The 72,089-nt window shown below is 42.7% G+C and overlaps 1 protein-coding gene and 1 long non-coding RNA gene across 6 annotated transcripts in view; both read left to right on the plus strand.

Annotated features, from left to right (window-relative positions):
• The first annotated feature begins 17,110 nt into the window (after positions 1 to 17,110).
• On the plus strand, positions 17,111 to 44,931 carry LOC122541783. 4 transcript variants are annotated; one of them, XR_006309675.1, is made up of 5 exons: positions 17,111 to 17,373; positions 23,013 to 23,107; positions 28,257 to 28,308; positions 43,104 to 43,605; positions 44,823 to 44,931. It is a non-coding gene; the product is annotated as an uncharacterized LOC122541783 (long non-coding RNA). The 4 variants fall into 4 exon arrangements; XR_006309676.1 differs by lacking the exon at positions 28,257 to 28,308 and having other exon boundaries at positions 17,115 to 17,373; XR_006309677.1 differs by lacking the exon at positions 23,013 to 23,107 and having other exon boundaries at positions 17,116 to 17,373.
• Positions 44,932 to 54,521: 9,590 nt separating this feature from the next.
• LOC122541784 (transmembrane protein 150A-like) overlaps positions 54,522 to 72,089 on the plus strand; it is a 117,777-nt gene continuing 100,209 nt past the window's right edge. For both annotated transcript variants that reach the window (XM_043678755.1, XM_043678756.1), the window contains exons 1-2: positions 54,522 to 54,938; positions 55,226 to 55,349. In XM_043678755.1, coding sequence (XP_043534690.1) covers positions 55,285 to 55,349 — 65 coding nt within the window. In that variant the 5' untranslated portion in view covers positions 54,522 to 54,938; positions 55,226 to 55,284. The remainder of the gene's footprint in view (positions 54,939 to 55,225; positions 55,350 to 72,089) is intronic.

Genomic DNA, 72,089 nt, shown 5'->3' on the forward strand with positions numbered 1-72,089 from the left:
GAAATACGGAGAGAGAAAGAAAGAAGAAAGAAATGGGGAAAAGAGAGGGATTTTTTTTCTTTTAACCTAGTTTGCTTGAAAGGACTTTTGATTTAATTTGATCAGCTTTTGAATGTTGTCTGTTTTGGTCAAATTAGGTCAAAGGATGAATGCACAAAATTACAGCAAATGTTGTACATGTATGTTCACTAGATTTCTTCAGTGTCAGTGCGTCAAAATGAATACGAGTAAAGAACTTTTTCACATTAGTTAGGATCTAGAATGCACTGCCTGAAAATGTGTTTCAGTTGAGGCATTCAAGGAGGCAATGGATGGTTATTTGAATAGAAATAATGCACAGGGTCATGGGGACATGGGAGAAGATTAAAATGGCCTCCTTCTGTACAACAACAATTCTGTGAAAATCTTCAAATTCCCGCCCTCAGAGCTTTTTGGATCTTACACAGCACACAGACTGCAGCAGTTCAGGAAGGCAGCTCACCACCACCTTCTCAAGGGCACCTAGGGATGCACAGTAAACTTTGGCTCAACCGCAACACCTATGTCCCATGAACTAACAAAATAAAATAAAACTAGAAAGTACAAACGTTAAATTGTTACAGTATCTAGTGTATCAGAAATACCTCCAAATTGCCCGCCCCACCTCAATTTTACCCAGTGGGGGTTGCAGGATGGGGGTGGGGTGTGAAAGGTGTGGTTGATTGGTTGACAAGCTTATAGGCTATTTGAGCCCCTTAAGTGGCCAACTGATGTCTATTTAAGGGCTTCATCGCACCAACTCACCCCACTGAGGTAGAACTGAAGACAGTGGAGATCTCTGACAAATGTGCCAAATGGTAGCTTTATCCCTGTGGGCTGCTGGTGGGTAAGCTGGCCTCCTTTGAAGGCCTTTTATGACTATGGGAAGGTCCTAGACAAGTCAGTCTGACCGGTCTATCATGGTCTCCACTCTCTGGTCATACCCATCAGCCTGGTCCCAGTGATACCTCTCCTTTCCCTCACTTATTCCTCGTCCTGTCCAGATCTGACTCCTCAGGGTAACCAGGGAGCTACTAGCCATTTGATTGGCTAACAAATATTAGAGGTGGGACTTAACACACAGATGGGGCTAGACGTTTCCCCTCAAGACAAATAATACCCTTCGAAGCATTAAATATCAACAGGGCAAACTGCTGGGGCAAGGGTGGACCTGGCAACATGATGTAGGAACAAAAGTAGGCCATTTGGCCTATCAAATCCATTGTACCATTCAATGAGATCATGGCTGATGTGATCATTTTAATCTCAATTTTCCTGCCTTTCCCTTATAACCCTTGATTTCTTTACCGATTACAAATCTGCCTATCACAGCTCCCTGACCTTTTCACTATCGAAATGAGTGGGACACATAAATCCAGCTCTACATATTAATTACAATATGCCCTGGAGAAAGTGAAAATAGATTTACTGGGAGGATACCAGATCTGTTTGGTTACAGTTGTCAAGAAAGATTTAAAAAGGTATTGAAATGGTATGAGAGGCCAGACATAAAGATATTACTTCTTGTACTAAAAGTATAGGTCACAAAAATGCTATGGTCACTGATAAATCTAATTCACTGGAAGCTTCTTTACTCAAAGAGCCATTAGAATGTGATACTCGTAACCACTGGGATTAGTCGAGAGCAATAGCATTGATGCACTTAAGGGGAGATTTGGATGAATACATGCCATGAGATAATGCACTTTGCAGGAAGACGAGAGAAACTGGATTTTTACAGGGTCAGAGTGAGAGAATGGGGTTGAGACACTTATCGACCATGATTGAATGGCGGAGCAGATTAGATGGGTTGAATGGCTTAATTTCTGCTCCTGTGTCTTATGTTCTACATTGTCTCAATGGAGAAAGACTGCAAAAAAACGGCAGAACTGAGGTATTTGGGAATCCTTGTCCACTTTCAGCAGTTGATAGGGAAGGCAACTGTTCTGTTGGCCTTTATTTCAAAGGGAAAGGAGTGTAAAAGTAGGGAGGTTTTACTAAAATTGTACAAGGCAATAACTAGACCACAGCTGGAATGTTGTGAACAGTTTTGGTCCCCTTATCTAATGAAAGATTTACTGACATTGGCAGCGTTTGTTGCCCATCCCTAATTTTCCATGAATTGAGTGGATGCGAGCCACTTCAGAGGGCAATTCAGAGTCAACCACACGGTAGTGGATCTGAAGTTACAGATAAGCTAGACCTGGTGAGGATGGCAAATTTCCGTCCCGAAAGGACAATAGTGGATCAGAGGATTTTTTTGGCAGCAATTGATAGTTTCATAATCACCGTTACTGAGACTAGTTTTCAATTCCAGATTTTATATTTTCCAATCAACCTGTTCAGATATGTTATCGTGCACTTCTGAAGCAATTGGGACTGCAACCTGGGTCTCCCAGCCCAGAGGTAGGGACATTACCACTCTGCTTCAAGAATGCAATTCCACATATAATAAATAGAATATAAACTCCACCACTTGTGTGGAGTTTTTGAACTGCTGTCTTCAGAGATGTATGGTAGCCATGACGGGGAGGTGCTGGTGTTGGACCGGGGTGGACAAGTTAAAAATCACACAGCATCAGGTTATAGTCCAATCACTTTATTTGGATGTAGTACTTTCAGAGTGCTGTTCCTCCAGGTAGCAGCTCTTTTTAACTCAGAGATTTAGTTTGGGTTCCTGAATTATTACTGTCGTGGCATTACCACTATGCCGTCGGTCTTGTAATAGCGACATAGAAAGAGACTGAGATAATGACTCTTCCTCAGAGCAATACAAATGGCTGAACCTAATTCTCCCTCTTGGAGTTTGTCACCCAATGTGGCAGCCACTAGTGACCCAGCCACAACAACATCAGAGCTGAACTCTATCTCTGTTTTTTTCTCAGGCAATGAGTTCTGGAGTCATTAGAGATGTTCAGCACGGAAACAGACTCTTCGTGCCAATTTGTCCATGCTGACCAGATCTCCTAAATAAATTTAGTCCCATTTTCCAGCATCCCTCTAAACCCTTCCTATTCAGATACCCATCGAGATGCCTTTTAAATGTTGTAATTGTACCAACCTCTGCCACTTCTTCTGGCAGCTCATTCCATACATGCACCACCCTCTGCATGAAAAGGTTACCCCTTAGGTCCCTTTTAGACCTTTTCCCTCTCACCTTAAACCTATGCCGTCTAATTTTGGACTCCCCCACCCAATGGAAAAACCTTGTCTATTTACCCTATCCATGTGCCTCATGATTTTATAAACATCTATAAGGTCACCCCTCAGCCTCTGATGCTCCAGGGAAAACAGCCCCAGCCTATCCCTTTAGGGTGAGCATTTCAGAGCCCGCAGATGTTAGACATGGGCTGCAGTCAATCTAATCAAATTTGAACACGAAATTTATGTTTTTATTCCCATTGAAATTGATTTTCACCATCTGCCATGGTGGGATTTGAACCCATGTGCCCAGGGCATTAGCCTGGGGGTTGGGATTGTTTAGCCCAGTGATATTGGCACTACACTTCTATGTTTATAATCAGCTGCATCGTCAATACTGACATGTTCATTCCCCTTATGCATATATGGAGCGTTCAGTCCACAAGACCAGATGACTGTCTCCTATATGAGAAGGGAGGAGGTATATCTACTGTCTCTCACTGAGACCCTCCAGCTCCAATTAGCCATGAGCTTTAGAGGTACATGTTGCACTCTGAACGTGAACGTGGATCCTGTCACTGTGGCAATCTGGTAGCAAGCAGCTCCTATCACCATGAGGCTTAAAATAATGTTGTTTATCTTTTTAATTTTATTGCATTGTACGCATCCAACAAATAGCGAGGGAACAAAACTGCACAAGGGAACAATGAAAACCCGGCTGAAAGAAGCAAATGCTGCAGTTTTCAGAAGGTCATGTGCTGAGTTCTTCATCTGAACCCAGACTCGCCTCATTTCACATCCAGTGACCTCATGCTGCTCTAAAATAACACTTCAACCCAGACAGCCCTGAAATTCTGTCAGTGATTTACAGCTCCGGTTCATCCTTGTGCCAATGTCTATGATTGTTATCAAAGTAATCAATATTGTTGAAGATAAAGTCCCAGCTGGGAATTAACACTCAGACCCTGTATCCTGGCTCAGCTGGTTGCACTCTCACCTCAAAGCCAGACGTCCTGTTCCACTTCAGAGTCAGAGCACAGAAATCTAGACTGACCCTCCTGTTCAGTATTGATGGAGTGCTGCACTGTCAGAGGTGCTGTCTTTCAATGAGACATTGAATTGAGGGCCTGTGATGATACTGTACCTTTAAGAGATGTGTTCTGTCCTGCGTCTGTTGCAGAGGGGTATTGTCACCACGGTACCAAAATGTCTCTTACAGATACAGTTGGTAAACAGCGTTAAGTTCTCCCTTGGTATTTTTTTAAAAACATAAGTAGACTATTCACAGGTAAAGGGACATTTAATAAGTGGAGGCTTTCAAAAGTGTGAAAACAAGAGTTCAGAGTAATTATGTTCTTGTTAGAATGAAAGGTAAGAATTAGGGAACAATGGATGAATAAAGATATTGAGGTTCTGGTCAAGAATAAAAAGAATCATATATTAGATATAGACAACTGGGTTCAAATGAATCTCTTGAATAGTATAAAGAGTGTAGGAGCTTTCTTAAGAGGGAGATCAGGAAGGCAAATGGAGGATATGAGATAGCCTTGGCAGATAAGGTTAGGGATAATCCAAAGAGATTCTACGAATATATTAAGAGCAAAAGAGCAACCAGAGAGAAAGTAGGATCCCTTAAAGATCAAAGAGTTCATCTTTATGTTGAATTTGAGGAGATGGGAGCAATAATAAATGAATACTTTATGTCAGTTTTTATTGTGGAAAATGAAATGGAGGCTGGAGAACTCAGGGAAGTAAATATTGTATTGATGTTTTGAAAACAGTTCACATAACAGATGAGGAAGTGCTGGAGTTTTTAGAAAATATAAAGGTGGATCTAGTGTATCCAAGGACATTGTGGGAAATTAGGGAGGGAATTTCATGGCCTCTTGAAGAAATATTAGTATCATCTATAACTACAGGTGATGGATGACTGGAGTGTGGCTAATGTTGTGCCTTTGTTGTGTCTTTGTTTAAGAAGGGATGTAAGGAGAAGCTTGGGAACTATGCACCTGTGAGTCTGACTTCAGTGATGGGTAAGTTAATTGTATCAGACAGAGAATGGTGGGGGAGGGTTATTGTTCAGACTGGAGGCCTGTTACCAGCAATGTTCCACAGGGATCGGTGCTGGGTCCACTTTTGTTTGTTGTTTATGTAAATGATTTGGATGAGAATGTAGAAGATATGGTTAGTAAGTTTATGGATGACACCAAAATTGGTGGTATAATGGATGCTGAAGAAGGTTATTTAAGATTACACAGAGATCCTGATCAATTGGGTCAATGGGCTGAGGAATGGCAGATGGAGTTTAATTTGGATAAATTTGAGGTATTGTATTTTGGTAAAACAAACAAGGGCAGTACTTATACAATTAAAAGTGGGGCCTTGGATAATGTTGTAGAACAGAGAGACCTAGGATTCAGCTTTATAATCCTTTAAAGTTGTCACACATAGAAAGGGTGAATTAAGAAAGCACTTAGCACACTTGCCTTCAATTGCTTACACATTTGAGTACAGGAATTGGGATGACATGTTGAGGTTGTACAGGACATTGATGAGGTGTCTTCTGGAGTAATGTGTATAGTTCTGGTTGCCCTGTTATAGGAAGGACATTATTAAGCTGGAGCGGGTTCAGAAGAGATTAACCAGGATGTTGCCAGGAATAGAATGTTTCATTTATGAGGAGAGGCTGGATTAGCTGGGACTTTTTCCACTGGAGCATAGGAGGTTGAGGAGGATTATAAAATTATAAAGCTTTGGATAAAATGGATGGCAGGTGTCTTTTCCTGTATATGGGGCATTTCAAGTCTATGGGGTATATTTTTAAGATGAGAGGAGAAAGATTTTAAAAAGACATGAGGGGCAACGTTTTTACACAGAGTGGTTGGTGTGTGGAATGAACTTTCAGAGGAAGTGGTGGATGTAGATACATTTACAATGTTTAAAAGACATTTGGATGAGTATGTGAATAAGAAATATTTGGAGGGATATGGCCAGGTTCAGGCAGGTGGGATTCGTTTAATGTGGGATTATGGTTGGCTTGGGCTGGTTGGACTGAAAGGTATCTTTCTGTACTCTATGGCTCCATGTCTCTGAGACAAAAGAATTGTAATGTGGGTGGAGCTGGGATCATACAGACCTTAAGGACTTTAGTTTGCTTTCAGTTAGTTGGTGGTTTTTGTTGGCTGCTGGACCTGAAAGCTTGAGTTCTCTGTTGCTAAAGTAAAGTCTTAGACAGAGACACTTCCTCTTAAAAATCAAAAGGGGCTTTCGATGTTTCTTAATACTGGACTGGAGAGAGACAACACAGATGAATAATAACCATGCTGCCTTTGCCAAGGGTGTGTTTATGGGATTCTGTCTATATTGGAACAGTTAATGATTGGTGGTCAAATAATGCATTATCTTGTTAAGTATTTCAACAGAGTAAAGTTGTGCCAAATTTTCTTTTTGTTGTATTTTAACTGTTTTGTAAGAACAAAGTATATTATGATTAAAGTTTAGTGGTGGACCGTATGGATCATATCTTGAACTCAGAACATTACATTTGCCTTTTTAAAAGTATGGAAGTTAGAGTCTAACCCATCTCCAAAATATACTTTGGGAGTAGGCATAAAACATCAGGTCGGTAGGTAGGTATAAAAGATTCTGTGGCACGATTTTGAAGAAGAGCAGTTTTCAGTCAATATTAATCACTCAACGTATATTTTAAATAAAAACAGATTGTTCATTATCACATTAATGCTTTGTGGGAGCTTGCTGTGTACAAACTAGTCACTGCATTTCTCACAATACTGGATAGGCTTCAAATACATTGCAAGGCATTTTGAGATATCAGGTGATTGTGAAAACTGCTATATCAATGCAAATCTTTTTTAGTCCTCATGGTGCTTCAGAGACTGCATGCCTTGACATTGATAGAGTTAAAAATCACACAACACCAGGTTATAGTCCAACAGGTTTAATTGGAAGCACACTAGCTTTTGGAGCGACGCTCCTTCATCAGGTGATTGTAGGAGCGTCGCTCCGAAAGCTAGTGTTCTTCCAATTAAACCTGTTGGACTATAACCTGGTGTTGTGTGATTTTTAACTTTGTCCACCCCAGTCTAACACCGGCATCTCCGAATCTTGACATTGATAGCGTTGTTATCCAGCTCCATATGGCTTTGCTCACAGTGAAGAGCACCACAGATGATGATACAATTCTCCTCTGTCTTTGGCACTACTAGGAAGAAGTATTGAGTGTGGCAAATGTATAAAATGTACTCTGGTTGGGAATTTTCAATGACCATCACCAAGAGTGACTTAGTATCACCACTACTGACTGAACTGGTTGAGTCCTAAAAGACATAGCTGCTAGATTCCATCTGTGCTGGGTGGTGAGGGAACCAATAAGTGGGAAAAATGAACTTGATTTTTGTCTTCGTCAATCTACCTATCACAGTTGTATCTGTCTTTGCATGTATTGTTCAGAGCAACCATTGTCCTTGTGGAGATGAAGTCCTATCTTCACATAGTGCCACACAATAGAGGATATCCTCTATCACCATGCTAAATGGGAAAGGTTTCAAACGCTGTGGAATTATCAGTGAGACATCTCACTCTGACCTAATGAGCGAATTCTTTAAAGACAGTCACTTTACTGAAGTATCCTATGAACAACATCCTAGAGCTACAGTCAGTGACTTCACATTGGCACAACCCTCTTCCTTTGCTTCAGTGCCTCCTGTGGTGGACAGTGGAATTTCAGCTAGGACTCTCAGTGCTGCTGTCCAGTTAAGACAGACGAGTGGATTTGTTGACATTAGTGCAAAAACAGAATTGCTCTATTGCGATGAATTCCTTGGCCAAATAGCCAAAAATAGTTCCTTGGATGTGGTAACAGCCCCTGTGAAATTGCCCCTAAGTATCTGTAGGTGACAAAAATACCACACGTTTCTCAACAGAAATAGTTCATCTTAAACATTCTCTAAAAGCTGCTTGAGTAGATAAATAAACTCAGTTCTCAAGGACTGACACCTCAAACAGCTGCCAGACCATCTCCTCCAAGCCCAAAATGCAACAGCATATCACAAAACAAGAGAAGTAACAATATCTCTCTACTTTAAAGGTCATGTCATCCATAATCTTTCTAAGAACCAACAACTGATTTCAAACGATCCTTCAATTGTAACTTGCTGCTTGTTATGTACTAAACATATTTTTGGCATTGTTCACAGAGTCAAATAAAACTGAAGCTCCACTGAGGTTATCCTTGGCCATCCAAGGAGTGGAGAGTTAAAAAGTGAAGATGAATCGCAGAATTTTATACCAGTTGAAGGGGCTTTGGAACCCTGCAGTCAATCCTCCAGTCCCATTGCCCTTTCCTCCTACTATTTCACATTTTCCTCATCATTAATATGTTGGTCTCCTATTAACAAAGTTTTTATTGGAGGACCTGCTTCAGTCACTTTTGATATCATAGAAAATCTACAGTGCAGGAGAGGCTGTTCAGCCTATTGAGTCTGCACCAAGCCTCTGAAGAACATCCCACCCAGACTGATGTCCCTTCCCAGTCTATCCCCATAACTCCACAATAATCCTGGCTAATCCACTGAGCCTGCAGGTCCCTGAATGCTACAGGGCAATTTAGCATGGCAAATCCACTTAACCTACACATGTTCGGATTGTGGGAGGAAACTGGAACACCCAGTGAAGACACAGGAAGAACGTACAAATTCCACATGGATAGTCACAGATGGCTGGAATCAAACCTAGGGTCCTGGTCCTGCTAGCCACTATGCCACCATGTCGACCTTCACTTGTAAGTATTTATTCCATCTGTAACAACCCAAGGCATAAAAGTGTGCTACTGACCCACTAACCAGCGAAAGTAGATTTCTGTTCTTTTTTTTTATCATAACTTCTTGGAATTTTGTACACAACTCAATCAGATTTCCTCTAAAATTTCTAAGTTGCTGGAATTATAATTGTGGTCCTCTTCTCTTCCCTCATGAGAAACGTTTTTCATCTTTGTCTATCACATTAGCCAAGTCTACACTCTCTCTGTGACTGTCTCTGAGATGTTCCCTGCAACAGGCTTACTCGACACTGGGCAGAGTGGGAATCCTAACTTAATCACTATCTTAATCAACTCTGCCCAGTTTAGCTGCTCCTTTTGGTGACCGGGTAATGGAGATTGCATATGGAAGTTAAAGCATTGGCTGACAGATGCACTGAGATGTCTCAGAATTGGTGACAAAGGGCTATCTAAACACCCTGTAGACTAACCCAGTGGCTTAAATACTAATAATCAAATTAAGATGATCCAATGATCACATCTGCAGGGACTAGTTCTCTTCAAGCAAACAGAATAGTTCAAGACTTGTGCCTTTATTTGAATTATCCATGAACTTGAACAGCCTATGGTTCCCATTGCTTTCTCCATGATCACACCTCAACCAGAATTGACTTGCTAAACAATCAGAGTAAAACAATGTGGTGCTTATGCCCGAAACGTTGACTGTTCTGCTCCTCGGATGCTGCCTGATTGGCTGTGCTTTTCCAGCACCACACGTTTTGACTCTGAGCTCTAACATCTGCAGTCTTCACTTTCTCCTTGTTAAACAATCAGCACTGCAATTCTGACGTGAGTTCCTACTCCCCATGTTGTAGGATGCTTTCAATTTGCCCTGCTAAATCAAGAAGATAACCATGGATTGAAGATAGAATTCCTTTCACTTTATTTCAGATAAGGCGTTTTATCTGATGCCTCAATCTTTGCAATATTTTTGGTTTAATAAGGTGACAGAATAAACATTAAAGCAGAATGTGATTTAGCTGTTAACTGTCAAACAGCGTTATTGAACACTAAAAGAATAATTAGTGTCAGGGGCACACTTTACTGCAGAATTAGTAAATAGAAAATGACAATGATTGTGACTATTGGGCTTTAGCAACAGTAAAATTGGCATGTGTGTTACCCGTTCCTATGGACTTGGTTAGTTAAATGTAACCACTGGAATATCAATGTCACAAACTCCCTCCATGCCCATAAGGTGACCCTTCAATAGGATTTCCCATTTTGCTGTAAGACTTGCATTTATATTGTGGTTTTTATTTCTGCAGGACATCTCAAAGTGCTTCATAGCCAATGCTTGAAGAGCGGTCACTGTTGTAACACAAGAAACACAACAACTAACTCGCACACAGCAAGCTCCCACAACGGCACTGTGAGATTGACTGACTAAATCCGTTTTTCCTTTTGTGTTGTTTGTTGAGGGATTAAACTTCACCAGGAAACAGGGGGCAACTGTTCTGCTCTTGACTGAATTAGGTCCATGGGATCTTTTATATCCACAATAGAGCCTTAGTTCAATGTCTCATTGAAAGACAGCACCTCTGACAGTGTAGCACTTCATCAATACTGAACAGGAGGGTCAGTCTAGATTTCTGTGCTCTGGACTCTGAAGTGGAACAGGACGTCTGGCTTCGAGGTGAGAGTGCAACCAACTGAGCCATGTCTGATACAGGGTTAATTCCCAACTGGGACTTTATCTTCAACAATATTGATTACTTTGATAACAATCATAGACATTGGCACAAGGATGAACCGGAGCTGTAAATCACTGACAGAATTTCAGGGCTGTCTGGGTTAAAGTGTTATTTTAGAGCAGCATGAGGTCACTGGATGTGAAATGAGGCGAGTCTGGGTTCAGATGAAGAACTCAGCACATGACCTTCTGAAAACTGCAGCATTTGCTTCTTTCAGCTGAAGGTTCAGTATTCTCTTGCAGTTGTGTTTTCTTATTTTTTGGATACATACAGTGCAATAAAATGTAAAGTCATGCGATTTAGCCTCCAGGGTCATTTTAAATGTGAATTGGAAATCTTGCCCTTTAAAGTAGTGCAAACTCTTCTGTAATATCTGAATTACAGCCATCTCCCAAAAACAGGATGATGGTTTTGTCATGCTTAGCTCAAATGTGGAATAGAAACCACTGTGCTTTGAGCCCAATGTATTCCTATGTGGCACATTTCTGTTTGGGGTTTGCTTAGTTTGTTGGCCTGACAACTGGCTTCCTATCTGGAGAGGCACCAACAGCAGGGGTTCAATTCCCGCACCAGCTGAGGTTACAAAGAAGGATTCTCTTTCTCAACCTCTCCTCCTCACCTGAGGCATGATAACCCTCAGGTTAAGCCACTACTAGTCATCTATCTAATGAGAGCACAGCCTGGTCTGGTCAGACAATGATGACTTTGCCTTCATATTTCTGTTACTGCTGTGCACCAATCTGCTTGCATATTACAGGAAAGGTTCAGAAGCACTCTGGAAAGTGGAAAAAGAAGATTTACATGGAACTATCAGAAGACAGGACCAACTTAAATTGCAGGCAGCACTCAAAGCAAATAGTCAACCAGTCACAAGGTGTTTTCTAGCTTTGCTGAAGGAAGTGAGTGAAGAGATTGCAGAGGTTCTGGTCGCAATCTCCTAAGTGTAAGAACTAGAGGGGTGGGGAAGGAGGTCAGTCGGCCTTTCAAGCCTGTTCCACTATTCAATACAATCATGGTTGATTTCATCTTGCCCACTCTCCATTCATGTTTCTTGCTTACCAAGGGGCTAGTCAGATTTCCGATTTTTACTGAAATCAATGACCAGTGACATTACCACTACCTCTCCCACAAACCCTCACGCTATGAAAGTGAAGTCAGAGTCCTATGCAAAGAGGGGAAAGAAATCAAACGGGTGATTCGAGGACAGACAACCTAACATCAGTGGTGGGGAAATGCTTTGTGACAATATTCGGGGACAAAATTAATTTGGACAATGATCAGTTTGTAAACGACATCCGGCGCAGGTTTATTGAAGGTAAGTCATGTTTGACCAAGTGGATTAAATTCTTTGATTGAAGTAACAGAGGGAATTACTAAGGGTAATGTGTGATTAATGTTGTGGTCTCTATACTTTCAAAAAACATTTCATCAAGTACCATGTTGTAGATACATGTGCAAAATTGAAGCCCATGGGTTAAAGAGACAGACACCACAGATACAAAATTGGCAGTGGTGAACCATTACTATTCAATTAAAGAGAAAATATATGCTCGTATGACCCAGTGGTCAATATCCATTCCATAGCTCTTTTTCACAAACATTAATGACCTGAACAGGAGCATACTTTCAATTTGGCAGGCAGGACATATCTCAAAGCATTGAGGATGATGGGTACAGGCTTCAGGAGGAAAGTAACAGGCTGGGGAAATGCAATAGCAAACGGAAATAGCAGATGCAATTTAAAACCAAGTGGTTTTATTTTAGAATTTCTGCCTCTGCAGTATTTTGCTTTTGTAATTCCTTGAGTGGCACCAGGGATGAGGGACTTTGATTCAGTGCAGAAGCTGAGGTCATTCTGGTGAGATCAAATACAGGTTGGGTGATCAAGTTACAATTAACCTTGCTTCAGCAAGAACAAGCTGAATTTCATTCTTCCTTTCATTCTCCATTCCATTCCATTCCCAGTCCCTGAGCTGTTGCACTTTTGCAGCTTTGGAGATAAACAAAGGTTTGAGAACTACTATCTCATCTTTCTGTGAGTCTTTTGGAGAAGTCAAGATTTAAGTTTAACAATTTCCTATCTTAACCAATTCCCTGATTTTTTTCCAGGCAGTAACTGCTGGTTATGATTCCGTTGTTGCCATTTTCTCCTCCTAGCATTGCATCTTTTATTTCTTTACTTGCCCCATTACCCCACTAAATCTCTCCTGCCTTCCACCCTAAAGTAGCTGCTGCCTGGCCTGTGTCTTCTACTTTAATTCCATTTAGAAAGGAGGTGATGGTGTAGTGGTCATATTACTGAACTAGTTATCCAGAAACCCCAGGTTAATGGTTTCAAATCCCACCATGGCCGGGAAGTCATGTCCGCATCCCCTGAACAAATTCCAAACAATTCCATAGTGATCTCTATGACTCTATGATAGGATAGTGAAGAAGGCATTTGGTTTGCTTTCCTTTATTGGTCAGAGTATTGATTACAGGAGTTGGGAGGTCATGTTGCGGCTGTACAGGACATTGGTTAGGCCACTGTTAGAATATTGCACACAATTCTGGTCTCTTTCCTATTGGAAAGATGTTGTGAAACTTAAAAGGGTTCAGAAAAGCTTTATGAGGATGTTGCCAGAGTTGGAGGATTTGAGCTATAGGGAGAGGCCGAACAGGCTAGGGGCTGTTTTCCCTGGAGCGTTGGAGGCTGAGGGATGACCTTATAGAGGTTTATAAAATCATGAGGGGCATGGATAGGATAAATAGACAAAGTCTCATACCTGGGGTGGGGGAGTCCAGAACTGGAGGGCATAGGTTTAGGGTGAGAGGGGAAAGATATAAAAGAGACCTAAGGGTGATACATGTATGTAATGAGCTGCCAGAGAAAGTGGTGGAGTCTGGTACAATTACACCATTTAAAAGGCATCTGGATTGGTATATGTATAGGAAGGGTTTGGAGGGATATGGGCTGGGTGCTGGCAGGTGGGACTAGATTGGGTTGGGATATCAGGTCGGCATGGACAAGTTGGACCGAAGGATCTGTTTCCGTGCTGTGCATCTCTATGACCTATTTGTGCTCAACATATATCCACGTCACAAATAAGTTCAAGGGAGGTGAGGAGTGTGTGAGCTCCAGCCCCAGGAATTGTTGCTTGTGGATGGCATTGTCCTAATGCAGCCATGACAGGCTGAAATTTGAGCTGATGTGCTGAAGGCAAGTGATAAGAGTCACCTGGTCAGACATCGCTTGATATCTAGTGGTGTCCCTCAACATACAGGCTCTGTGACATTCTAGTAACTTTTTGTTATTCACTTGTGGGATGTAGGCATTGTTGGTGGGCCAGCATTTACTGCCTGTCCCTTGTTGCCCTTCAGAAGCTGGTGGTGAGCTATCTTCTTGAACCACTGCAGTCCACCTCCACTGCAAGTTGACCCACTGTGTCATTAGGATGGGAGTTTCAGATTTTGAAAACAAGATTGAAGATTAGATTAGATTCCCTAAAGAGTGGAAACAGATCTTTTGGCCCAACAAGTCCACACTGACTCACCCGAATAGTAACCCACCCAGATCCATTCCCCTACATTTACTCCTGACTAATGTACTTAACATTATGGGCAATTTAGCATGTCCAATTCACTTGGCCTGCACATCTTTGGATTGTGGGAGGAAACCAGAGCACCCTGAGGAAACCCACACAGACACTGGGAGAATGTGCAAATTCCACACAGCCGCCTGAATTTGAGACGCTGTGAGGCAGCAGTGCTAACCACTGAGCCACTGTGCCTCCCAAGATGTTGCCTGACAGGGAGTGAATAAGCAAGCACAGTAGATGATGGTGTATGGGACCTGTTGCAAGTTAAGACCTCAAGTTTACAGAAGGTAAAATGTGGGTGACTGACAAGGAGCACTCTGGAATAGAAACATGGACAGGAGTAACTGAGGATTCCAGTGTCAGAAGACTAATCACTAATTCCAAAGCCCCAACCAAGAGTCAAAATGATACTGTTCTTCCTATGTGTCAGAATGGGAGAGTCAACAAAACTGATGCTGAGAATTTTGAGGTAGGTTGAGAAGCAATCTAAAGTCGAGGATCATTTAAAGTCAATAACTATGGATTAGTAAAAGGTCAAGTTGCCATCATCTTACTAGACCAGTGGGTTGTTCTTTCATTACAGAGCGAGATGACTGGTGGTAGTTTAATCTGAGGGTCACCACACTTCAGATGAGGGGAGAGGTTGAGAAGAAGAATCCTCAGCCAGAGCAGGAACTGAACCCCATGCTGTTGGCATCACACTGCATTACAAACCAGCCAGCTGAGTTAATTGACCCTCCCCCTGAGGAGTAGATAGGTTGAGAGACAGAAACTAAGAGATGGATTAAACAGCAGTATCTCAAAGGTAGTAATAATGACCTTCTCAAACCTTTCCCAGGATAAACCAGCTGTGGAAACTGTGCTTTATCTGCCTCATCTAAACACAAAAGGCCTTTAAAATTGAGTAATAAATATCTTTTCTCAGAGACAGAACTTGTTCTCATATTGAGTGATTGAGGTGCATTATATTTAAGAGGAAATTAGATAATTACATGAGAGAGAAAGAAATATATTGATAGGTGTGGATGAAGTAAATAGCTTGGGAGGAGGCCTGGGCCCAAACACCCATTTCTGGGCCTGTAAATTCTACGTAATTCCATATAATTCTATGTGATTTTTGTGAATAGCAGACATGATTTCTGATTCAGTAATTTAATGGTGGTCTGCAGTCTTCAGTTTAATTGAGTTAAATTAATAATGTTTAGGACATGTGGAGCTGACATCATTTCATTTTTTAGTGCTGGACCCAAAGCTGAAAGAGGGAGAGGTTTAACTGATTATACCATCACTTGGGAAAACAGGCATTCCTCTCTGATCAGTTGAAACTCTGGCAGAACATGATACAAGAGCTGTCTGGAGAGTAGCATTGCATCAATGTAAACTTTGTGACACATTCATATGAAACGTCAACAGGAAGGACAATTGTTAGCTTATATTTCATTAGTGACAAGGTGCCACGAGGCTCTAGTTTGCAAACTGTTCACTCCCTATCGGCTTTGCATGATTGCCCTATTTCCATTTTACTGCTATATCCTAAATCAGAGGTCACAGTGTGCAGGCACATCAATTCAACACAAGGCCCTCTGTGTCTTTATCTTGTGTGGGAGGCCATTGTTAGGAACTGAAACACAAGGAAAGCAAAGTGGAAGGAAAGTTAATCATATCACTGAGCAGTGAGGGCATGCAGAGATTTCTGTATGTAAGTTGGGTGACCACAGAATAGAAATTGAAATCTCTCTGGAAGTTGGAACCTTTCCCTAGAAGACAAAGTGACTTAGAGAAAGAAAGACAGGACTTTGGAACAGAGGGACAAAATGAGGCCATTCAGCCTATTCTGCTCTTCAGTGAGATCAGGCTGGTCTTTATCCTAACTCCTCTTAGGTTTGCAGATCCAAAGTAGTCATATCAGTCTCAGACCAAAAAAACATAGATAATAGGATCAGGAGTAGGCTATTCAGCCCTTTGAATGTCTATTGTGTTGTTCATAGCAAGGGGAGGCAATAGCCTAATGGTATTATTGCTGGACTGTTGATGCAGGTAATGTTCTGGGGAGTCAGGTTCTAATCCTGGCATGGCAGATGGTGGAATTTGAATTCAATAAATATTTGAAATTAAAGAGTCTAATGATGGCTATGAATCTATTGTTTGCGGGGGGGAGGGAGGAGCGGGTGGAATGCATCTGGTTCACTAATGTCCTTAAGGGAAGGAAACTGCCATCCTTACCTGGTCTGGCCTACATATGACTCCAGGTGCACAGCAATTTGGTTGACTTTAAACTGCCTTCTGGGCAATTCGGGATTGGCAGTAAATGCTGGCAAAGCCAGTGATGCCCACATCTTGTGAATGAATTTTTAAAAAGCTGGTTATCCAATTCAGTATCCAGTTCCCATTTTCTCCCCACGCCTTTTGATTACTTTAGCCCGAAGAACTGTATCTATCTCTTTCTTGAAAATAAAATGAATGAATTTGTGATAAATTTATTTACAATTAATTTCAAATAATTCATTAAACTAACTCTAACTGCTCCACAAAAAGTCTTCCCTAACTTTTACATTGAATGTAGCAGCTCTGATTTAAATGTATTTCCCTTAGTCCTGAACTTTCCCAATAGCAGTACAAATTACTCTCCCATTTGCTTTCTTGATTCCATTCAAAATTCTAAAATTCTCAATCAATCACCCCTTAACTTTGTATATTCTAAGGAACGAACTTGCATTTAAATTTCCTGACCTCAGGAATATACAGCTAACTGAATATTTTTGAGGTGTGCTCACTATTAGAATGTAGGAAACACAGCATTCACTTTATGCACAGCAAGCTCCCCCCACAAACAACAGCCTGGAAAGAATCAGATGATCATCCTTTTGAGTGTTGGCGAGAGGCATAAATTGATCAATTAACTGGGAATTTTCTGGCTTATTTTCAGAATCATGGGATGGGATCTTTTCCATCCGCCTGAGAGAACAGACAAGACTTTGTTGTAATAGATAACAGTGCAGCACTCCCTTGGTACCAGCTCCTGGAGTGTTCGAGCCCCTGGAGTGGACCTCAAGTGGAAGTGCTACCCCTGAGCTCCAGCTGATGAACAGAAAAAACTTGCATTTAGGTAACTTGCCACTTTCCCAGGATACTCCTCAGTCCATGAGAGGCTTTTGAAATGTTGTTTCTGAAAAATAGTTATACACATATCAGCAATTTTGTATGTGGTCCTACATTAAATAACCAGGTAATAACTTAAAGTCTGACTGCGTGTGCGTGTGTGTGTGTGTGAGAGAGATGTGTGTGTGTGTGTGAGAGAGAGAGATGGTGTGTGTGTGTCTAGTGTAAAGAGAATTGTATATTTCCTCTGGCCATAGTGACTGAACATCTGCAAAAGATGCCATATAATTGTGTAGTCTGATCAATTCGAAATGGAGCCAAGGCGATAGGCTCCAATGAGATGTCCTCTCTTACCATCCTCTGTTAGTAGTTATATCCAATAAAACCTGGATTCTGGATTACCAATCCAACAACACTACCACAGTGCCATCACCTCCCTTTCTATCTGATACAAATAGCTAAATATTAACCAGAATAGATGCACAGATGTAATGGATTGTAGATATTTTTAAAATCAGCCTGGTCACATATGTTAGCTGGAGGAGGTGGGCCTTGAACTGAGACCTTCAGGCCCAGAAGCAGAGACACCACCACAGCACTGTGAAGAAAGCTTTTTGCAGTTCACTCATAAAATGTCATATTTCTAAAGTGTGACTTACTCATGAAATCATATGCATCATCACAGGAAGTGGATGCAATGTCACATGGTTTTGCCCACTCTTGCAGCATTGTGGTAAGTAAAGCTACAGTAATTTGTTTCTTAGATAAAGCTTTCTTAGCTCAGCAGACTCAGAAGATGTTCTTCATCAGCATTAAAGCGAAGAAGATTATATTTTAGGGGTGAGGTGTTCATCCTTTCTCTTTGGATGATTCTGTGGAATTTTGGAATCTTGCTGGTGGTGGGAGTGGAGGGGGGAGGGATCTTTTTAACATCTCACCTGAAAACTGCATCTCCTGCAGTGCAGCACTCCCTTAATACAGCAGTGGTGAATCAGCCTGGATTACCTCAACTCCTCCAATGGAGCTTCATCCTGACCTTTTGACTTCAAAGTGAGTGCTATTATTCATGGCATCCTGCAGAGCGAAAACATTCATAGAGTCATAGAGCTGTATGGCATGGAAACAGACCCTTCGGTCCCACTTGTCCATGTTGACCAGATGTCCTAAAATAATCTAGTCCCATTTTCCAGTATTTGGTCCATATCCCTCTAAACCCTTCCTATTCATATATCTATCCAGATGCCTTTTAGATTTGTAATTGGACCAGCCTTCACCACTTCTCATTCCATACACGTACCACCCTCTGTGTGAAAAAGTTACCCCTCAAGTCCCTTTTAAATCTTCTCCCTCTCACCTTAAAACCTATTTCCTGTAGTTTTGGATTCTGTTACCTTGGGGAAAAGATCTTAGCTATTTACCGTACCAATACCCCTCATGATTTTATAAACTTCTATAAGGTCACACCTCAGTCTCTGACCATGGTAACACAAGTGAAAAAGATCATCAAATATCTCTGTTGCTGGCATATTCTTTGGTGGCAGCTTCAATTAAATGTTCAGTTTAAAGAATTGCAAGTGCTGTTTGCAAAAGAAGGCCATTTGGCCCATTGTGTATCTGCCCGCTCTCCAAATGAGCAATTCACTTAGTGCCATTGTCCTGCCTTCTCCCTGTAACCCTGCATGTTTTTTCAATTTTGTTTTGAATGTTTCACTTGAACTTGCCTCCACCACACCATCAGACCTTTTGGAGCTAAGCTACCCATTTTGTTATGTCTAAATCAGCCATTTAAAACTAACCATTGAAAAATCTAATGATTTCTGCTGACATGAGCAGTTCACCAATCCTCCTTTCTCTAGATATTATTAATCAACTTGTTCACACCTCTGGAGCTGATAGGACTTGAACCCAAGTATCCAGGCTTAAAGGTAGGGGCATTACCACTAAACACAAGAGCCCCTTCACTACAACTGGTATCCTCAGCTGGGTTTCCAGTCAAGTACTAACCAGAGGCCTGTTTAATTGTGTGCAGAAGGTGCAGATCGCTAGTGAATCCAAACAGAAGAAGCATTTGTGTCACACCAGATAGTTTAATGTATGATAACGTGAGCTACAGTTACATTAATTTCTCAGGATTTATTAGGACTAACCAGAGCTGTACAGGATACCTCTGCTCCTCTCAAAATCTTGTGCATATCTCAACTGACTACACTCAAAAGTAGTGACATTATCTGATTGGGCAGACCAACGTGACCGTGAACCTCTTCAGAATCAATACCGCATACCACAATGTCTTTCCAGCTGCTACTAGATTTCGCCATGGGGATTTAATGGGCAGTGTTTAATACTTAGATTAGATTACTTAGTGTGGAAACAGGCCCTTCGGCCCAATAAGTCCACACCGACCCACCGAAGCGCAACCCACCCAGACCCATTCCTCTACATTTACCCCTTCACTTAACGCTATGGGCAATTTAGCATGGCCAATTCACCTAACCTGCACAAACAGGCCCTTCGGCCCAATAAGTCCACACCGACCCACCGAAGCGCAACCCACCCAGACCCATTCCTCTACATTTACCCCTTCACTTAATGCTATGGGCAATTTAGCATGGCCAATTCACCTAACCTGTACATTTTTGGACTGTGGGATGAAACCGGAGCGCCCGGAGGAAACCCACGCAGACACGGGGAGAATGTGCAAACTCCACACAGTCAGTTGCCTGAGGTGGGAATTGAATCCGGGTCTCTGGTGCTGTGAGGCAGCAGTGCTAACGCCCATGTTTTTAGGGTAGGAGGTTCCAATTTTCCCTCATGAGTCTGCTCCTTGTAAAGAGCAATCAAAAACCGTTGGAAGAAACTGAAATCAAATATCAGAAAGTATAGCAAAATGATCTGGAAGATCTTTATCTTGTGATTTTTTTTTTACTTCACGCCCAACAAGGTGGGACGTTGAAAGTAAGGAATTGGATCCATTGTTAGCCTCTCCGGCCTAGTGAAGCACAGTGCAGACTGAAGTTCCTCTATCCACAGCCAGAGTTTGTCATGTACAGGCCTTAGCTCCTTTGCACTGTGGGCCAGGAGCGTCTTTCTGACCCTGTTCCAAATTGGGTTGCATGTGACCTCAGGGTGGGCTGAGAATGCTCAGAATTCCCTTAGGCATGCAGCAACCAGATTAGCCAGCTTTTAATGAACCACTGGAGGCTACATTTTTGTTTAAAAGAACCTTTCATGGGATGTGGGCATAGCTGCCAAGGTCAGCACTTGCTGCCCATCCCTAATAACCCCTTGAACATAATAGTTTGCTAGGCTGTTCCAGAGGTAGGTTAAGAGTCAACCACATTGCTGTGAGTCGAAAATCACTTGAAAGCCAAACTGGGAAAGGATGGCAGATTTCCTTCCCCAGATGATGTTAGTGATGGATATTTACTTCAATTGATGCCAGTTACGTGGTCACGATTACCCAGCTCGCTTTATAATCTAGAAGTTTTTTTTAATTGAATGTTGACAATCTATGAAGGAAACCTTTTTGTTTGTTTTTAGCACACTGTGATGGCAGAGAGTGGGAATGCCCTTATTGGCACTACATGCATACCATGGGTTGCTGCTGTCCACCCTCACACCCTCTTCCCTTTCTCTTTCCCAGTCCTATGACACCTCTTTTATTGCCCTCAAGTTTCATGAGTTGCCTCTGGGTCTGATCACTTGTCAGGAATAAACAAATTGGGTGAGTTGGATCAATTTACAATCACCTTTGAACTGGGCCTCATTAGATTTGGGCCCAAGGCAATTTCTCAGCCTCTGGAGGTTAAGGAAGTCTCTCCAAATTGTCTGCTCAAACAGTCCCGAAGCATTGACTCTGAAGCAAGAGGACATGTTAATGCACATCCTGTATCATTTTGTCACTCAGTTTCTCATTATTGAGAATGTTTCTATTGTTAGCAGAATTTGATTGATGTGTCTACATAACGTAACATTGGACACGGTGTAAAACAGTAAAGCTTATTGACTTGCCTTTCTTTCTTTGAAATTTTGTTGATGGCTGTATTTTTGAGCAATGTCTTGATTTCTTTATCTGTGCTACCTTAATTGTGTATGCTGTGTCTGTTTTGTCCTGCCCTAGTGGGGATTTTGAAGAACTAGCAATATCAATGTTCAGGTAACAGTGATTTATGCACGCGAAAAGTGTAGTGATGACAATGAGGTCAACCAGGTTGATGTCATACAATATGAGTTCCCTGATTAGGGTTGTTAATCTGGTCCAATCAGGGAGCTCTGGCTGACAGATAAAAACAGGTGCGTCATGGAGAAAAATGTGCACTACCGCTGATAGGCGGTAGTGTGGGGAAAAGAAAAGAACAGGAGTGTCAGACGTCATGTTCTCTCTGAGAGCTGCCTCTGAGGGAGCTGGATCAGTGTGTGAAGGACTCTCCATTTTGTGTTAAGGAGGAGGGATTGACCTCTGAACTGCCTGAAAAAAAAAGATAAAAATAAGAGAAAAAAAACAGGAGTGTCATGAGTGCTGGGGGAAAATAAGCACTACCGTTGTTAGGTGGTAGTGTAAGATAAAAAAGAGAGAGAAAAAAAACAGAAGTGTCAGACATCCTGCCACTCTGACAGCTGACTCTGAGAAAGAGTGTCAAGGACTGTCCATGTGTAACTAAGGGATGACCTGGTGACGGGATACCAGACTCTGTGGAGTTATTTCAGAAAGCATTAGTACAGAGTCCTAAAAGGCTCATACAAAATATGAAGTTTTTCAGGCATGTGCTGTAAACCTATAGTGCACGAATCATCCAAAACCCAGCCATATATGTAGTCCATCATAGACCCTTTCTGCTTTGTGATGAAGGAATCACTAACATTTTCAAGGCATGAGAATTTGCAGAAGTGGGAGAAACCTCAGACCATGTATTATTGATGTGGGATGGGTAGCTAACATTAGTCACAAGCCTTCATCTCACTGGAGCTTTGTTTGCAAAGGACCCAAACCCAATCAAATCCAGGAACTCTCTCGGGCAAATAGGCTGGAGCTGCTCTGTGAGTGACAATTGAATTTTAAGAATCCTCACTTCCCACATCTTATTTCCTAGTATCAACCTTGCTAGCTATAAGAAGGACTGAAAAGGATGCTAAAAAAGATTTGCAAGGATTTACTGAGACTGAAGAGTTTGAGTTATAAGGAGAGACTGGATAGGTGGGGACGTCTTTTCCTGGAGCATAGGAGGTTGAGGGATGACCTTGTAGATATTTATAAAATCATAAGGGGCATAGAAAAAGTGAATAGCCAAGGCCTTTTCTCCAGGGTAGGCAAGTCCAAAATCAGAGGGCATTGCTTTAAGGTGAGAGGGGTTAAAGGTTTAAAAGGGACCTGAGGGGCAACTTTTTCACACAGAGGGTGGTGCATGTATGGAACAGGCTGCCAGAAGAAGTGGTAGAGGCTGGTACAATTACAGCATTTAAATTTGTTCAGGTACAATGATAGGAATGGTTTAGAGGGATATGTGCCAAATACAGACATATAAGACTAGTTTAATGAAACCTGGTTGACATGGGCAAGTTGAGCCAAAGGTCTTGTTTCCATGCTGCATGACTCTATTACTCTCTGTTCAAATACCAAAACACATCTATTTTCTGCTTCGTAACCAGGGCAGTGGATGTACATTCCAAGCTGGCAGCTTTAGCTACTCCTGGCAATCCAATGGAGTCTCTACAAGGAAGGTTATACCTCTTGCAATCAGAAGGTGACACCAATATATTTGCTGTTGATGCGATGAGGGTGAACATTTTTTTTCTTTTTATTAAGTGATCACGTGGAATCCCGTGTGCCCGAAATATCCAATAGGTTGATTGAAACCATATTGTTGGAATGTACACCTCAGGGTAAAATTACAAGTTATTATCAGAAAGAAATTAGCTTGGAAGCAAAGTGAATAAAATTCCATACTAAATTTGTAGCCCAACTTGAAAAACAAAGAAATTGTACTAAAGGTAAGGGATAGAACTTCCTTTTGGATTGTCGCGGTGTTAAAAGAAATTTTACCTTAGCTGCCCTACCTTTAGAATGAAATATTAGATGACCACCAGAATGTATGGCTCAAGCTGTTATGAATGATAATAGTACTACTTTATTGGCACGGTGGCTCAGTGGTTATCACTGCTGCCTCACACCACTAGGGACCCAGGTTCAATTCCACCCTTGGGCGATTATCTATGTGGACTTTGTACAGTCTCCCTGTGTCTGCGTGGGTTTCCTTCAGGTGCCCTGGTTTCCTCCCACAATCCAAAGATGTGCAGGTTAGGTGAATTGGCCATGCTAAATTGCCCATAGTGTTCAGGGATGTGTAGGTTAGGGGAATGGGTCTGGCTGGGATACTCTTTGGAGGATCGGTGTGGACTTGTTGGGTCAAAGGGCCTGTTTCCACACTGTAGGGATTCTATCCTATTCATGACAAAACTGTTTTCATTATAATTTCATAAATCAAAGTATGATGGCCATAAAATCTTTACCTTGTGAGGGTCTGTTTACGTGCATTTAATGAAGCAAATGTAAGCACCCACCCACTTTCTGAGGTTACATGGAGCTGCACACTGTGTTGTGCATTGGTCTTACAGAGGTCTCGAACCAAACGCAAAGAAATGAATTAGTTCTGAAACCAGCCGTAAAGTTGACCTCACAAAACAGCCATCTGAAAACGTAGCAATATTTGAAGGCAGGATGAACTCAAACTGTTGGAATGAGAATGGAATAGGAGAGAATAAATGTTTGACAAAAAGAAATTTGCTACTCCATATTGTGAGGGCTGCAAAGGATGGGGAAAAGTAAGAGATATTAATAGTTTCAAAAGAAGGCAGAAAGTGGGAAACGTGAATATTAGCAGTGTGACTTTTAGCTAGGTAAGGAGTAAACACATAGACGTAGGCACAGCCAACTTCACGAAAGCGAGAACAGTAGTGCAGGTCCCTCGGCTACATTGAAATCCATCCACTGGAAAAGCTGCTGCGTAAACACAGACCTGCATTTATATAGCACCTTTCACAAGCACAGAGTTTCCCAAAACACTTCACTGCCATGAAGTACTTTATAAAATGCAGTCACTGTTGTTGCGCAAAAAAACACAGCAACCTTTCCTGTTGCACAGCAGGATCCCGCAAACACTGTTTTCTGATAAAGGAAGATCAACTTGAAATGCTCTTCAACCAGAAGGCAAAGACAATGAGCTCAAATCATTTCAAGAGAACCAGAGCTGACGTAAGGTTTCATGATCAGGAACACTGTCTCATGATGGGTCACATCTGGTTTATAAATGTTAGCAGAATACAGCTGTTCATCTGAGGTGTTGGCATTGTGGCAATGTCACTGGATGAGTAATGCAAGGGTCTAGTCTATGCTCTGAGAACACAAGTTCAAATCCTCCCATGGGAGCTGATGGAATTTGATATCAATTAATCGAGTAAAGGTACTATTCAATTATAATAGATTTGTAGAGCCATATAGCATGAAAACAGATCCTTTCATTCAACTAGTCCACGCTGACCATGTTTCCAAAATAAACTAGTCCCACCTATCAACCATGATTGTAAAAATCCTCCTGGTTCACAAATATCATTTAAGGAAGGGGAAATCTGCAGTCCTCAGCTGCTCTGGTCTACATGTGATTCCAGAGAAATGTGGTTTGCTCTTATCTCCCCTCTGAAATGGTTGAGCAAGTCATTAGTTCAAAGGCAATTTTTTAAGGGCCTTTCTGGTGATGCCCACATCCCATGAGTGAATTTTTTAAAAAATTGAGAAATGATGTATGTACCAGATGTGGTATTGTCTGTTTATTCTTCAGATTTCCTTCATTTTGGATATTTAAGCCCCCTGTGTAAGCAGAGTGGTATGATTAGTTCTCTTTCTTTCCCTTGTGACTTTCAAGAATGCTGCATAAATTTTTGTTTTGAATCCAACAATCCAGGTCTTGGTCACAAGGCTGATAAACACTCATCAGACTTTTAACCCAGTCAGACTGAATGCTGCTATGATGCAGCATGAATCCAGTCACTGAAGGTCCTTTCAGAAACTTGTGTGAGAACATTGACCCAATTAGTTCTTACTTTGTGTCTCCAACAAGCCGTCCTTGCTTAAGCATGTTATTTAGATCCACAAAAATAAGCTCTTGTTTAGGCTGCGCCTGATCACCCAGCAGTGAGAGGAACATAATAACAGAAATTGATGAGGAGAGAAGGACTGAAAATAGCAGAAGCAGCTTTCTGTGCTAAAGTGCAGAATGCTGTGTCTCAAATAGGAATGACGTACCCAAAATTATTCCTGTTATAAGCTTAGGTTAAAGTAAATCCTATCTGCTTTAATGCAAGTGTCTCCCTTGAGATTAATGTGGTTTAGATCAAATGTTGCACTGCTAATATTGACCTTGTGACTATCAAATTCCTGTGCATTACTTTAATAAAGAGGTCAGACTATTCATCACTAATATTACATCACACAGAATAATAGAATCCCTACAGTGTAGAAACAGACCATTTTGCCCTACAAGCCCACACCGACCCTCCAAAGAATAACCCACCCAGATCCATTCCCATGCCTTATTACTCTACATTTCCCTTGTTTAATGCACCTAACCTACACATCCCTGACCACTATGGGCAATTTAGTGTGGCCAATTCACCTGACCTGCACATCTTTGGACTGTGGGAGGAAACCGGAGCACTCAGAGGAAACCCACGCAGACACGGGAAGAATGTGCAGACTCCCCACAGACAGTTGTCCCAGGTTGGAGTCGAACCTGTGTCCTTGGCGCTGTGAGGCAGCAGTGCTAACCACTGAGCCACTGTGCTGCCAATTTAAAATTTAGTTACAAACTACCCTGTCGAGACAGATGACTGGCATGCTAGCTGATAACCACATCACAGATTCTTAGAGACTATACAGTGCAGAAAGAGGCCATTCAACCCATTGAGTATGCACTGAACCCAACTCCCCCGCACCCCGACATGGGTTTTTCCTGTGGCTAACCCACTTAGCCTGCACATCCTGTACACTTACAATTGCCCAATTCACCTAACCTGTACATCTTTGGAGGAAACTGGAACACCCAAATTAAATCCACGCAGACACAGGGAGAATGTGCAAACTCCACACAGACAGTCACCCAAAGCTGGAACCGAACCAGGGTCCCTGATGCTGTGAGGCAGCAGTGCTAACCACTGAGCCACTGTGCTGCCCACATGATGCTTGGGGAAAACAAAATTTCCCCATGTCACGGGGGATTATTTTGCCAATTATGTTAGTTCTGTGGCCCACCTTCTCTCGGATACTCTGCCCCAAGCCAAGGAAGGGTTAAGCTGCCAAAGGGCTGGTCTCTCATTAGAGAGTGATGACTGGCAGTGAGTTTAACCTGAGGGTTACCATGCCTCAGGTACAGGACGATGTTGAGAAGGCACAACCTTCACAGTGACATCAGCTGCTGCAGTTGTTATCAATCTGTTTAACAAGCCAGCCAACTGAGCTAACTGACCTTCAATGCCATTTCCAGAGGCACAAACACAAGCATGGGTAGGGCAAGAGAGGTGGAACCAGGATCAGCAGGAACAGGAATGAGCTCCGTGTTGGTGACACCAATCTAGTCCACACCAACTATCCAAGCCAATTGGCCCGCACCCTGACAACATGCACTTTGACATTCAGCCCAGAAGTGGAGGGAGTCGGTAGAGCATCCAATTTTCTTTCCATTACTTGGCTGATCAGGGATCTCTCCCCACTCCCTCCACTGGCCTATGTTGGAGGGACTTACATAGTAATATGATAATAATGCCAGCACCTTCCTTGTCATTAAGTCCTGGAGTGAGATTTGAATCCAGAGTTCTTAGCTCCAAGGTAAGGGCTTTTACTCACTGTGCCACGAGACCTCTTTGCCTACCCAGCTGCCATTGAAGGCATTTTCTCATTATTTACTCAATGAAAATCATTTTGTGATTTTGAACATCTCTATCATAACCTCACTGAGCCTCCAAGAAGAGTTACTCCAGCTTTCCTCTCATTAACAGAGGCCTTTATTCCCAGGTACCAATTTTGTGACTCTCCTTTACACCTTCTGTATGATCCTGACATACTTCATAAAGTGCGATGCCCAGAATTGAATACAACACACCAGCTGGAGCCTTACCAATTTTTTTATGTAAAAAGGTCGCACATAACTTCTATTGTATTTTTATTATTTCACAGGATATGGTTCTCACTGGCATGGCTGACATTTACAGTCTGTCATTAATTCCTTTGAACTGAGCAGTTTGCCAGGCCATGACAAGAGGGCATTTAAGAGTTGACCACATTATAGTAGTCATGGAGTCACATGTAGGCCAGGTCAGGGGAGAATGGCAGATTTCCTTCCCTAAATGACACTATTATATCAGATGGGTTTTTAAGATAATTGATGATATTTTCACAGTAACTGTTCCAGATTCTAGCTTTTATAGTCCAGAGTTATTAATTGAATTTAAGTTCTATCAGTTGCCTAGGCCTCTGAATTACCAACATACTGACATTAACACTACACCACCAAATCTCCTTCATCATGTACTGATACAGATTCTGCATAATAACACTGTGTCATCCAATTACATTAGAAAAAAAGCTCAAATTGTACTAACTAGAATCCAGACTTTAACAAAAGTCTGCTTTCCTTAAACTGAAAATGAAATAAGAAGCGACCACATACACCTTGCAATATTCACAATTATTGCAAAACACCTGTTGTTCTTCCACATATTGTGTAAGCTGGAACTTACATCAATAGGTTTTTGCAATAGAACAGAAATATTTGGAGTCAATTGATCTTTAGACTAGTCTGTGACATGCCTGCAATCTGTAATCTGTTTTTAATACCTCAACAGCTCGGCTTGGTTCCAAGAGACTTGTTCACTTGCTCAAGACTTAGCTGCTCAGGTTTGTGTTATGGATCTCTCTGAGCTATTGAGGAATTATGCCAGAACATGTGACTGTCAAAGCTTGTTCCCTTGCCCAACTCCTGCATCTGGACCCACTGTGACCAGTTTCCTATTTCTCCTCTCCTTCCTGAGTTGTTTGCCTAAAGGCAAGTCTGACTTGTGGGGCCATGAGCTCTGTCACAGGTGGGGCAAGGATGCGGTCCTGAATCCATCCCAGATGAAATGGGGATCAAATCCCTCAGGGTTGGCATAAAACTGATTCACACTGGCCATCCAGCCTGCCTATAGTTACCATGGTAACACATGCAGTTTCTAGCCTCAAGCTATGGATTATGGTGGTGGAGTCTCCAATTTCTCTTGGAAAGATGAGAAAGTTCACCTGCCCTTACCGTCTGATGTTGACAGTCCTCCGATTCTGGTCTCTTTAGATAGATTCGATTCCCTACAGTGTGGAAACAGGCCATTTGGCCCAAATGTCCACACTGACCTTCCGAAGAGTAACCCACCCAGACCCATTCCCCTACCCTATTATCCTACATTTACCCCTGACTAATGGACCTAACGCTATGGGCAATTTAGCATGGCCAATTCACCTAACCTGCACACCTTTGGACTGTGAGGAAACCCATGCAGACATGGGGAGAATGTGCAAACTCCACACAGACATTGGCTCAAGGCAGGAATTGAACCCAGGCCCCTGGTGCTGTGAGGCAGCAGCGCTAACCACTGAGCCACCCAAGAGACCCTTGTCCTCTTCCACCTTATTCATGGGCCCATCTAGACCCTAAACTCTCAAAATTTCCTCCCCTAAACATTTCCACCTCTCTCCTTGAAAACCCTCCTTATAATACAGGTATTAGAACATGTATTAGGTCATCTATCCCAATGTCTCCTCCCTTGGCTCAATATCAACTTTTGTCTGATCACATTGCTATGAAGTACTCTGGGACATTTCCACAACATCCAAACATTGCATGTATAATGCTGTATGGTTCTTGTACTCTTGGCCATCAGTTCTGTTTCGTTCTTAAAGAATTTCTAGGAAATTCTTATGGTGCAGAGGAGACCTTTTGGCCCATCTTGTCAGCAGCAGCTCTCTGAATGAGCATCATTACTTAGTGCCATTCTCCTGCCTTCTCCCCATATCCTTCTGTACTGTTTCTCTCTAAATCATCATCCACTGGCTTCTCGAATACCCTGACTAAACCTGCCCCCATTTCACTTCCTAACTACTTGCTGAGCAAATGTCTTTTTCTCATATTGTATGTGAAGTAAATCCACAGAGGCCAGTATCCCATCACCAAGTCACCCTTAATTTACACATAAACAGTCATAGAATCATACAGCTTGGAAACAGACCCTTCGGTTCAACCCATCCATGCCAACTAAGTTTCCCAAGTAGTCCCACTTGCTTGCATTTGGCCCATATCAGTCTAAACTTTTCCTATTCATGTACCTATCCAAATGTCTTTTAAATGTAACTGTACCTGCATCTACCACTTCCTCTGGCCGTTCATTCCACATATGAACTGTGTGGTAGTTTATTCTGAAACTAGGCTCCTGAGTCTTAATTGGGGGAAACTACAATACCTTGACTAAAATACTAGGAGAAAGTGAGGACTGCAGATGCTGGAGAGTCTGAGTTGAAAAGTGAGGTGCTGGAAAAACACAGCAGGTCAGGCAGCATCTGAGGAGCAGGAGAGTCAATGTTTCAAGCCTAAGCGTTTCATCAGGAATGTGGAGGGGATAGGTGGCTGAGAGATAAATAGGAGAGTGGGGGTGGAGTTGGGGGGAAAGTAGGTGGGGAGGCAATAGGTGGATGCAGGTGGGAGGGAGGTAATTGTGATCGGTCGGTGGGGAGGGTGGAGCGGATAGGTGGGAAGGAAGATGGACAGGTCAAGGGGGCGGTGCCGATTTGGAGGGTTGGATCTGGGATGAGGTGGGGGGAGGGGAGATTTGGAAATTGGTGAAGTCGATGTTGACCGTGTGATTGTAGGATCCCGAGGCAGACGATGAGGCATTCTTCCTCCAGTTGGTGGATGGCTTTGATTTGACAGTGGAGGAGGCCAGGACTTGGGGGAGTGGGAGGGGAAATTGAAGTGTTTGGCTACAGGGCGGTGGGATTGTTCGGTGTGTACGTCCCAGAGATGTTCCCTGAACCTCTCTGCATGTTGGTGATCTGTCTGCCCGATGTAGAGGAGTATGTAGGAGACTATAGTACTACCTCATACAGAGTCAGGCACCAGAGTGTCAGTATCCCTGGTACTCAATCCTTTTATGTCAGCCAGGACCCACTGACTGGACCAGATTAACAGTCCGAATCAGGGAATTCGTATTCTGTGAGCTCCAACTGGCTGTGTTGGAGTAAAATTTGGTTTTCTTTTGCAAATTTCTTTAAATCTGTGCCCTCTTCTTCAATCTTTTGAGTGAGAACTCTTTTTCTGTGTCTATCCTGAAGTCATACCAGAGTTGAAATGTTAACTCTGTTTTTCTCTCTACACAGATGCTGCCACATGAGCTGAGTTTCTCCAGCATTCTCTGTATTTGTTTCTCCATATCTGCGTTGTCCAGATTGCTCATGATTTTGAAAATCTCTATCAGCTCTCCTCCTAGCCTTCTGTTCAAGGAGAACAACTGACAACAGCTAACTGATATGACCTTCATTGGTTCTCTAACACGAGTGGGCTGTTTCCATTCAAGGCTAAAGTTGTGCGTTTGTGGACTAAACTTTGCCCAGTATTGGAAAAACACACTTATAAGGCTCCTGAGTTTTATTTTTAACATGGATTTTGCATGTACGATCTTCTAAGATATAACCCAGACACTGGTGGAGTAGAGTCGAGAGTGTGGTGCTGGAAAAGCACAGCAGGTCAGGCAATCCTGATGATGGGTTATGCCTGAAGTGTCGATTCTCCTGTTTCTCAGATGCTGCCTGACCTGCTGTGCTTTTCCAGCACCATATTCTTGACTCTGACTTCCAGCATCTGCAGTCCTCACTTTCTCCTACTGGTGGAGTAGCAGATAGCAAAGGGGACTGTCAGAGAATGCAGCAGAATATAGATAGATTGGAGAGTTGGGCACAAAGATGGCAGGTGAAGTTCAATCCAGGCAAATGGGAGGTAATGCATTTTGGAAGATCCAATTCAAGAGCGAACTATACGGTAAATGGAAAAGCCCTGGGGAAAATTGATGTCGTGAGAGATCTGGGTGTTCAGGTCCATTGTACCCTGAAGTTGGCCATGCAGGTTGATAGAGTGGTCAAGGAGGCAAAAGGCATGCTTTCCTTCATCGGATGGGGTATTGAGTACAAGGTTTGGTAGGTCATGTTACAGTTGTATAGGATTTTGGTTTGGCCACATTTGGAATACTGCGCACAGTTCTAGTTGCCACATTACCAAAAGGATGTGGATGCTTTGGAGAGGGTGCAGAGGAGCTTCACCAGGATATTGTCTGATATGGAGGGCACTAGCTATCAAGAGAGATTGAGTAGATGAGGATTATTTTCATTAGAAAGATGGAGGCTGAGGGGGGACCTGATTGAGGTCTACAAAATCATGAAAGGTGCAGATAGGGTGGATAGCAAGAAACTTTTTCCCAGAGTGGAGGACTCAATTACTAGGGATCATGAGTTCAAGGTGAGAGGGGAAACGTTTAACGGAGATATCCCTGGAAAGTTCTTTATGCAGAGGGTGGTGGGTGCCTGGAATGCATTGCCAGCAGAGGTGGTAGAAGCGGGCACCGTAGTGTCCTTTAAGAGGCATCTAGACAGATACATGAATGGGCAGGGAGCAGAGGAATACAGAACCTTAGGAAATAGGCGACAGGTTTAGACAGAGGATCTGGATTAGTGCAGGCTTGAAGGGCCGAAGGGCCGTTCCTGTGCTGTAATTTTATTTGTTCTTTGAAGGGCATGGAATTAGAAAAATATCATCTTTAAATATCTGAGGTGCCTCAGATGGCTTAAACCACAGGTTTGAGAGCTGAAGTGTTCCCAACTGTGTGGGTTCTGATTGCTTAAACAAACTCATGCAAGGATCCCTAATGGCAGTCCTTCATTTCCGGGATAGATGTGTACAAGATGTTTACAATGTTACAAAACCCACAGCACACTGCTGAAAACCAGAGGCAGGAGGGGCTGCTGGGTTCATCTGGACCAGTGGAAAGAGAGCATTTATTGTCACCAAACAAGCAACGGGTTTGCTTATAGCACCACCTTGTGGAGCAAACTTCACTGAGGGAAACCCAGCTCATCGTCAAGTAGACACATAACACTGCAATTTTGAGCAATAGCAGGCAATGTGGGTAGATAGGAAGTTGCAGAGAGCCATGGACAGAATGAACAAATGGGCTGAATTAAAGAAATTGGGGTTTAAAGTGTGACATCATTCACTTTGGATCCCAGAAAGACAAATCTATAGCCAGGAAATTTGTTGCTGTGATGTGATTCATTTCAGTAGGAAGATCCAGCAAGAGGAGATATAAAATGAAGGGGAGGACTCTAAAGAGGGTGCAGAGAGACTGGGGTTGATGTGCTCAAATCACAGAAAGTGGGTTACAAGAGTGGCTAGTAAAGTTTTGAGCTTTGAACCGAGTAGGTTGAAAGCAATGGAGCCATTATAGACCTGTGTAAAAATGTGGCTCAACCTAAACAGGAGCACTGTTCCAATTTTGAGCATCATGCTTATTGAGCTTAGATAATCTAATAACAGACCTCAATCCATTTCCTCAAGCTAAATCATACCTAATGATTTAACAGCAGAAATCCACACCTCAGCTGCTGCAATTCAACCTTCTAGCACAGTCTCTACCACATGACTAAGGTCACCATAACTTCATATCATACATCAGAGGCTCATCTGCCTATTCATTAGAGCATGTTGCACATATCTCTTTAGGAAGGCACTGAAGAGGGTGCAGAAAAGACTGAGGAGAATGGTTTCAGGGATGAGACAGTTCACTTGCGCAGATATATTGGGTCAACTGGATTTTTTTGCATGGAGAAGTTTTAGGTTTTGGTAGAGGTTCAAATTCTGGTCAAGAGGGAAGGGAAAGGCTGTTAGCTGAAGGTTTGCTAAACACAAGATGTAGATTTAAAATGATTGGCAAAAGTAACAATAACACAAGGTAAAGTTTAATTACAAAGTGAGTGGTTAGAATTTGAGATTCTCTGAGTGTGAAGAGAGGAACTCTAAATTTTAAAAAAAGCCTTCACAAAGGGAATTGGGCAGTTACCTGAAACCAAGATAATTTGCAGGGCTATGGGTAAAGGAGTAAGAGTGGAAAATTGAGCTGTGCTTGCAGAAGGCCAGCACAAGCATGATGGGTCAAATAGTCTCCTTCTGTGCTGTAACGGTTCCAGGATTCTATAAGTATTCTCTTACTGGTGAGAGGCTGGGAGCTACAGAGAAAAAGATTGGATATCTGTGCCCACATGTCACTAAGCTGAGCACAATTACAAATAAGGTCATAGAATGTTGATCTTTATCTCCAGGGGATTGTAGTACAAAAAAAGAAGGAAGAAATTACTGTTTTTTTAAAATACATTTTTGAGCTCAGTGATAAGCTTCTGGAGTGTGCTATTTTAACCCTCTGTTCTCATGTTTAGAATTTTGCTTTTGGCTGAGCCATTAGCAATCCTCATTCACCCACACCTAAGCTGAATTCTTCAGTCCTTTTAACTGTGTTTTCAACTTGTATTTTCCTTCCCTCTGTCTGATTTGTTTTTAAATCCCCACAGCCGGAAATTTTCACAGATTCACAAAATTGTTGTGGTGCAGGATTCCATTTGGCCCATTGGTTCTATCGCACTTGTTCCAATGCTGGGCAAGATATATACTTATTTTATTTCCAATATTGGTCCTTCACAATCTGCTAAGGTAAGTTAAACTTGCCATAGTCTCACCAGACCATAGGGCTGCTCTTTAATGAGAGGGAAAGAACCAGTGGTGGGTTAACCTGAGGGTCACCATGCCTCAGACGGAGGTGAGGGTGGGGTGGGATAGGGAGGTTGAGAAGGAGAGTCCTTCATGACAATGTCAGATGGTGCAGGAATTAAATCCACGCTGTTGGTATAGGTCTGTGTCACAAACCAGCCATCCAATCAACTGAGCTAACCGGTCCTCCCCACTACCAAATAAATATGTCTTTTTGTAATTTTTTAAACCCAGAATTCTTCTTACACACAACAAACATTTTCTCCATTCACCAAATCATCCAAAGTATTCTTTCATCTATTAACCACCACCAGTGAGTCATTCATGTTCTGCAATTGATTAATTTAAGTGCAAGGCTAATACAGACCATCAACGGTGAAGGAGAGTGGGTGAATTCAAAATGGAGTTGGAAAGGGATGCAAGATACATATCTGCTCAATTAATAAAGAATCATCACCTGTTTCTCTAAATATTAAATAAAAACAGATTTAACAGTGTGAGAAACCACATATAAACAACTTGGGGGAAATAAACTTGCATGGTGAGGCCTTCTTGTGCAGCAGTGGTAGTATCCCTCCTGCTGGACCGGGAGGCCTATATTCAAGTCCTACCTGATCCAAAGGTCTGTAATAACATCTCTGAACAGGTTGATTAGAAAAGCAGGTTATATTTTTTTTAAAAATCTTGCATTGTAAGTGCATTGCATGTAGGAGTTGAGATGTCATCTTGCAGCTGTACAAGACATTGGCTAGGCCAGTTTTGGAATACTATGTTCAGTTCTGGACTCCCTGTTATAGGAAAGATGTTGTTAAACTTGAAAGTGTTCAGAAAAGCTTTACAAGGACATTGAAGGGTTAGAGCTATAGGGAGAGGCTGAATAGGCTGGGGCTATTTTCTCTGGAGTGTTGGAGGCTGAAGGGTGGCCTTATAGCAGAGAGTGAGGACTGCAGATGCTGAAGATTAGAGTCGAGAGTGTGGTATTGGATGCAGGTCAGGCAGCATCCGAGGAACAGGAGAATTGACGTTTTGGGCATAAGCCCTTCATGAGGACCTTTTAGCGGTTTATAAAATCATGAGGAACCTGGGCAGTGTGAATAGCCAAGGTCTTTTTCCCAGGGTAGGGGAGTCTAGAACTAGAGGGCATAAGATGAAAGGGGAATGATTTAAATGGGACCCAAGGGGAAACGTTTTCGTGCAGCGGGTGGAACATGTATTGAATGAGCTGCCAGAGGAAGTATTGGAGGCTGGTACAATTACAACATTTAAAAGACATCTGGATGGGTACATGAATAAGTAGGGTTTAGAGGGAAATGGGCTGAATGCTGGCAAATGGGTCTAGATCAATTTTGGATATCAGATTGGCATAGACAAGTTGGATCGAAGGGTCTAATTCTGTGCTATCCATCTCCATGACCCGATGAGTGAATAGAATGGCTGTATGGGACTGACTAGATTGCTCTATGATGGGCAGTTTAGGACTTTGCGTGCTGCTTGGCTCCTTCAGTGGAGCTCTGTCTTTCTCTGAGGTCTTTTAAGATGAAGTACACTATTAGGTTTCCTAAAATTTTAGGAAATTAGATTTTTGACCCTCGGGGATTTCATGATCACTGTGGGCCCTTTGCTGTATTCTTTCCAAGGAGATTAAACAGAAGTGAAGAAATCCATGGTCGTTTTAATTGCACCTGTTAGTGGAAAGGAATTCAATGGCCTGAACTTTCGCCCCTGCTTTCTCATCAAAACATGGATCTAGAGCAGCCTCTACAGCCAATCTGTGTAGCAGGGTCAGTGGCAGGTGTGTTAAGTCAATGCTGCTGCCCGAGCACTGAGATACTGACCTGGACCGGTGTGTGAGTTTCACATATTTTGTCTTTGAGGTTACTTGCTCCTAATCTGTAAGTGAGGCTGTTCAATTACTTATGTATTGTAATATTCTTTTATTTACATCCGTCCATCCAGAAGTTATTAATTACAGTTCACTAGTGTACTATCTGAGATTTCTCTCTTCACATGCTGTTTCCAAACTGGTGTCTTCTCGCTTGCTAATATCACGACCTCGATAAGTCGCATTATATCACTGTGTGAGAAGTGGCTATTGATAGGATGGACTACGATTTGCACAGAGAAGTTGCAGTTAAATTAAATACCATTAAATATTGGTAAGCCTGCAGCCATTGTTTTCAGTCCTCAGTTCAAACTGTTCCCTCCAGCTCGATCCAAACCTGAGATTAAGCCAGAATGTTTCATCTTTCCTTCTGAGATAAGCTTCTAATCACACAGTTACACCATTATGGTCAGCATTTATTTTCAGCGCTGTAACATAGTTTGACTTTTACCCCATCTCAGCTCATCCCTGCCTTTGTTGCCTTTAGCTTTGACTTTTCCAATGAACTCCTCACTGCTCTACCCTCCCTAAACTTGTGATCATCCAAACATTTGCTGACCATGCTTACCCTGATCACCTATTGCCTCTGTGCTCACTGTCTGACACTGCCTTCCATCAAGCAACATCTTGATTTTGAGGATCTTATCCTTGTTTATAAATCCTTTCCTGTCCTTGTCCCTCCCTGTCTCTGTAATCTCTTCCAGCCCCACAACCCTCCAAGGTATCAGCGCTCCTCTAATTCTGGCATTTTAGGCTTCTCCAATTTGAATTTCTCCAACAGTGAGGGTGTTGCTGCTCAGGTCCCAATCTCTGGAATTTCCTTTCGACACCTCTCTACCTCACTGTCCTCTCAGGTACTCTTTAATCCTATCTCTTTGACCAAGCTTTTGCTTTTTTGACATAATACATCCTTTGATGGTTCAGTGTCACATTTTCATTTCTAATATTTGTAGGAAGTATCTTGGGACATGTTGTTTAAGGCATTATGTGGATATAAGTTGTCGTTGTTCAACTCTCATCTCTGTTTTTTGTATAATAACTTCTAATATCAGTTTTTTTCTCTCTCTCTCTTTCTCTCTCAGTCTTACCTACAGCAGCAATTCAAAAAGGCAGCTCATCATCCTTCTCAAGAGCAACTAGGGACTACATGTTAACCAGCCAGTGACATCCATATCCCAAGAGTGAATTAAAAAACAATGTTTTCTGAAGCTTATTTCAGTCTCCTTTTAGCCGATATTAATTTCCTGTCCCATGTTCTGCTTTCTTCTATATTTTTCTCTCTCTCTCTCCCTCATAAGCACACTTACACTCTCATGTCCTTAGCTGATGTTCTCCTGAAGTCTTTTTTAGACACCGTGACTTATAAAACTCACCACTAGGTGATGCTCGCATCCGTCCCTTCAAGGAGTGAGTAATTGAAGAGTGCTGTTTGAAACGTGATGAAGAATGATGGCCTGAGATGCCACTATTGACCTAGAATTCCTGGGGCAATCAGAAATTATACCAGAATTTGAGAGATTTTTAGTTCCAAACGTGCTGATGGGAATTTGAGATCAAATGTGCTGGTGTTCCCTTTAGGATATATTCTGGGAGGGGCTGCTGTCTGTCTGTTGTCATATAATGACATAAATCTTCAAGTCCCTTAAACTACTATCAATATTATAGCTCAATATAGGAGCAATTGACTTGCAAATGTATTGCACATAGTCTCCTGGTGAACGATATTGGTGCATTGTCTTCAAATAAAGAACACATATTATAGTTTCACTGATTCCTATGTGTGATTATGTTACATATTTGAAAATAAGAACATAACAGCATGGCCTGCCATGAAGCCACTCTCCCAGAGCCATCTGGGGTGGCACGGTGGTTCAGTGGTTAGCACTGCTGCCTCACAGCACCAGGCCTGGGTTCGATTCCATCATTGGCTGACTGTCTGTATGGAGTTTGTAGATTCTGCCTGTGTCTGCGTGGGTTTGCTCTGGGCTCTAGTTTCCTCCCACAGTCCAAAGATGTGGATTGGCCATGCTAAATTGCACATAGTGCCTTGGGTTAGCCATGGGAACTGAAGGATAGGATAGGGGGTAGGTCTGGGTGGGATGCTCTTTGGAATGTTGATATGGGTGCTGAATGGCCTACTTCCACACTGTAGGGATTCTATAATCTTTATTTTTATTTCGGGATGTGGGATTCAAGCTGTTCTGAATTTCTGAGCACATTGAGAGGTGTGGGTGTGACCATGGATAGGAATCAAAGGTGCAGGGTCTTCTGCCTCTAGGTTCCTTATCTCCCCACCTTCTCCTGCCCCCTTTTTAACCCTTTAGCAGCTTATATCAGACATCTTTGCAATGCATTTTGACTCCTATAGAATAGTCCAGCATAGAACAAGGTTATTCAGCCCATCCGCATCAGTTTGTTTGAAGAGGAATTCAGTCAGTTCACCTCTATCCTCCAGGCCCACACAATGTTTCACTGATTTGTTTTCTCCAAGTAATTATCCAGTTTCTTTTTGATTATGAATCCGTTCCCAACAGGGAATGAGTGTAATCCAAATGCAAAGCACTTTTTGTGTCAGAGTTTTTCCTTGTGTTGCCTCTATTCACAATCAATTTAAATGAAGTGAAATCTGGATCATCTGAATATCAGATGGAAAATGGAAAATTTCTTATTATTTCATCTAAACACTTCATCATTTTAAATACCTCCATCAAAACCTCTCTATGATTTCTTGGCTGTTATCAAAGTAGCCCCACTTTCTCTGTAATCCTTAAACCCTGGAGCCATTCTAGTAAATCTCTTCTGAACCCTCTACAAAGCTTTTGTATGATTTTGGTGCCCAGAATTGGAAACCTTGGTTACCATGGGGTTGGAGAAAGTGAGGACTGCAGATGCTGGAGATCAGAGCTGAAAATGTGTTGCTGGAAAAGCGCAGCAGGTCAGGCAGCATCCAAGGAACAGGAGAATCAACGTTTCGGGCATAAGCCCTTCCTCAGGAATTCCTGAAGAAGGGCTTATACCCGAAACGTCGATTCTCCTGTTCCTTGGATGCTGCCTGACCTGCTGCGCTTTTCCAGCAACACATTTTCAGTTACAATGGGGTTGAACTGCTTTCTGTATATTCAAAACTTCTTTGCCTTGTTCTCTATTTATGAAGACCATCAAAAGTTCAGTTTTCAATATGATACACTTTACAACCATACCTTGGTCAGAGAATTGCACACAGCTTGGTCATTCATCTTATGCAACCAGCTCTGCTTCTTCAAACCTAGTGCTATATCAACATAATTTGAGAACTCTTCTTGAGATTTTCCCAAGGGCTACTTTATAATTTTAAAACTCTACATTTTGTTTTTTAATGGCTCCTTCTTAATTTTCAGTGACTCATTTATTAGGTGATGGAGTCATGGTGGTATTTGAGTTGACATGTTGGACCCTCATAGAAGCAGAATTAAAAGCTGCATGAAACCTAAAACCGCAATACACAAGGAAAGTATTAATTCCATACACACTCCTGTATTTAAATTGATACAAGACAATAGGCACAAGTTAGCGGCAACCGCTTTCTCAAAATAACTGATGGAGGTATTTAAAATAATTAAACTACACCTTCAGCAGAGTAATGAGGCCACACCTAATACATTTCCTTTGCATATCCACAATCTGGAAGATTTTAACCATTCAGTCACTCCCCTATTTACTGCATCTCTGCTGCAGATGTAGACTTTAATAACTGCTGGTTACAATAGCATCTATTCCATTTCTCCCCAATTGTAGCTCCTGATTTGAAGCAGCCTTAAGCTAGTGATCCCACATGCATTTTCAAGGAATTCGTTATCTCTATGATTTCAGATTTCCTGGTAATTGAATATTCCAGTGTTGACAGGATATATAGGAGCAGAATTAGGCCATTTAACCCATTGAATTAACTCCACTGTTTGATTGTGGCTGATATTTCAACCTCATTTTCCTGCTTTCTCCCCATAACCCTTGATCCTGTTATTAATTAAGAACTTGTCTATCGCTGTGTTAAATACAATCAATGACTTGGTCTTCACAGCCTTCTTGTCAATGAGTTTCTCTGGCTGAAGAAGTTCCTCCTCATCTCAGTTCTAAAGGGTTGTTCCTTTACTCTGAGGCTGTGCCCTTAGGTCCAAATCTCTCTTACTTTGAAACATCTTCGCCACAACCACTGTATCCAGGCCTCCTAGTATTCTGTAAGTTTCAATGAGAATCCAACAGACCCCTGTGTCAACCCAATCTAGTCCCACCTGCCAGCACGCGGCCCATATCCCTACATACCCCAATCCTTCAGACCCAGAATTCTCAAACCCACCTCATATGATAAGCACCTCATTCCTGGGATCATTCTTGTAAACCTCCTCTAGAATCCCTCCAAGGCCACTACATCCTTCCTTAGATATGTTCCCAAAACTGCTCACAATTTTCCAAATGTGGTCTGACCAGAATCTTACACAGCTTCAGCAATATATCCCTGCTTTTTAAGCATCTTGAAATGAATGCTAACATTTCATTTGCCTTCCTAACTGCCAACTCAACCTGTATGTTAATCTTAACTAGGACTCCTGAGTTCCTTTGTGCTCAAGATTTCTGAAGCCTTTCCTCATTTCGAAAATAGTCTATGCCTCTCTCTTGTTCCTACTAAAGTTTAAAACTGTTTGTCTGTTTACAGCCTCCTCCTTCCTCCACACCTTGCAGTCACCTGCCCTCTCTACCTTGGACCCTACTTGTACAGTCCTTGCAGCCTCCTCCCTTCCTCTCATCTCCCATCTCCTTGCCCCTTGCAGTATCCTTCTCTCCCCACTACCACTTACAGCTTCTTCTCTTTACTCAAATGCCTCTTTCTCCATTTCCCCTACCCCTTGCAGAAGCATGTGTTCCTATCCTTGGCCCCATCTCCATCCAGCTCCCAAGCAGTAGCAGGTGGCAGGACCCGGACCTATCTTATAGCTACTCCTGAGTCTCACAGGCATACTTGGCAACAGCTAAGGTCTGGAGTCACACTGGGCAAACCCCAAGCAGCTCCATTGATCACAGGCACGGGGCTCCAGTGATTGGCTGTAGATGCACCTCTCTCCTGGGTGGAAGGATTGTACTTAGGAAAAATTTCCAAAAGGCCAAGATTGACAACTGTCGAAGAGTGTAGCACTAGAAAAGCACAACAGGTCAGGCAGCATCCGAGGAGCAGAAGAGTTGACCTTTTGGACATAAGCCCTTCATCAGGAACACCCGAAGCATTGACTCTCCTGCTTCTCGGATGCTGCCTGACCTGCTGTGCTTTTCCAGCACCACACTCTTCAACTCCGATCTCCAGCATCTGCAGTCCTCACTTTCTCCTAAAACTGACGACACTTTGATTCAGTAGAAGGTAGAGGTCAGCAGGAAAACTTTGATGGCAAAAATTGGATCAAGCTACAGAAAGCTGATTTACACTTTTGGTATTAGGTAGCTTTCCACTTACATTCGTGAATCCCAATTGTCAACGTCAAAAATCACACAACAGCAGGTTATAGTCCAACAGGTTTAATTGGAAGCACTAGCTTTCGGAGCGCCGTTCCTTCATCAGGTGGTTGTTGGATGAAGGAGTGGCTCTCCAAAAGCTAGTGCTTCCAATTAAACCTGTTGGACTATAACCTGGTGTTGTGTGATTTTTGGCTTTATACACCCCAGTCCAACACCGGCATCTCCAAATTATGACTACTATCGACACCAATTGCTAACAGTATTCAGAATTTTGAGCTCTCTTGAGCTTTTCATATTGAATCAATTTTCTCCAGAAATCTAAAGTATGGTCATCAACACACCCAGGGCTAGTGTGTCTGTTAGGAGTTAAAATAAAGAGCAAAGAACCAAGAAAGTTTACAGCCCAGGAACAGGCCCTTCGGCCCTCCAAGCCTGTGCCAATCCAAATCCACTGTCTAAACCTATCACTCAATTTCTAAGAATCTGTATCCCTCTGCTCCCCACCTACTCATGCATCTGTCCAGACGGACCTTAAATGAATCTATTGTGCCTGCCTGTACTACCTCTGCTGGCAATGCATTCCAGGCACCTACCACCCTCTGTGTAAAGTACCTATATCCCCCCTTAAACTTTTCACCTCTCACTTTAACGCGTGACCTCTTGTTATTGAATCCCTCACCCTGGGAAAAAGCTTATCTCTATCGACCCTGTCTATACCCTTCATGATTTTGTAGACCTCAAGATCCTGACATCAGGATCAAATGCAGGTCTGCAATATTTTGAGAACCATGATGTGGAGGGGTTGGTGTTGGACTAGAGTGAACAAAGTTAAAAATCACGCAACACCAGGTTATAGTCCAACAGTTTTATTTGGAAGCACTAGCTTTCGGAGCGTTGCTCCTTCATCAGGTGGTTGTGGAGTATAAGATCATAAGACACAGAATTTACAGCAAAAGATTACAGTGTCATACATTGGTATATTGAATAAACTTGGATTGGGGGTTAAGTCTTTATCTTAACATATCAGGTTTGTTCAATATATCACTGTATGACACTGTGATTTGGAGATGCCAGTGTTGGACTGGGGTGGATAAAGTTAAAAATCACACCAGGTTACAGACCAACAGGTTTGTTTGGAAGCACTAACTTTTGGAGCACTGCTCCTTCATCAGGAGCGGCGCTCCGAAAGCTAATGCTTCCAAATAAACCTGTTGAACTGTAACCTGGTGTTGTGTGATTTTTAACTCAGTATGACACTGTAATCTTTTGCTGTAAATTCTGTGTCTTATGATCTTAAAATCCACAACCACCTGATGAAGGAGCAGCACTCCGAAAGCTAGTGCTTTGAAATAAACCTGTTGGACTATAATCTGGTGTTGTGTGATTTTTAATTATATTTTGGGAACAATCAACCATCATGCTTTAGGGCTAGGGTTAACTGCTCTCCAGTGGGTTCTTTCTGAAGCTAACACCCCTCTATTATTAATACACTTTCAGCCCCGGTGCCTGAAGTGGAAGCTGTTAAGGCCTGAACACAGAGAGAGAGAGAGTGAGAGAGAGCGCCCCACAACATACAGGTGCCCTTGGAAAACCAGGTCTAAAACATCTACTAGAAGATCAGCCATAAGCTGCTGTGCCATGAATGTATGGGCCAACCCATACTGGTCCTGGCTCCTGTCATCTCATCACCACTCGCTATTCACTGGCTGTATTTCATAGTGTGTGTTCCTGCCTACTGACTGGAAAATTCCCCTGGAGGATGCCTCCCTGGAAATGGTCATAGAGGAAGAATGATGCTGCGGCAATGAGAAGTGACACAAATTCCAGGTGTGCCGACTTCTATTCCTTTCTCCAGCCTCCCAGAAATCCTGCCCTTACACTCCCTTCATTCTTATTTGTTCACAGGATATGGGTGATACTGGCTGCACCATCTACACTGCCAGGAGTCTCCAAGATGAATTTTGTGATATTTTTCACCTCTCCAAGTATGTGGAACTGGGTAAGGATTTTTTGACGTAGTTTGTTGCCACCAATCCTTTGTCTTTGCTTTGCCTTGGGTCCATTTGGATTATCGGCAGAGGACTATCTACAGAAGATATTCCATTCTAAGATAACAATAAATACAACCACGTATGGCCAGGAATATTTATAATGAGCTTCAGCAGCTGGTGCAGATATATTTGCTCCCTTCAAAAACTAGAGTAGAATGCTTTGCCTGTGTGTGACATCAGTGTAGACAATGTGATGTGAACATTAATCTTTTCAGAACGATTACCTTATGCAATATTGCCAATGCCTTTGAGAATTGCTGTCCATGTGATGTAGACACACCCACAGTGCTGTTAGTGAGGGATTTTGACCCAGTGACACTGAAGGAATGGCGAGGTATTTCCAAATCAGGATGGTGCGTGGCTTGAAGAGGAGTTTGCAGGGGTTGGGGTTCCCATGCATCTGCTGCCCTTGTCCTTCTAGATGGTATAGTTCACAGGCTTGGAAAATACTATCTAAGGAGCCTTGGTGAGCTTCTGCAATGCATTTTGTCGGTGGAATGCACTGTTGCAACTGTTTGTTGGTGGGAGCGGTGGGAAGGGAGTGATTGTTTATGATAGTTGTGTCAATCAAATGGGTTGAAAATGTGTTGCTGGAAAAGCGCAGCAGGTCAGGCAGCATCCAGGGAACAGGAGAATCGATGTTTCGGGCATAAGCCCTTCTTCCTGAAGAAGGGCTTATGCCCGAAACGTCGATTCTCCTGTTCCCTGGATGCTGCCTGACCTGCTGTGCTTTTCCAGCAACACATTTTCAACTCTGATCTCCAGCATCTGCAGACCTCACTTTCTCCTCAATCAAATGGGTTGTTTTGTCCTGGATGGTGTGAAGCTTCTTCAGTGTTTTTGGAGCTGCATTTATCCAGGCAAATGGGGAGTATTCTATCACACACCTGGCTTTAGCCTTGTTGACTGTGAACAGGCCTTAGGGAGACAGGATGTGGGTTACTCACCACTGAATTTCTAGCCTTTGGCCTGTTCTTGTAGTCACACTATCAATAATGCGGGTTCAGTTTATTTTCTGATATGGTAACACCCGTGATCTTGATAGTGGGAGATTTAATGATGGTAATGGTACAGAATGTCAATGGGTAATGATTGTATTCTGTCTTGTTGGAGCAGGTTATTACGTGGCACTTGCGTGTTGTGAATATTACTTGTCACTTTTCAGCCCAAACCACGTCTTGCTGTATAAGGACTCGAAGTGCTTCGGTATCTGAGGAGTTGCAAATGTTGCTGAACATTGTGCAATCACCAACGAACATCCCCACTTCTTACCCTATGATGGAGGGAAAGTCCTTGGTAAAGCTGCTGAAGATGGTTAGACTTTGGACACTACCCTGAGAAACTCCTGCAGAGTTGGTTTGGGATGGAGATGATTGACCTCCAAGAACCACAACTACCTTCCATCATGCTGGATATGATTCCAACTGGCAGAGAGATTCCCCCAATTTCCACTGGCTGTAGTTTTACTCAGTTTCTTTGATGCTCCATTTGGTCAAATGTTGCCTTGACCTCAAGGGTAATCACTCTCACCTCTTCAAGCTCTTTTGTTTGGACCAAAACTGTAAAGAGGTCAAAAGCTAATTGGCCCTGGTGGCACCCAAACTGAGTGTCACTAAGCAGGTTATTACATAGAAGCATAGAAAATAGTTGCAGGAGTAGGCTATTTGGCCCTTCGAGCCTGCACTACCAGCCAATATGATCGTGGCTGATCATGCAATCTCAGTATCCCATTCCCACTTTCTCTCCATACCTTTAGCTGCAAGGACCATGTCCAGCTCCCACCTGAATAAATCTAATAAACTGGCCCCAACAGCTTCCTGTAGTAGCGAATTCCACAGGTTCACAACTCCCTGAATGAAGAAATTCTTTCTCTTCTCAGTCCTGAATGGTTTACCCGTTATTCTTAAACTGTGATCCCTAGTTCTAGACTTCCACAACATTAGAAACATTCTTCCTGCATCTAGCCTAGCCTATTCTCTGAGATTTCCCCCTCATTCTTCTAAATTCCAGTGAGTACAAGCCCCATCGATCCAGTCTTCCTTCATATGTCAGGCCTGCTGTCCTGGGAATCAGTCTGGTGAACATTCGCTGGACTCCTTCAAAGTTAGAATGTCCTTCCTCAGACTAGGAGACCAAAATTGCACACAATGCTCAAGGATTGGCCTCACCAAGACCCTGTATAACTGCAGAAAGTCATTCTTACTCCGCTACTCAATCCTCTCACTATAAAGGCCATCATGCCATTAGCTCTCCTCACCACCTGCTGCACCTGCGTGCCAACCCTCAATGACTGTTCCACCATGACAGCCAGTTCCCATTGCACCACACCTTTTTCTAAACTGCCCCGATTCAGATAGTAATTTGCCATCCTGTTTTTGTGGATAACCTCACATCTATCCACATTATATTGCATTTGTCAAATACTGTTTGATGGCACTGTTTACAACCCCTTCCATCACTTTGCTGGTGATTGAGAGTAGACTGATTGGGCAGGAACTGCCGGATTTAACTTGTTCTACTTTTATCGGGCAGGACACCTTTGGGCAATTTTCTACATTGCCGGATGGATGCTGGTGTTTAGCTGTACCGGAACAGCTTGCCAAGCGGTTTGACTAGTTTGGACCCCATGTCTTCTGTGCTATTGCTGGAAAGTTCAGTCCATTTGATCTGTCTCCCTGAACTTAGAACGCCCCTATCCAATCTACTCCCCTGCAGCTACAACATCAACCCAATGTGGAAAAGTACCCAGGTCTGTCCTGTCCACAAAGAGTAGGTAAAACCCAACCTGGCCAATTACTGTCCCATCGTCCCACTCTCAATCTTCAGCAAAGAATTGAAAAGGGTCATCAACAGTACTATCAAATAGCATTTGATCCATTGTAACTTGCTCATTGATGCCCACTTTGGGTTCTGCCAGGGCCATTCAGCTTCTGATCTCATTACTTGATCCAAACTTGGACAAAAGAGCTGAATGCAAGAGAAATGGAGGAGAGTAAGTTTAGGATGGCTTAAGTAATATGATAAGGTGATGTGTATATCTTTCTTGTGTTATATTAAGAGCCAGTGATTGCCTCTGTGAAATTGCCTGTGCTTTACTCCTGGGAAAACAAATATCTATAAACATTACTTGTATAAACAGCTCACTATTTTCTTGCTGTCTGATGTAGCTACTGGTAATGTTCTTGATTATTATTCTCAGTGAATTCAATAGTTTGGATACTTCAATCCTTTCACCAGTATTCATGCTATTCCTTAGTAATAACACCTTTCTGCTGTTTGGCTTCATGGATTATTGTTAAAAAACAGACTACATACTTTGACCTCTATCTGACTGTCTTCTGTCAAAAACATGCTGGTCTGTGCTTCTTGTAATGTCAATATCTTCATCCTTCTGTGCAAGATTATTACCTTAAACTGCTGACTCACCAGGGCATCTGGGCAGCACCAATCAATGCCTTCACTTCCTGGTTGCCAGACAATCCCATTAAGTAGCTAAAACTAGAATAATTTCCTGTCCACATTTCAGATGTTGCAATCATTTGAAGAGATCAGTGTGACAATCAATGAGGGAGACTGGTCCATTCAAATCACAGAAAATCTGACCTTGTCTTTAATGCTGAATTTCCCCATTCTAAGTGAATATATTCACTCCTTCATTTTCCCCATTGTTCTCCTGAAAGTGTCAGCTCTGATTATTTATTCCTGAGTCAAAACACTTGAGGTAGAATTTCTGTCTATGGGCTCATGCTTAACAGGTAGTGTTATTGACTGTTCATTAATTGACTGGCTCAACTTAATTGAAGTCAATATGGTAATGTTTGACATAGTAAAGGCAGGGATGCTGCAAATTGATGTTATCTCTCAAGATGAACTTTTAGCCCCTCTTCAATTGAAAATTTGCACTGACCTCCAGCTCTACATATGATACCATAGTTAGAGGCCATTCAACCCAACTGGCCAAGTTGATATTTACATCCTCTTGCTTACATCTTCTCCTCCTCCCTGTGTCAGTATGTCTCTCCATCTCTTTCATTTCATGCATCCTTCTGGTTTCACCTTATTAGTGTCTGTGAGTTGTCCCAAACCTTCCAAATAGTAGCGCATTCAACATCTCTGAGTGAAGACATTTGCTGAGTTCGTTTTCCAGTTAATCTTATATTTACGGCCTCTGGCTTTTAAGAGTTTTATTTTATATATTTGTTGCTCTTTTACTGTCTCCTTCTCCATTTGAGATCCTCATTGTTATCTGTCATTCTCTGCTCTGCAGAGCCTCCAGCAGTCTCAGTTAGTCTCTCTGAAAATGTCTCCCATCTTGCCACTGTTCCTCTTCATGTTCAGCCTCCTAATTTAGAATCTTTCACTTTGGCTGATTTAGTGAAGATGATCAATGTTCAACACCCACTCTTACTTTTGTGAGGCACCCAAAAGATATTTCATCATGGTGGCTCAGTGGTTAGCACTGCTGCCTCACAATACCAGGGACCCGGGTTCAGCTCCCACCTTGGGCATCTGTCTGTGTGGAGTTTGCACATTTTCCCCGTGTCTTTGTGGTTTTCATCTGGGTGCTCCAGTTTCCTCCCACAGTTCAAAGATGTGCAGGTTAGGTGAATTGGCCATGCTAAATTGCCCATAGTGTTCAGTGATGTGTAAGTGAGGTGTATTAGTCAGGGGTAAATGTATAGTAATAGGGTAGCGGAATGGGTCTGGGTAGGTTACTCTTCAGACAGTCAGTGTGGACTTGGGCCAAAAGGCCTATTTCCACACTGTAGAGATTCTACGATGATGTTAATTCCAAATTGTTAACCTATGGGTATGGCTCCATGCTGTCTTGGCTCCATGATCCTACATGGGTAGTGGGTGATCAGCCTAGAGGAGCGGTGTACAATTGGGCCAAATGGCCTCCTCCTGGGCTGTAACTGTCCTCTAATCCTCTGATAGTCATGAGGGACTGAAGCCTTTTTAAAAAATTCTGCAGCATGTCGATTTTGGGGCCATTTTGCTCATCATGGTACACCGAAGCAGCACTTTTATATAAACTGAGCCAGGAGAGAAATCCATTAGGCACATTGGAACCTCAGACTGAAACAAGCCTTGGGCACAATGGTGGCATATCTGCTTCTGAGTCAGGAAGTGGAGGAATCAATTCCTGCTCAATGCAGGAACTGTGAGTGGAAACTGTAGCTCCAGCTGTGAATTCCAGATTCATATCCAGTGGGATATTTGTGTGTGCTTGGAGGAGAAGGCTCTGCTCCTTATTCTATTCGTTGTCGGAGCCCAATATACCATCCACCACCTAAAGGAAACAATGGCCAAGGAAGAAACATCCATGCCCTGTCTATCAGACTGTTAATCATTATACCAGTTGGTCAACCACTTCATAGTAAGCTTTAGAAACAGTGTGGAAAAGTCAGCAACTATAAGTGGACTTCTTTGGCAGCCAGTCAAATACAATGAAACAGGGAAAGATTAATGTGCTGCTGTGAGTTAATAAACAATAGTGAGGTGAAATCAGGGCCACAAATGAAGAAATATAAAGTACCAAAGCAGGTTACAGACATAGAATGGGGTACTCCATTGTAAATTGTTTGGATGTAACAGTTTTGTACAATATCATGCAGCTCGGCGGAAGAAATGCCAAATGAAACTCAACTGAAAGTCAGTACTTCTGACAGTACTGCACTCCGTCAGTACTACACAGGAGTGTCAGCTGGTTGATGTATGGTCTATCTGGGATGGGGATTGAATCCACAATCTACTGGCTTACAGAGGAGAATGGCAGCACTGATCCATGCCCAACATCCATTGAGTTCCCCTCCCAACATCTCGCCAATAAAGATGCCTGTCCTATCCATGATGTAGAGGTGCTGGTTTTGGACTGGAAATTTGGAAATACTAGCTTTCAGAGTGCTGCTCCTTCATCAGGTAAAGCTGATATTTTCAAATAAACCTGTTGGACTGTAACCTGGTGTCGTGTGATTTTTAACTTTGTCCTATCCACATCATCTCAATCACATCTATTTGAGTTTGTCCAGCTCGACAAATTATATATCAACTCGTTCAATTCAAACCAACTATCTATTTAAAACAATAGTGTTGTTATCACAAGACTGAAGACTAGTTCAACAACTTAATTGAGTTACATCTGGAATCTCTTCTTCTGGTTAATCACAAAGCTGTATGGTACTGTGCAAAACTATTACATTCACACAATTTGCAAGTGCCTATGTGAGAGTGCCCCATTCTATCTCTCACCTTCTCTAGCCCTCCAATCTTCTGCATCGTCCATTTGTGGCTCTGACTTCAGCATTCAGGCCCTAGGCTCTGGAATTAGTCCTTGCTAATCCTCTCCCCTTTGCCATCTATCTACCAAATGGTGCTCCTTAAATCTCATGATTTTGACTAAGATTTTGGCTGTCTGACCTTAAAAACTTGACAAAATTTTGTCTGACCACTTCTGTCTGATGTCTCTTGTGGTTTTACGGTATGTAAATGAACCAACTATAACTGCTTGTTGCATTTGGATGGACCAGGATGATAAAGAGTGTCCAAAAGATGGGTCAGTCCAGTCTGTGAGTTCTTGATCTCAACCCTGAGCCTTGTGTTGAAGTGCAAGGCTGATAGAGCAGGGTTCCCTAAACTATGCTCCTGACACCCAGTGAGGGCAATGAGATGAGATTTTGGACTTGTAAGTTACAAAACAACAATGGACTGAGGGACGAAATTAAAAAATGATTAGTATATAAGATTAGATTCCCTGCAGTGTGGAAATAGGCCATTTGGCCCAACAAGTCCACACTGAACGTCTGAGGAGTAACCCACCCCAGACCCATTTCCCTCTGACTTATGCACCTAACACTATGGGCAATTTAGCATGGCCAATTACCTGACATGCACATCTTTGTGACTGTGGGAGGAAACCGGAGCAAACCCACGCAGACATGGGGAGAATGTGCAAACTCCACACAGACAGTCACCCGAGGCTAAAATTGAACCTAGGACCCTAGTGCTGTGAGGCAGCAGTACTAACCACTGAGCCACTGTGCCGTATATCAATGAATGAACTGGGAAACAGTAAGAAGAGATGTCACTAAGGTGGCTGTTGTTTTAAAAGAACCCAATAAGCAATTGGATGGATGCTACTTAGCCAATTGAAACCTATTAGATTGAGGATGCCTCTGTTCATGCTTTCAAAGCTAATAACAATAATAGTAAAACAGTGGGCTCTTGTAGCACAGTGGCAGTGTCCCTATTTCTGAGCCAAGTTCATAGTCCCATCTGCTCTAGAAGTAATGACATCCCTGAACAGGTTTGATTTGGAAAATAACTGGTAATAACAAAAATTAATAATAATTTAATGGTTTGAAGCACAAAGATTGATTGCAGAGTTGGATATCTGAATGCTGAAGTCAGGGTCACAAATGGAGGGAGGCGGAGTACTGAGAAGGTTAGAGGGGTGGAGAAGGTTACAGAGATACTTTGGGCACTCGGTGACAGGCTTGTGAAAAACCACTGTGTTGATGTACCAACTTTCTCAGTACTGTGGAGATTGGTAGATAACCAGCAAAGAAACTCCAAATGTAACTCAAATACGTTACTGAATTGACTGAAGATAAAAGAGAAATTTCAATTATCAGAACAAAACAAGAGATGTGTGCCCAATCAATCAATGCCAAAAAAAGATATCTCAAAGTGGATGGACTGAAAACCACTGCTTTTATTAAATATTATTTCCTTTATACTTGTAATGATGAATTTAATACATTCTGTAAAACTTGACTCTACATATTTGAACTTGGAGTCGTGAGTGTGGTGCTGGAGAAGCATAGCAGGTCAAGCAGTATCTGAGGGGCAGTAGAATCGACGTTTCAGACAAAAGCCCTTCATCAGGAATGGCTTTTGCCTGAAACATTGACTCGCCTGCCCCTTGGATGCTACCTGACATGCTGTGTTGTTCCAGCAACACACTCTTAACTCTAATCTCCAGCATCTGCAGTCCTCACTTTTGCCCGTGTTTGAACCTGGAGCAGATCTTTGATCTAATCAGAATTAGTAAACCTTTAGAATGGCTCTCCCAAAGTCAGTCGATAATTGTAATTGAAGTGCTTTTGTGGTGCAGCAGTAGTGCTCCTGTCTCTGAGCCAGAAGGCTTGGGTTCAAGTCCCACTTGCTCTGGATTTCTGTCTGAACAGGTTAGTTAAAATAATTATAATTGACTTGGTTCTTACAGTTAAAGTGAACCACAAAATCTTACTTTTTTCCCTCTCTCCTTTGCTGTATGAGTCCCATGCCACATCTTTGATCAAAGATGTGACAATGGTATACACCCCATAGTGATTCATGCCACATATGTTTGGATTACTTCAGTCTCATCTATACCACATTTGAAAGGTGGCACCTTGAACACTGCTGCGTGCCAGACTATTGCTTTGGGTCTAAGCCTCTGACATGGGACTTGAACCCAGAAGCTTTTGACTCTGAGGAAAGAGAGTAGCCAATTGACAATGTAAAGGTTTACACCTCACATCAACCCCTGACTATATTCATCGACAGCTTATCCTTGTATTTACCCAGCTTCCCTTATACTTACATTGTCCTGACAATGATCCACATTGCCCAAGTCAAGCCAGAAAACTAGCAAAGTGGAGTCTCCACTAATCCCCTGCATCAGTCAGCAATATAATCACAGGCTTACTTCAGGTGATGCATGTGATACACAAGAATGCTAGATTATATTAGTCTGGAGTGAGGCATCTGAGAGGTGATCTTAGGTATCCCATAATTAAGGAAATGGAAATGGCTGATCCTCCAATGTAATTTTGCAAGTGGGACACGAGTTCAAACTAGTCAAAGGTAGCCTTAACACTAGCTGTACCAGAAGATTCTTGATACATCAGATGCTCGACTCGTGAACAGACTCCAGGGAGCAGTGGAAGCAACAAGCATTGGAACAATCTGCTGCAATGATGGGGAGAGTACCGAGGTTGTCTGGATGAATCAGTTAAGGTATGCAGACCTCAATTATGGGTAACATTTCTGTAGTGCCCTTTCACTACCTCAGGACATCTCTTAGCCTTTTACAGCCAGTAAAGCACTTTTGTTGAGGTGGACTCACTGTCACAGTGTAGGAAAATGGGGCCGACAGTTTAAGCACAGCAGGCTTCCACAAACAGCAACCTATTCTCTAAATTGTTATACACTGAAGGAGGCCATTCCGCCTAATATACCTGCATAGGACCTATTTGCCAGTTTCCTGCCTTTTCCTCATATTCCTGTCTGTTTGTCAATGACATCAGTTAAGGAATAAATATTGCTCAGGGGACTGGGACATTTCCCCTGCACTTCTTTGAAATTGTGACAAGGTGTCTTTTCCATCTGAAAGTGCAGACACGAAGGGGAGTACTGAGAAGGTTAGAGGGCTGGAGAAGGTTACAGAGATACTCAGGGCACTTGGTGACATCTTGTAAAAACTGTGTAGATGTACCAGCTTTCTCAGTACTGAACAGATTGGTGGATAACCAGCAGAAGAAACTCCAACTGTAACTCAATGTGGGGCCTTAGTTTAACATTTTATTCAAGCGTTGACATCTTTCACATTGCAGCTCTCCTTCAGTACTGTTTGAAAGTGTCGGCCTAAAGGATTGGTTCCGATTTCTGGCGTGTGATATGAACTCTGTCTCTGTTTTTCTCACAGTCTATCAGTTAACAAATTTTCAGTGTCCCTTTCTGGGTCACTGTCTGTTTCAGTTTATCTGTCTCTCTATACACCTCAGTCTCTGTCTCTCCATCAGGTTGTCATCTCTCATTGCCTTTCTCCCCGAGTCTGTCTGTCAGTTTCTCAGGTATTTCTCTGACTACCTCACTCTCTTTATCTGTCTCTCTTAGTCTCTTTTAATTATTTTATCTATTTTTCTTTCGCTCTCAGTTTTGCTATCCCACGTTTGGACTCTTTCCATGTACATTTTTTATTGTCTCTTAGATGACCTTCTTGTCTCTCTCCCATGCCCTCTCCCTATTAGTTTTACCTTTCTCTTCCTGCTCCTCCATCTCTTGGTGTTGTCTTTATTTTTTCAGTTAATCTCTCTTTCCTTCTCGGCTTTTCCCCTATCTATCTCTCCCTATAAATGTATCTCCTAGTTTCTCTCTCACTATGTTTTTCCAGTTAGTTTATCTCTCTGTCTCCCCCCAACCTGTGTCTCTCTCCCTGTCTATTTTCCCAGTTAATCTGTCACTCTCTACCCCTACCCCACCTGTCTCCAACCCCTCACCTGTCTCTCTCTCTCTCCCCTCCAGGCATATCATTATGGGCGGCACGGTGGTAATGGGCGGCACAGTGGTTAGCACTGCTGCCTCACAGCACCAGAGACCCGGGTTCAATTCCCGCCTCAGGCGACTGACTGTGTGGAGTTTGCACGTTCTCCCCGTGTCTGCGTGGGTTTCCTCCGGGTGCTCCGGTTTCCTCCCACAGTCCAAAGATGTGCAGATCAGGTGAATTGGCTATGCTAAATTGCCCGTAGTGCTAGGTAAGGGGTAAATGTAGGGGTATGGGTGGGTTGCGCTTCAGTGGGTCGGTGTGGACTTGTTGGGTCGAAGGGCCTGTTTCCACATTGTAATGTAATCTGTAATCTATATCTCTCAGTCTCCCTCTCACTGCCTATATTTCCCCAATTCATGTCTCTCTTCCACCACACATCCTTCTGTCTGACTGTCCCTGAGTGTATCTCTGTTAGTTTATATATATCTCCCCCCCCCCGGTCAGTCTGTTCTCCTTCCCTGTGAGTAAATCTGTTAGTTTATATAATGTCTCCACCCCCTTACCTGCCTGACTGTGTTTCCTTCTATGAGGGTATCTCTCAGTTAGTTTATATATCACTCTTCCCCCGTCTGTGAGTCTCTCCCTCCCTGTGAGAGGTTTTTTTTTCTCTCTCCCACTACCCGTCTGCCTCTCTTCCTATGAGTGTATTTCTCAGTTCCTTTCTGGCTGTCAGTTTTATCCCAACTGGAATATCTCTGTCTCCCCTTCACCTATCTGTCTGTCAAGTCTCTCTCCCAGGGAGTGTATCTCAGTTAATTTCTCCCCCCTCCCCAACACCCCCGTCCCCGGTGGAATGTATCTCAGTCTCAGGGGAGCCCTCTAGCGCTGCGCTGATCTGAGCGGATTGCAGTTGGAGCGGGGGCAGCGGGCAGCGAGTTGCTGGAGTTGCAGCTGCTCCCGGAGCTGAGGAGACCTCCCGTGGGCTCGGAGCAGCCGCGGGTCCCCGGAGCCGTGCGAGGAGCGATATCAGTTAAGTGAGGGACGGAGGGCGGGGGGCTGGAGGGCTCGTAGGACTCGGCGTTGCCCGGTTCCCTCTCGGGGCACGGCGCAGAGTTAAATGGAGCGACCCCCAACCCCATCTCTGTGTAAACAACAGACTCAGAATCTGGAGTTTAAGAATATTTCAGGAGAGGCAGAAGTAAAAAATGTGACTTTTTGAGGGGGAGGGGGAAATGGGTTGGTGGGCTGTTACTGTTCCTGCAGTGCCCTTGACTCCGCTGCCACTTTCTGATTCTTGCTCCTGGTCGTGTTTGCAGTGACAGGATAAGCTCGTCCTGATGCCTCGGACCGTGCCAGACACCGCCTGCCTCCTGGAATGACAGCGTGGGTCATCCTGCCCGTTAGCCTGTCCGTCTCCACCATTACAGCTCTCTGGGTCGTGTGAGTATCCTGCACAGTCAGACGCAAACAGTGAGTGTGTGTGAGAGAGAGAGAGCAATACACAAAGGGACAGAGAAACACACAGAGTCAGACTCCAGGCACACACACACACACACATATATTCACAGTCTCTCACATACACATAGTGACACTCAGACACTCACTCAGATACACATACATATGGATACAAAAACACAGAAAGACACACACTTGCAGACAACATACATACAGACATACACAGGCACTCACTGATGCACAAGTACAGATGCATACCTGTGCATACATATGCAGACACTCAGACACAGGTACAAGCAGATGCACATAGACACACAGACACATGCAGTTTCACAAAAAGATACTCATGTTCACATTCTCATACACAATCACACAAGTACATACACATATAAACACACACATACATACACATACATATGCACACAGACACACACTTACACACATAATTGTACAGCTTCCGATAGTCACTACACTTTCTCCAATTCACTCCTGTCTCGATTTGTGCAGCTCAACACCAGCTACTGTAACAGCTACTAGCTTCATCCCTCAGCACTCTATAAATATCTACTTTCTCTCTTCATTGCAAGTGCTTATCTTGTTGAATGTATTGTTGACTCTCAATACAATCTGTACTGTCATTTGTTCTCAGGACTGTCTGTACTGTCATCTCTTGATGCTGTTCAGTCACAAATTACAACCCATGTGGCTGTGACCATGGTAAGCTATCCATGGATAACCTTACTTGGCCATGCTGCATCTTTTGACCTGGTTGCACTCTCCTCCTCCAATACTTCTGCCTATCATCCAGCCTGATCCATTGAGAGCTGGCCAGAGAATCATTTACAATGGCTTCTCTTCCTGCTCCTGCGCTGTCTCCTCGAGCATCCTTTCCAAGATTTATCGAGGCTCTCTCCTATTTTTCATCCACACTTAGCTCCTTCGCAGATATCTGAAAACACACTGTCAGCTTCCACGTTAAAAGAAAAGCAAAACCCCACAGAGGTGGAAATCTGGAATAAAATAGAGTGCTGGAGGAACTCAGCAGGTCTGGTAGCATCTATGGAGACAGAAACAGAGTTAACGTTTTGAGTCCAACATGATATTTAATCAGAACTGAAGAGAGGTGGAGAAGTGATGGTCTTATGCTGTTGATAAAGATGGAGAGGAGTGAATGGAACAGCAGGGAATGTCAGGAAAACGTTATAGGGCAAGGGAAATTAGAGATCACAGAGCAAACAGCAAAGGCAGTGGTAATGGTTACAGAGAAGAGGGAAAGTAATAGTTCCAGAGTGGGTATTAATAACAGAATACAGATCATCTGTACTGAATGTAAATAAAGCAAATGAGACAGTGGGCTTGGCAAGGAAGGAGTACAATCAAAATGAAGGGCAGAGTTTGTATCTGAAACACAGGTTGGGTGAACAATTTGAAGATCCTCTCCACTCAGTCTGGAAATATGCCCCTCATGTTTTAGGGGTTCTGTGCCATTTTAATAGACACCATCTTGCTCTCAAGTTAACATTTCTGCCCTAGGCATGTAGCATTGTTCCAAGGAAGTCCAATGCAAGCTGCAGAATGATATCTCATTTCTGCTTAAATAGTTTACAGCATTTAATGCACAACTTTGAATTCAACAAGTTCAGACTAAGAACTTCATCCTCAATTATGATTTCCCAGCATTCCCTCCACTCAACGCTCAGTGTCTTGTCCACATGACTGTCCTTTCAGCAGAGCTGACCTATCTGCTATTAACGCTTAACTCTGGATTGCTGTCTCTTCTTTAAAATCATTACCAGTTTTATTGCCTTCTGTTCTATGACATTCTTGATCTCTAGTCTCTCTCACTCCCTAACCTTCCCTTCTGTTCCACTTGCTACTGTCTGCCACCTTTTACACCATTACAAAACCCATCATTGTCCCACCTTCCTCTTCAGTTCTGAAGAAGAATCATATAGGAATTGAAACACTCACCCTGTTTCTCACTCCAAAGATGCTGCCAGAGCTGCTCCAGCACTTTTTGTTTTAATACCAGCTTCCACACATTCACAGATAACCGCATCGATTCTCTCAACCTTTCCATCATCCCTGGTTGAGCTGAAGTTTCCACCAATAAAATGTAGGAAGATTGGAGGCATTGTTTTTATTCCTGCCACGCATTCTGTTCTCTTCCTGCTAACTTTGCCTCTCTCCCTGGTAATAGTCTGAGCTGAACCAGATTGTTTGTGACTTTGGTGTTGTACTTAACCCTGAGAATATGCTTCTGACCACCTACTCATGCTGCCTCTAAGATCTCTTAATTCCACCTCTGTGACATTGTCTGGCTTTGCTTCTATCTCACCTCCTGAAATCCTCATTCATGCTCCCTCTTGACTCAACTGCCCCCATGCAGTCCTGGCACAGCCACCTACCTTGCAATCTTCATAAAGTGCAGCTTGGGCTAGGCCCAGTTTCCCATGACCTGACTTGCACTATGTCCCATTACTCATATCAACTTCTCTGTTCACTGATACACATTGGCTCCTGCTCCTGTGACAGTTTAATTCTCAAATTCTCATCCTTGATTTCAAATCTTGCCGTAGCCTCAGCCCTCCCTCCAATCTCTGCAATCTGCTCTCCTCATAAGCCTCTGGGGTATCTGTGGTCTTTGAAATGTTGAGGCTTGTGCATCCTTAACTTTCACCACCCTGCCAGTTGTTCAGTGTTCAGTGGATGAGACCAAAGTTCTGAAATTCCTTCCCAAAGCTTACACATTCCTCTACCTTTCCCTCTCATCCTTTAAAATGCTTCCTGAACTCCATCTCTTTGACCAAGCTTCTGTCTTAGTATTTACTTATGTGGCTCGGTTTGTTTCTCAATTTCTTTACTCTATAAAGGCACTATATAAATATAAGTTATTGTTATTGATTCAGGGTGTTTGGATGGTCATCTATTAATATAGTCTGTATGATGGTGATGATCTGAGCAACAAGAGGTGACAGGTGAGACTAGGTGACAATGCAGACAAGTGAGAGGAGCTCGTAGTACAGACTTTATCAAGAGTAGGTGACAGCACAGATTGAATTGAAACTCAGTGACTCCACAGACTGAATCGACAGGAGCTGACAGTTAAGACTATAGTCTACAAATTATATGCCTGTTGAGTTATCATGGTGTGGAGTGGGAGCCCACTAAAATGGGGACATTGACAGATGATGGAAATCTGCCATTTACTGTCAGTATTGTTTGTACTGCCACCTACTCTTGATGCTCATCACTGTCACCTTCTCTCACTACAAGCTTCACTGCTTCCTATGGTCATTGCTGTCTGTACTGTTATTGAGGCTTGAAACAGGCTGTGCTGTTACCCATGTTTGATACAATCTATGTTGGAGTGATGTGTTAACCTTCTCTTCCTGCTAATTAAGTTAAAGCATTCCTGTCTTGGGCAAACGTCCTCTCATTTAAGAAGCAGACAAGGGAATTTCAAATGGGAGTCTGATACATAGTAAATTCATTTTGGCAAGGAATTGTTCACAAACGATAAGTTAGGAGTGTGATTGAATACTCCCCATTTGCCTGGATAAATGCAGACTGAGCAACACTCAAGAAGTTTGACTCCATCCAGGACAAAACAGCTTGCTTGATTGGCACCATGTCCAACAATTTCAATATTTAGTCCCTTCACCACGCATGATCATTAGGAGCAGTGTGTGCCATCCAATGATGCACTGCAGCAACTCACCAAGCCTCCTTTCACTGCATCTTCCAAATCCATGACTGCTATTATGCTGAAGGATAAGGACAGCAGATACATAGGAGTAACCACCACCTGCAAATTCCTCTCCAAGCCACTCACCATTCAGAATTGGAAATGTATTGCCATTCCCTCATACGCGCAGGATCAAAATGCTGCAGTTGCCTTCCAAACAGGACTATGGGTGTCCCTATACTCACAGACTGCAGCAGCTCACCACCACCTTCCCAAGGGTAATTAGACAAGGAGCAACTAATGCTGGCCCTTAAAGAGAAAAACAAAGGGTCTTATAGGTTATTGATAGCAAGCGTTTTTGAAGGCTTCTGTGGTAAATGTGTGTTCAGGGACCTGAGCTTAGTTGGATCAAACAAGGTTCCCAAGTCAACCTGACCTAGAGTCTTTGGTATTACAGATTAGTCTCTAAAATACTGCCTTGAGGAAATCGAAGAGTAAGATCATGAGACCTTAAACTAAACTAATTCTTCAAAGAAAAGTATGTTAAATATATATTGGGACAGTCAATGATCATCCCAGTTGGGAAATAAGTTTCTGTTTGCTTCTCTATTGGCTGTGGCAATTTGGAGTGCTGTGAAGTTGGAGGGAGGAGAGTGAGGTGGTTTGAGAGGGTGGGATAGTCGTGTGATAGCATCTCCAGGAATTGCTGCAACCAGCGATGGTAACCTTCACTGAGATTCCCAGATGGGGCAGTATTTTGGTTTGGTATCACACAGAGTGTAACTCCCACTGGGGATTCGGACGTGGCTTGCAATTGCTCATTTGGGGTTCTAATAGCCCCTCCCAACCACTGCCCAACACTTTTCAAATTTCACTGCTCTTAATTAAAATAGATGAAACTATTACTAAGACCTCAAATAATTCCAGTAGAAAATCTAGACTGATGCAAATGATGTTGAATACAGGGAGTCATCAAGGCCAGAAATGGACCTGTCCCATGAAACGGACATTCGATTCATGATGATCATGCCTGCAACACAGATGAGGCAACCAAGAGAGCTTGACTGGAAATTCAATGGTAAACTTTGCTTCCAAGCAGACCAAAAGATTCACTGAATTAAAACTTGCAGTTAGATAAACACTTCAAAAGGTTCCCAAAATTTGTTCCAGTTGGATGAACCTATTGAAACAAGTATGATCTTGTAGAGTCTGGACAGGATCAATTCCTGGAAGATGGCTCCTCAATTGGGGAAGACTAAAACTAGGGAACATGATTGATAAGTAAGAGGTCTGCTTTTTAATATAGAAATGAAACATCTTTTCTCTCAGATGGTCATTAAAGTGTGGAATCTTCTTCCCCAGAAGATTATAGCATCTAGGTCTTTAAGTTTACTCAAGGTTGAGCTAGATGGATCTTTGATGGGTAAAGGAGTCCAGGATTGAGTTTTTACAGGAAGTTACCAAACAGGTCGATGAGGGCAGAGGAGTAGATGTTGTTTAGTAAAGCCTTTGACAAGATTCTGCATGGTAGACTAATTAATAAAGTTAAGTCACATGAGATTTAGGGTGAACTTGCCAGTTGGATTTATAGGAGACAGGAGACAGAGAACGGTGATGGAGGGTTGCTTTTTGGACTGGAGGCCTGTCACCAACAGTGTTCGACAGGGCCTAGTTCTGGGTCCTCTTTCATTTGACATTTATTTAAATGATATGGATGAGAATATAGAAGACATGACTGGTAAGTTAGCGGACACCAAAATTACTGGCATAGTCAATAGTGAAGATTATGAAGGGATCTTGATCAAATGAGTCAATGTGCTGAAAATGTCAGATGGAGTTCAATTTGTGAGTTAGTAAAGCTTGATACAACAAACAGGGACAGAATTTATACAATTAATGGTAGGGCCTTGGGCAGTGTTGAATAACAGCAGGTCTGAGGGATTCAGTTCCACAATTCTTTGAAGTTTGCTTCATATGTAGACAGGGTGGTTAAAAAGGCATTTAGCACGCTTGCCTTCATTGCTCGGTCCTTCGACTACCGGAGTTGGGAAGTCATGTTGAGGTTGTACAGGACATTGGTGAGGCCTCTTCTGGAGTACTGTGACCAGTTCTAGTCACCCAGTTATAGGAAGGATATTATTAAGCTGTAGAGGGTGCAGAAGAGATTTACCAGGATGTTGCTGGGTATGGAAGGTTTGAGCTATAAAGGAAGACTGGATAGGCTGAGACTTTTTTCACTGGAGCATAGGAGGTTGAGAGGTGACCTCATAGAAGTTTATAAAATCATAAGGGGTATAGATAGAATTAATGGTAGGTGTCTTTTCCCTAGGATGGAAAATTTCAAGACGAGGGGCTATATTTTTAAGGTGAGAAGATAGAGATTTTAAAAAAACATGAGTGGTAAATGTTTTACACAGAGGGTGACTTGCATGTGGAATGAACTTCCAGAGGAAGTGGTGGACATGGGCACCACTTTAAAAGACATTTGGATGAGTACATGAATAGGAAAGGTTTGGAGAGCTCTGGGCCAGGGGTGGGCAGGTAGGACTAATTTAATTTGGGATTATGTTCAGTGTGGACTGGTTGGACCAAAGGGTCTATTTCTATGCTGTTTGACTCTATGATTTGGATGATCCAAAGGACTGGCATGGTGGCTGAGTGGTTAGCACTGCAGCCTCACAGTTCCAGCCTCTGTCTGTGTGGACTTTGCACGTTCTCCTCGTGTCTGTGTGGCTTTCCTCCAGGTACTCTGATTTCCTCCCACAAGCCAAAGATGTGCCGGTTAGTTGATTCGGCCATGCTAAATTGCCCATAGTGTTCAGGGATGTGTAGGTTAGGTGCATTAGTCAGGAGTAAATGTAGAGTAATGGGCTTGGGTGGGATACTGTTCAGGGGGTGTGGACTTGTTGGGCCAAATGGCCTGTTTCCACACTGTAGGGATTCTAAGATTATGAAGGGATGTCAGGAAAGTTTGAGCTGAGACTGCAGTCAGATTAACCGTGATCTTAGTGAGTGGTGGAGCAGGCTTAAGGGGCTGAAAAGTATGCTCTGTCCCTAAGTTGTGTGTTCAATTTAAATAGTCTTGAAAGGCAGTAATGAACTTTAATTCACTGAATCCATATTATTAGAAATGGTGGAAAGGAGGGTATGCTCACGTGTACCAATCCCGAGAGAGAGAGAGAAGGGTTGCCAATTGGTCCACATTAATCACTTAGTTAGGGTGGTACTTCAACACAGTTTTGTGCTTGGTGTTGGAGTTGACATGTTTCCCAATCACCTGATGCTGTTTATAGGTAAATATTGACTAGGATACTGGGAAGGAAGAATTCCCCTACTTTCCATTTGAAAATTGACATAGCTAAGGTTCAGGATCTATATGTTCCTGTGAGGGTGAAGGGCAAAGTTGGCAGGAATAGAGAACCCTGGATAACAAGAGACACTGAGGCTTTGACCGGAAAAAAGAAAGAGGCATTGCTCAAGTACAGGCGGCTAGGATCAAGGGAATCCCTAGAGGAATATAAGGGATACAGGGGTTTACTGAAGAAGGAAATCAGGAGGGTGAAAAGGAGCATGAGATAGCCTTGGCTGAGAAGATTGAGGTGAATCCAAAGAGGTTCTTTAAGTATATTTAAGGTAAAAGAATGACTAGAGAGAGAGAACAGGACCCCTCAAGGACCAAGGTGGACATGTATGTATGGAACGGCAGGAGATGGGTGAGGTTCTCAGTGAATATTTCTCCTCTGTGTTTACCATGGAGAAAGACATATAAATTTGAGAACTTGGGGAAGTTAGTGGTGATATGTTGGGGACAGTTCATATCACAGTAGAGGAGGTGTTGTACATATTAGAGTGCATGAAGGTGGATATGTATGGAACGGCAGGAGATGGGTGAGGTTCTCAGTGAATATTTCTCCTCTGTGTTTACCATGGAGAAAGACATATAAATTTGGGAACTTGGGGAAGTTAGTGGTGATATCTTGGGGACAGTTCATATAACAGTAGAGGAGGTGTTGTACATATTAGAGTGCATGAAGGTGGATAAATCTCCTAATCCTGATCTGATATATCCAAGAACACTGCAAGAGGCTAGAGAAGAAATTGCAGGGGCCCTGGCTGATATTTTTGCATCATCATTAGCCATGGGTAAGGCCCTGAAAGACTGGAGGGTAGCGAGTGTTGTATCCTTTATACAAGAAGGGCTGCAAAGAAAATCCTGGGAACTATAGACCCCAGCAAGCCTCACATCTGTGGTGGATAAGTTACTTAGAGAAGATTCTGAGCGATAAGATATGCATGCATTTGGAAAGGCAGGGTTTGGTTAGGAATAGTCAGCATGGCTTTGTGTGTGCGAGATCATGCCTCATATTTGTTAGAGTTCTTTGATGAAGTGGCCAGGAAGATTGATGAGAGCAGACTGGTAGATGTAGTCTATATGGATTTCAGTAAGGCCTTTGATAAGGTTCCACGTGGTAGACTGCTCTGGAAGGTTAGATCGCATGGAATCTAGGGGATCCCAGAGCAAATTAGTTGCATGATTGGCTTGATGGTAGGAAGCAGAGGGTAATAGCGAAAGGATTTTGTCGGACTGGAGGCCTGTGATTAATGGTGTGCCTCAGGGATTGGTACTGTTGCTGTTTGTAACCTATATCGATGATTTGGATGAGAATGTACAAGGTATGACTAAGTTAAAAATCACACAATGCCAAGTTATAGTCCAACAGGTTTATTTGGAATATTTGTGTCCAGTTCTGGTCACCCTACTATAGGAAAGATACAGAGGCTTTGGAGAGGGTGCAAAGAAGGTTTACCAGGATGCTGCCTGGACTGGAGGGCTTGTCTTATGAAGAGAGGTTGACTAAGCTCGGACTTTTCTCTCTGAAGTGAAGGAGGAAGAGAGATGACCTGATCGAGGTATACAAGGTAATGAGAGATATGAAAAGAGTCAATAGCAAGAGACCTTTCCCCAGGTTGGATTGACTGGCAAGAGGGGTCATAGTTTTAAGATATTAGGAGGAAGGCATAGTGGAAATGTCAGAGGTGGGTTCTTTACGCAGAGCATTGTGAATGTATGGAATGCAATTGCCAGCGGTGGTGGTGGAAGCAGAGTTGTTAGGGATATTTAAGCGACTGCTGGACATGCACATGGATGCTACTCCTTCATCAGTGGTTGTGGAGGTTAAGATCATGCTCACAGAATTTAGAGCCAAAGGTGTTCAGTGTCATGGAGATGTAGTACAGTAAGCAATCTTAGATTAAAACTTTCATCTTTTATAATAGGATATGCTGGTTTCTGTTCTTTGATATGTAAATCCCAGAACTACTTATAAATTACATTCTCAAGGTAGCTCAGCTTTTTAAACAATTGGTGTGAAGTCTGTCGGTGTCCCAATGCTATGTCAGACTGACAAACCCTCTGTATAGCTTTACAGAGTTTGACATGGATTCACGCAGTTTTTGAGCAAAATAAAATGTAAATCTGCAAAAAACAAACTTACCCCATAAACTTATATGCGTGCGCATGTAGGAGCGACAGATTGAGTGTGCATGCGAGTGCACGTGATAGAGTATGTATGTGTGTAAGCTTGGTTAAGTGTGTGATGGTGTATGTATGAGGGTGTGTGTGTGTGTGTTGGAGTGCAGGGGGTGTATGTGTTTTTATATATGGGAAGTTATGTTGCAGTTGTACAGGATGTTGGTGAGGCTGCACTTGGAGTATTGTGTTCAGTTTTGGTCACTTTGCTATAGGAATGATGTCATTAAGATGGAAAGAGTGCAGAAGAAATTAATAAACATGTTCTTAAGGATTCAAGGATGTGAGTTATTTGGAGAGGTTTGTCAAGCTAGGACATTTTCCTTTAGAGCGTTGAAGACTGAGGGGGGACCTTATAGAAATGTATAAGATCACGAGAGGCATGGATAGGGTGAATGCACTCAGACATTGACGATTAGAGGGCATCAGTTGAAGGTTAGAGGGGAAAGAATAGAAGGGAACCTGAGGGGCAACTTTCTTACACAGAGGGTGGTACGCATATGGAACCAGCAGAAGTGGCTGAGGCAGGTACATGAACAACATTTAAAAGGCATTTGACAAGTACATGGATAGGAAAGGTTTAGAAGGATTTGGATCAAGTGCAGGGAAATGGAGTTAGTGTGGATGGACATTTTGGTCAGCATGTACCAGTTTGTGCTGATGGGCCTGTCTCTGTGCTGTATGATTCTATGACTCTATACTTTCCTTTTAAGTGCTGGGAATGTGAACAGAGAGGTGATAACATTTAGACTGGAGCTTGACTAATGCATAGTTTGTTTTGTGGTTGGTTTGATACAACCCTTTATTTAGACTGATCACTTACAGCTTGGTCTGTTCAGGAGAACTGTCGTTTAACGTAATTTTAGAACTGGGTTGAATTAAATCAGTGGCTCCAGGTGTCCTTTATGCTTCTCAACTTCAGCTTTCAAGGTATATTCAAAGTAACATATGGGAAATGTTTGTCTTAATGGAATTAGATAGAATTACCAGAGATCTCCAAATCTCTTAATGGTCATTTGCAATTATATTCACTTTTGTTGGTTTTAAATATTTACAGACATTCTGCTACATATTGTCTGAGAGCGTAGACTGCTTCTACAAGTGGTTGTTTCAATGTTTATTCATGGGATGTGGGTGTCACCGGTTGGTCAGCATTTATTGTTCTTGAGAAGGACTTAGGTGAGGTTTCGAACAAATGGGCTGCTTCATTCTGGATAGTGCTGAACTTCTTGAGTGTTGTGGGATCCACACTCATCTAAATAGTGAAGGAGTGTCCTAACCACTTGTGCCTTGTAGATGGTGGACAGTCTTTGAGAAGTCAGGAGGTGGTTTACCCACTGCAGAATTCCCTGCCTGTGACCTGCTGTTGTAGGCTTAGTGGTCTAGTTCAGCTTTTGTTGAGTGGTAACAGCAGGATATTGAGGAATTGAGTAATGGAAACGCCATTGAATATCTAGGGGCAATGATTAGCATCTCTGTTCTTGGAGTTGGTCATTGCCTGGTACATGTGTAGTCTGAATATTACTTCCCACGTGTCAGCTTAAACATGGATATTATCCAGCACTTGTTTGGACACTGATTGCTCCTGTATCTGAGGAGTTGTGAATGGTGCTGAACACCACTTCTCCCCTTATAATGGAGGGAAGGTCATTGATGAAGGAGTTGAAAGTGAATGGACCTGGGACAGAACCCTGAAGATTCAGGGGCTCTTGTGGTGCTAACCCTGAGCCAGGACTTATGGGTTCAAGATCCATCCACTCCAGAGATAGAATCATAGAGATGTACAGCACGTAGATGTGTCATAACTTATCTGAACAGGTTGACCAGCATCTGAAAACAAAGAAATGCTGGTGTTGGAGATCTGACGCAAACAAAAATAGAAATTGCTGGAGAAACTCAGCCAGTCTGGCAGCAAGAAATCTGTGGTGAGAAGACAGTGTTAACATTTCGAGTCCAGTGACCCTTCCTCAGACCTGATAGCAGCTAGGAAAAGGAGGTGATGATGAAGGTGGGGGTGTGGGGGGAGGAAGGAATGAGTGGATACATAGAGAGAGAGCTCAGAGAGAGAGAGAAAAGGATAGGTAGACAAAGTGAGTTTTGATGGTAAGCCAAGGAAGAAGAGAAGCTAAATAGGTGATAATGGGGACTTTGAGTAATTGAAAATGGATTGGCTTACCAGGATAGGATCTGGGTGTGGCGTGGGTAATAGACCTAGAAGTAGGTGTTCAGGCTCTGAAATAATTAAGCTTTACAATGAGTGCTGAAAGTTGTGGGGTCCCCAAGCAGAAAATGAGATGCTTATTTTCCAACTTGCACTGAGCCGCGCTGGAGCACTGCAGCAAGCCTGAGACAGAGATGTTGGCCGGGGAACATGGTGGTTGTTGAAGTGGCAGGAAAAAGGAAGCCGGGGGTCATTTTTGCTGATAGAACATTCGTGTTCCATAAAGTGGTCACTCAGTCTGTGCTTCCTCTCCAAATTCACAATATCTACCCTTAAGGTTTATTGTGAGGAAGAAGAAGGGAGGCAATATAAACTAAATGGTCCAGTTTTGAAAAGGAGCTGGCAGCTGTTGCATTAATGATAATGAGGACCTTGAAATAGGTGTTCAGATTGATGTACAGATGCAAGGGAAGAATACCTGCTTCAACTGGTTCCAGATGGCCAATATTCGACATGATTCCTGATTAAAGGGCTTTTGCCCGAAACATCGATTTTTCCTGCTCCTCGAATACTGCCTGACCTGCTGTGCTTTTCCAGCACCACTCTAATCTTGACTCTAATCTCCAGTATCTGAAGTACCCACTTCTGCCTGATATTTGACCATGGTCAACATTACAAGCAGCTCATTGGCATCTTGTAATCAAAGTTTCAATACCCGAGTGTCTGAAATTGAGCATACAACCCGAAACCCGTCGTGGAGCAGTGTGCAATACATTCAGTCCTTGCTGGAAAGTGCGCCATGAAAGTTGATAAGAACCTGAGAAATAGGTGGAGGAGTATGTCACATAGCTAAAATGCTAAAATATGTACACGAATGCCAGTTCCCTGCCCTGCTCCCATATCCCTCAGTGCTCAAAAATCTACTCATTTCAGTCGTACTCATTGAGCACCCAGAACTCCCAGGGCTAGTGACTGCCAATGATTCACTGCTCTTGTCCTAGTTGGCTGTGCCCTTTAGTTTGAGATTAAGACCTGTGGTTCTGATCTCTCTAGCAACAGGAAAGAGCCTCTCAGCATGTATCAAAGACTGTTCAATTGTCTCTGTTAGCTTGCTGTCAAGCTAAGTTTTTGGGGGGGAATTTTGTGTTAGTCATGGCTCAATCAGTTGAGTCAGAAGTTTCTGGATTTCAGGGAGATGATAGGAATGGTGTGGTAATTCAGAGATGTAGCTTACTCTTAGGACGAGAGGTTCAAATCCCATCATGGACAGTTGGTGCAATTTGAATTCAACTAATTATTAAAAGTCTGGAATTGAAAGCTCAGCTAAGCGATGGTGTCATCAAGCTATTGGTGTCTAAAACAAAATCTACTGAGCTTGCCTGGACTGGACTACAATGTGACTCCAGATTCACAGCAATATGATTGTCTCTGAAATGGACTAGCAAGCCACCAAGTTCCAGGGAGAACAGGGATGGGCAACGAATCTTTCCAGCGATACCCACCTCTGAAGAAACACATAGTGTAATTCTCCCACCAGTGTTCAGCATGTAAGCAGAGTTGCTGTGCCTGAATGCTAACCTGCAGTTATTCATATGCAAGGACACCTAGATTCCTCCGCATTCAAAATAGAAAAATGAAATTGGAATTTTTTTTGATTTACTGATTTTTTTTGATGGACATAGTAAAGGAATCTCTCTCTGCTGATACTTAATGTCTGTCGAAGCTCAGAATGCTTCAGATGAATCTGAATTGAAGGTGGACCTTGACAGTTGTCATAATCATGATTTGGTTTTATATATCTGCAGGGTAGGTGCAATCGTATACTCTGATACTATCGTAATGTAGTTCTTTCGATGAAATTCAGTGTTCATTCTCAAAGGATGAAATTATTTAAAAACCCAGTCAGTTCCTGTCCATCTTTCCATGGCAGCTAGAAAGGGAAATCACATTTCTTTTTATTGAAAATAGGAGCTGGTTGTAGTGAAAATCACTTGTAGCCCTAGAGGAGAATCCTACTGCTCTGGAGGAAGCCTTTGGCTGTCTCATTGAAAAAGCCAGCTTTCTCATTTACACCACTGCCCTGGCCTTTCCTCATAGACCATACAAATGTTTACTTTTTTTCTCTTTTATCAAGAATGGATTAAGTCAGCTTAGAAAGTTTATACCTGGAATTCTGTTGTTAGATGTTGCAATTTTGAGTACATTGTTCAGGTGATCTTTGTTTGCTCCATCGAAAGTTGGACAGTCACCAAACCTGGGGTAACACAGTTTAGCTAAAGGTAGTCATCTGCTTTCAAGACCCCTCATTAAATTGTAGGCCTGTACTGAAAGATATAGCTTCCTGTATACCGAAACTCACAGTGAGAGATTTTCTGTATCTGACACGCCTGACAGTGTCAGGTTTGAAGGATTTTAAGATTCTGCTTGAAATTTGTCTTTTCCTCAGAAAGCCTGATAAAGTAATCAAGGCTGGGAATCTTGGAGTGAGGTTTGTTTCTTAAATAGAAATTGCTTGGAGCAAAGAATTTCCTTTTGGATTCTAAACTGCAGCGCTTTGCTGAATTGTTTGAGGGAACTACAACAACCGATTGTTAGGCTGTGGGTCACATTTGTGTTTTCAAGGTTAGGTGTCTCAATCAAATATTTTAATCAGGCTGCATGCTTCAATGTTTATAGATTTTTTGGGGGTTATCACCTGTTGGCTGGTTTTCTAGGACTGTGGGAATCAGCAACTGTACAGAGGCAAGGCCGGTCTGTTCCAGCAGCTAAGGAATTTTCCAGCTCTCCTGTGGGCCCAGGAGGAGAGAGGAGTTTTCTCACCCAGCCTCTCCCATAAACATCCCTGCTGCTCCATGATCAGTCTCCTGTATGTGATTTCTCTGTTGAACATGATGACATGATAAATTCAGCTCCCCCCCCCACCCCAGGTGACCCTCCATGGCACTGCCTCCACTCTCCCTCCTCTCCGCCCAGAGTTGGCCTGGTTGCTTGCCAGCAAGCCTCTGCTTTGCCTTTTCTGGCTTTGTTTGGTGCTTCGGAGAGCCCATCTCTCTAAATATTCCTTTAGAGGGGTGAAAGTGTTCTTTGAGCCAGTAAGGTATGGATAGAAAACGTCCACCATCTGGAAATCATACACCCCAGCATTGTGTCCCGTTTTCTCCCTCTCACTTCATTTATTCAGTCTTGGGATGTGAATGTTGCTAACTAGGACAGTAATTTTATCCTAAGTGCCCCGGAGAAGATGGTGGTGACCTTGAACCACCAGAGTCCACCTTTTGTATATATGCCAGTGACAATGAAAGAACAGCAATATATTTCCAAGTCAGGATACTGTGTGATTTGGAGAGGAACTTGCCAGCGGTGGTAGAGGTCACAGGCTTGGAAGGTGCTGTTGAAAGAACCTGGGCAAGCTGCTGCAGTGCATTTTCCAGATGGTTTGCACTGCAGCCTTAATGCGTCGGTGGTACACCGAGTAAATGTTTAAAGTGGTGGACGGGGTACTGAACAAATAAGTTGCATTGCCGTAAATGGTGACGAGCTTCCTGAGTGTTGTTGTCATGCAGCCAAGTATTTTATCACACTCCTGACTTGTGCCTTGTAGGAGGTGGTTGTTCTCAAATGATGTCTGGGATCCATGTCTATATTTAAAATCTGCCACACTGCCTTTAATGTGGAACTGGTTAAACATTTGTAGACTGCAGTGAAAAGATGTTTAAGTTGAAAACTGAGTCATTATCACTGGGAGCCAACTCTAAGATAAACAGTCATTATTGCTCCCAAGCCTAAGGGGAACTAGAAGCACAAACTTGGAAGGTTATCATAGGTTCCATAAATTGGTGTTGCTTTCAATTCATTTGCAAAGAGACTGTTAGAATAAACCAAGCTTGCATTTTTATCCAGAAAGCAAACTTTATTTTCTCTGGCGTCATCTGCTTCCTAAAGATTGTCTTGATTTGAAAAACAACTTTGTCATAATGTATCTTTACACTCCTTACTCCCTTCGGAGAATGCAATGGAACATTGGAAGAATTTTTCAGACTAATTAATAATCTACTTTGAGCTATGTGAATGCTCCTCTGTGGCCAACTAGTCCTGGAATCAGTTTTGAACTCAGGGTCATCCAGCTCCTGGGCAGCAGTACAACCATCCAAGGCACTTGGACTCTGCCAGGGCAACAACTAAAGAGTGCTCTGTTACTAACTAGCTCAGAATCTCTTGACTATTAAATTGGCAAGACCAGGATAGGTAATAGGGCTTACATTAACTCAGTGCCTTTCTCATTCACTGGAAGTTCAAACTCAAGCACTTTTGAAGCAATGTCAGTTGAATTGAAGTCAAAGATGGCAGCCATTTGCTGTCAAAATCCCACCAACTACAATGAGCTAAATGACCAGCTTCTCTGCAGATATTTTCAAAACAACCCATTCAAAGATGTTATTGCACGCTTCTGGAGCAGGTGGGACTTGAACCCAGGCCCCCTGGCTCAGAGTCGGGGACAGTACCATAGCGCCACAAGAGCACTCGGTTTTGCCTCCAATGGTTATGTACAAATTAGAAGCAGGAGTCAACCAGCCAGCCCATGGAACCCTCTTTGACTTTGAATAAGATCATGGCTGATCTGATAGGTTAACGGAATGGAGGCCATTGTCAACCCTTATACTCTCTGATTCTCTTTTTGGTCAAGAATTTAACTCAGCCTTAAAAACATTCAAAAGACCTGCCTCTAAGGCTGTCTGAGGAAGAGAATTCTGTTGATTCACGACTATCTGAGAGAAAAAGCTTCTCGTTTCTGTCTTAAATGGGAGACCCCTTATTTCTAAACAGTGTTCCCTAGTTCTTGTCTCTCCAACAATGGAGCAAACATCCTTTCAGCATCCGTCCTGTCAAGTCTGTTCAGAACTTTATATTTTAATAAGATATCTTATCATTCTTCTAAATTCCATTGGAGCCTTTAAGATCAAACATCATAAGTTCATAATAATACAAGAATATAAACTTATAAGATCAAACATTTCCTTACAAAATAACTGCTTCACTTCCAGGAATATGTCATGTGACAGATAATAAATCAGCTCCCCTGAACTGCAAATGCCTTTACATTCTTTTTCAGGTGAAGCGACCAAAACTCTGCACTGTATTTGAGATGTGGGTTTAACCAACACCATACACAATTGTAAGCAAACTTTCCTAGTTTACTATTTCATCGCCCTTGTAAGAAGTGCCAACAGAGGGTAGTGAATCTGTGGAATCCTTTACCACGGAGGACTATAGAAGCTGGCTCATGAATTATATTCCGGGCTGAGATCAACAGATTTTTAATCAGTAAGGAAATCAAGAGTTAGGGGA

This window comes from Chiloscyllium plagiosum, chromosome 38, assembly GCF_004010195.1.
Source record: "Chiloscyllium plagiosum isolate BGI_BamShark_2017 chromosome 38, ASM401019v2, whole genome shotgun sequence".
NCBI classification, from domain to species: domain Eukaryota; kingdom Metazoa; phylum Chordata; class Chondrichthyes; order Orectolobiformes; family Hemiscylliidae; genus Chiloscyllium; species Chiloscyllium plagiosum.